The following is a 72089-nucleotide window of genomic DNA, read 5'->3' on the forward strand; positions in this document are numbered from 1 at the left end:
CCATTAAGACCACTTTAAAATTCAGTGGCTACTATTAATAGAAAGGATATACCCAGCAAAATCAAGCTTCAGAAGTGATGATGAAATAAAATCTTCATTAATAAAAGTTAAAAAAATTCACAAGTAGACAGCCTATACCACAAAACATACTCAATAAAATATTTTATGAGGAAGAAATGAAAAACAAAAGTGAAAACCAGCAAAGGGAGGAACTACACTAGAAAAGTAGTCAATCAAAGGAGAAACTAATTCAAATTAAAAACCAGAAATAAATCAAAATGATGGAATAAAAATCACTTCTCAATAATAACATTGAATGTAAATGGTCTAAGCTCATCAATTTAAAGACACAGACTGGCATATTAGATTAAAAAACAAGAACCAATAATATGCTGTCTCTAAGAGAATTCACTTCATAGGCAAAAACATCTACCGACTAAAGGTAAAAGGATGGGAAAAAAATGAATCACTTATATGGTTCTTGTAAACCATATAACATTTATATGGTTCTTGTATCCTCATATCAGATAAAGTGGACTTCAAGCCAAAGTAAATCAGAATGAACAAAGAAGACCATTGCCTACTGCTTAAGGGAATTATATGTCAACAAGATGTAATATTAGTAAATATTTATACCCTAAACCATGGAGCATTTACATACATCAAACAAACCTTTCTCATTTTCAAGAATGAAATAGACTACAACACAGAATAGTTGGTGACTTTCACACAGTTCTCTCACCACTGGATAGATCCTCCAAACAAAAACTAAAGAAAGAAGTTATAGCGCTAAAAATACAATCAATAATTTAGAATTAACAGACATATATAGAATATTTCATCCATCAATGACTGGATACACTTTCTCCTCAGCAGCAATGGATCCTTCTCTAAAATAGAGCATATCTTAGGCCACAAAGTAACTCTTACCAAAGACAAAAAATAGAGACAATATCAGATTCTATCAGATCATAATGGAATGAACTTAGAAATCAACCATAAAATTAAAAAATGGAAGCTACTCTAACACCTGGAGATTAAATAATATACAACAAAATGATGAATGGATAGCAGAATAAATCAGGGATGAAATAAAAAAGTACTTAATGGTAAATGAGAACATCAATATAGCATATCAAAATCTCTGGGACACTATGAAGGAAGTTCTAAGAGGAAAGTTCATTGTATTGAACCCATTCATTAAAAGAATAGAAAGTCACTAAATAAATCAACTAACATTACATCTCAAAGCTCTAGAAAAATAACAAATCAACATGAAAAGCAGTAGAATACAGGAAATAATTATCAGAACTGAAATCAATGAAAATGAAACAAAAAAAAACTATTCCAAAATTCTATGAAACGAAAAGTTGGATTTTCAAAAAAAATAAAATTGATAAACCCTTAACCAAGATAATGAAGAGAAACAGAGAGAAAATTCAAGTTACTAAAATTCGTAATGAAAAAGGAAGTACCATGATGGACAGAACTGAAATACAGACAACAATCATAACCTATTTTGAAAATTTATACTCTAATAAAATAGAAAATCTGGAAGACATTGACAAATTTCTAGAGACATATGAACTACCCAAATGGAATCAGGAGGACATAGGAAATTTAAACAGATTCATTTCAAGAATGAGATGGAAGACACCATCAAAAGCCTACCAATGTAGAAAAGTCCAGGAACAGAAGGATTCTCAGCTGAGTTCTACCATTTCTTCAAAGAAGAACTATCACCAATCCTCCTCAAAGACACATCAAGGAAAGAAAACGTCAGGCCAATATCCCTAATGAACGTAGATACAAAAATTCTTATAAAGTACTGGAAAATCCATACAAAAACATATTAAAAAGATAGTGCACAGCAAATCAAGTGGGGTTCAACCCAGGAAGCAAAGCTGGTTCAACATATGGAAATCAATAATAGTAATTCACCACATCAATAGACTTAGAGACAAGAATCACACAATTTTCTCAATAGACGGAGAAAAAGCATTTAACAAAATACAGCATCCATTCATGCTCAAAACACTAGAAAAACTAGGGATATTAGGAGTATGCCTCAACATTTTAAAAGTTATATATGTTAAACACAAGGACAGCATCATGCTAAATGGAGAAAAATTGTAAGTATTCCCTTTAAGAATTGGAACAAGACAAGGATGCCCTCTTACACCATTTCTATTTGATATACTCCTGGAAACTCTAGCAAGAGCAATTTGACAAAAGAAAAAAATTAAATGAATACAAGTAGGAAAATAAGAGCTCAAACTATCCTAATTTGCCTATGACATGATTCTATATTTAGAAGACCCAAAAATCTCCACTAGAAAACTTCTAGAACTCATGAATGAATTCAGCAACATAGCAGCATATAAAATTAATAACCACAAATCAATTGTATTTCTATATATCAGTGATGAATCAATGAAAAGAGAAATTAGGAAAACTATCCCATTCACAGTAGCCTCAAAAAAAAAAAAAAAAAAAAAAAACCCACACTGGAAATCAATCTAGCAAAAGAGGTGAAAGACCTCTATAATGAAAACTGAAAGAAATTGAAGAAGACCTTAGAAGATGGAGAGTCTCCCATGCTTTTGGATAGACACAATTAATATTGTCAAAATGGTCATACTACCAAAAGTGCTATACAAATTTAATGCAGTTCTATTACAATTTCAGTGATGTTCTTCAAAGAAATAGAAAAGGCAGTCATAAAATTGATTTGGAAAAATAAGAGGCCTAGAATAGCCAAAGTGATCCTTAGTGAGAAAAGTGAAGCAGAAGGCATCACAATACCAGACCTTAAATTATATTACAGAGTTATATTAACAAAAATGGCATGGCATTTGCACCAAAACAGACATGAAGGTCAATGGTACAAAATAGAAGACACAAAGACAAACCCACATAAATGGTTATCTCATACTAGACTAAGGTGACATAAACATATATTGCAGAAAAGATAGCCCCTTCAATAAATGGTGCTGGGAAAACTAGAAATCCATATGTAACAAAATGAAATTACACCCCTATCTCTCACTTTCAGCTCAAAGTGAACCAAGGACCTAGGCATTAGATCCGAGACCCTGTGCCTATTAGAAGAAAACGTAGTCCTAAATCTTCATCATGTTGGTTGAGGAACCAACTTCCTCAACAAGACTCGTATAACACAAGAAGTGAAATCAAGAATCAGTAAGTGGGATGGAGTTAAACTAAAAAGCTTCTTCACAGCAAAGGAAACGATCAAGAATGTGGAGTAAGAACCTATGGAATGGGAGAAAATCTTTGCTACCTATTGGGAATGACAAATGAATCATTGCTTTGAACTCCATAGCCTTGGAGAGCTGGCCTGAACTTTTGGGTTCCTCTCAGTACAATGGTGCTGAAAGATGTGCCCACTTGCAGGTGGTCACTGTTAATGGGGCAGATTTCCATGCCTGTGGTAGAATTCATAGGTTCTATAGCTTTGAATCCAAGTGCCTACTTCCCTGGGGTGGAAAAGATCCCAGGGTGCTTAAATAGCCTTGGGGCACCAGCTGCCTGCAGTAGGAAGAATTATTGCTAAGCCCCCAATCAGGCCAACTTCCCCATGGCCTCTCATTTTTGTTTGCTTTGAAGAAGCTTGCTCCCAATAAATTCCTTTGGTGTGGTCACTAGAAAAAAAGCATTTGCAGGCTTTTCCCCTTTATTAGGATCAGACTCATCTGGTCTCTTCCACCCATCAAGCCCTTGCTTTAAAAAATATTTTCCGTAATTTTTGTGTTATTTCTTAATATTACTTTTGAGACTTTTATTTCCAGCCAGCCCACACCTCTGAGGGTTACTAATTCCCTCCCTGCATAGGTCAAGGTTGAGAGCCACCTGCACCTCAGATAGAGCATTAATCTCCACAAAGAACTCAAAACACCACCAAAAAAAAAAAAAAAAAAAAAAAAAAAACACAATCGATAAATGGGCAAAGGAATTGAACAGGCCCTTCACAGAAGAAACACCAATGGTCAACAAATACATGAAAAAATGTTCAACATCTCTAGCAATTAGAGAAACACGAATTAAAACCACACTGACATTCTATCTCATGACAGTCAGAATGGCAATTATCAATTATCAAGAATACAAGTAATAGAAAATGTTGGCAAGGATGTGGGGAAAAAGGTACACTCATTGGTAGGACTGCAAATTGGTGCAGCCACTCTGGAAAGCAGTATGGAGATTCCTCAGAAAACTTGGAATGGAACCACCATTTGACCCAGTTATCCCACTCCTCAGTTTATACCCAAAGAAATTCAAATCAGCAGACTAGTGATGTGGCCCCATCAATGTTTATAGCAAATCAATTCATAATAGTTATGCTATGGAACCAACCTAGGCATCTTTTAACAGATGAATGGATAAAGAAAATGTGGTATACACAGAGCAATATTATTCAGCCATAAAGAAGAAAGAAATCATGGCATTTGCCAGGAAATGGATGGAACTGGAGACTATCATGCTAAATGAAATAAGCCAGTTCCAAAAAAAAAAAAAGCTAAATGTTCTGTCTGATATGCAGAGGCTAACACACAAAAATAGAAGTACATTGGATTAGACAAAGGGGAATGAAGGGAAAGGAGAAGGAATGGAAACAGGAAAGACAGTAGAATGAATCAGACATAACATTCTTATGTTCATATCTGAATACACAACTGTGTAACTCCACGTCATTTACAACCACAAGAATGGGAAGTTATATTCTATGTATGTATAATATGTCAAAGTACACTCTACTGTCATGTATAACTGAAAAGAACAAAATAAAAAGAGAGAAGGGATATGGTGGGTAAGTCATACTTTTTAATTTTGAAAAGAGCTGATATGTTCCTTTGTTCAACATTAGGACATCAATAATGATAATTTTAAAGTTGTGGTGAACATAGTCCCAATTATACGATCATCAAAATTGTGTGTTCTCTTGTCTTTTCATAAAATATGGATCATTTTGAATTTGCAAGGTTTTGCTTGAGGAGGTTGGATGTTGTGCAACAACTTTGTTGTGTGTTTGTGACTCTTGAGCAATGATATATCATTTCCAGTTTAGAACCTTACTGGAAGTTAGCAGTTAATCTTGAACTCTTTGATTTGAGTCAGATACAAACAAGGAGTTACTCATAGATTCCAAGGTACAGTTCTTTTGATCAAAGCATATAGACGTCAGTGGAGCCTCAACTTATTAAAAAAAAAAAAAAAATCACCAGATGTCAAGGAAAATAAAGAAAATGTGCTTAATTGTGGAATTGCTCCCACTACAACTTTATTTTTTCTTTTTTACAGTTCTGGAGTTCAAATCCAGGACCTCACACATGCTAGGGAAGAGCTCTATCACTGCACTAAACCCAGGTATCCCACTACACTATTTTAACCCATCTATCCACAGTGGTTTCACATGCACACATCGTGTGTTATCACACAGCCTCAGCATTATTTCCTCTGGCCTTAATTTAGGGAAACGAAACTGGGACAGGTAGCCCTATAATTTCTAGAGTCTAATGACACAGTCCAGTTTCTTTGATAACTCAGCTTTACCTCCCTTTAAACTTCTGTGCTATTTCTTGAGTCCCTGGGGTTCTGGAGATCATAAAGTGTTCCTATTTGGCTTGTACTAGATCTTTATTCCCCCTGAAATGTTCTTTTACAACTTCCCCACTGGCAACCTCCTGCACGGCAAAGCCACGTCCTTAGTGTCAGATGTCCCCCAGGGTTTCCCTCATTCTCCACTTTCTTTCTTTCATTCAGACAATGTTCATATTCCAAGCCACGGGCACTAGGGCAGTGGTTTGTGCATCCTCTGCTTTCTCTTCCACTCTGTAGCTCTGCCCTGTGATGCAGTCTATGCAGTGATTTTTGTGATGTACTCAAAGCCTACTCTGCAATGACCTCTACTCCTACTTTCTACTTCATTGCACGATTTTTATTATTTTATCTCTTTTCAGAGCTTCAGGTTGTTCTACACAGGTGATTTCTAGAAGAATATTTTCTATTTTGACTTTTTTTTTGGCCTAAATTCTATTTCAAACATATCTCCTAGATGTTCCATAAATCAAAATATTCTAAAAGAAATTGGAAGGCAAATCCTGGCCCCAAATAGGGTCATCACTCACATGCATGTGCATACCTATCTCATATACTGGTTTTCCAGAAAGGACATGTGAATGTAGAAATAATTAATAGCTGACACCTGTCAGGAGGACTTCTTGAATACACAGAGGGGACAGGGAGTACTTGGAAAGGGAAAGAAGGTACTTTTTAAGAGAGTTTCTAGGCCATTTGAATACAAATCAAGAGAGAAAAATAATGGGAATAAAGTTGTAAATGTTGCTAACAATATGAAATCATTTTTGTAGACCCACTCAAAATTAGGGTCTGGAAACTATGACGGAGGAGGAAGCTCATGTTTGCCTAAGTACTTTCTCAGGCTCAAAAGAAATTCCTTCTTTGTATCGTCATCCATGCTTTACACACCTTGCAAGTATGCACACACTTCTGTAACCAGGCTTATCTTTAATCTTTTTCAGGATTGTCGTAATTCAGGTAAGATGCTCTGGACAGAATGTTTACCCAGCAACTGCTCCTCCATCTGTGAGCTGAAGCCCATCCCAGCCTCCAGTCTACAAGAACAAAGAATTCTGTATCCAAAGCTAGACTTAACTTTCTGTCTTTTTACTTTTAAAACTTCACCTTGCCTCCACCTCTTTGAATATGTCCATACTTTACTATGGCACATAAATTTCCATCGCTATTCTCTGCTTCTCCCAAATAAATGTCATTACTCTTTGGAAAATCTCTCTGTTTACTAGGGCTGACAAACTGAATGATTTCAATTTACTCATCTTCAGGAATCTTATGACATCATTTTATGTAAATATGGATTGAACAACCCGTGACAACTTGATCAGCTACTTGTTATAAATCCTTGATCCTTCATCATCTATGTACTTTTTAATTTTGCATTTCAGAAGCCAATTTTCTCTTGAAATGCTGTACCCTCCATCTATCCCTACTGAATTTTTGGATTTCAGTTCATTGACTGGGAGACTCAGGACATCTTTTAATAAGGACATTTTGCATGATAGTTTTAATATCTGATATTATAAATAACATTTTAGGAAATTGCCAATTATAAGAATCCCATACATATGATAGTTTAAAGATAAGATTGCTAACATTTTGTTTTCGTTGTTGTCTTTCTTTTTCTTTCTTTTTTTTTTTTTTTTTTTTACTTTTCCAGTTAAATCATGTTTCAGCGTCCCAAGTAGAGATCACCAAGTACCTAGGTCCCTCTTTATCACACTGGTAGAAGGACAGAGGTCAGGGGAGATGTAGGGTGGAGCTGACTGAGATCTTTCCAGGAAACACAACTTCTGTCCTGTGGTCATCTTGGGTTGAGACCCAGATGGCTCTGCCAGCAGTACCCGGACTCTGATTGAGAAAGTGACTCTCAAAAGGACAGTCTTTCAGGATCTTCTGCCATGGTGCCTTTGAATCAGTGTGCAGTTCAATGCCAGGAACACTTTTATGTGGTGAAGAAAAATGATAGCTCATTGGTCTCCTAGAATTAAATGTACACATTTTGAATAGTTACCCATAGTGATTAATGAGTCAAAAAATCTTAATAGATTAAAAGTAGACATAACAGACATATAAAATATTTGAGTCTGGCAGGCCAAGATGGGAATTTTCATAGACTATGAGGATACTCACATGGTTAGCAATTACAGAACAGGATTTCATGGCATTATTTTTGGCATCCTATCTTACATAAGATATATGTTTGTCCTTTCATCACTTTATTCATCTCCATCTAGCCTGCTCTTTTTATAATCCTCTATAATCAGGAGGTTGACTGTAGTAAATTTTGGGTTACAGAAATGTTTCCATTTGCTAGAACTAATCAAAAAGGCAGAGCTAAAGAAATAAAAAACATAATTAGATAGGTCTTTATCTGACTTAAAATATAGAAAATGGTAGATTTTACAGAAAAAAATGTGAAGCCTAAAATATTTTATTTTCTACAAAACTTTATAACTATTATAACTATTATTATTCCTAAAACCTTTGTGGCATTGGTATTAGTGGCCTCATTTTACAGATAAAAACTGAAGTTTAGAGATCTGGACAGATTCTCTAAATATAGATACAATTAATAAGTAGAGAACTACTTATTAACTTATTAATAGATCCTAGCTCAACTGAATTAAAATCCTGGTACCTACTGAAGACACAGTACTACTACCAACTGAAAAGAAGCTATTTTATGTTCCGGCCAAACTGCTTATGCTTCATGTTGGAAGAATCATCACATTTCATGTATTTATCACTCAATTGAGCTTCTTGAGGACACAAATTATGTTTACTCATCTTTGACACATGTCTAACGTATAGCTCAGTTCCTGAAACCAAGGTGCTGAATGAAGGGAGAAAATTACTAAGAACAAAGTGCCCACAACAGTATTGGCTCTGATTTGGGACATAATAGTTCTTTAGATCCAATTAGATGAAATGAAAATCTTCGTCTAAATCACACCTCAGTATAACCATATGTGAATTCACACTTACGTATTTTAGCTTTGTGTAGAACTTTACCCATGAGTTAGTGAGAGCTCTGTCACTTAGAGATGACATATGCATAATTGCTTCAAATCACTCCTGTTGGGGGATGTCTAATCTAAACATACTCCTCACCACATCAAAATGGAAGAAGAAAACATGTAGTTAGCAGATGGGTGCCTTCCTTTCAAGTTCTGGGTTAGAAACTTATTCATAGGTTAAACATCTCATTGATTTGAGAGGAATGCACAAACATTAGAAAAGATGATACAATGTATAAGAAGTTAAGTGGCAGAATAAAAATTCTAAGAAGGAATGAAAACACTGTAAGTAGAATAGAGGTGAGGAGTTTGAAATTTCCTCAGCAATGCAAATTGTTCTGCCTGGTTGCATTGACTCTTCCAGGAAGAAAAGGCTGCCATGACCCAGGGAGTCAGGGATTGTACTCAGGAACTCTTCCAGCTTTCTATAGTGAATGCATGTCGTTTCCCTTGGCTGGTTCTTTCTTCTCCCTTCTTTCATAGAGGGAGTTCATTACTTGTAGTCTGGTTGTGGATCATCCTTCTAGGCTGCAGGGTGTGTGGAATATTGCCCAGGCCTCAATAATCACAGATCAGACCCCCTACACTCAGAGATTCATGCAGAGGTGAGCACATGTGAAGGCAGGTCAGTGAGAATCTTGAGTAGGACTTTCAACTTAACAATTGGAAAATAAACACTCTTCTTTAAAGTAACTCGAAATATACATTTGTTTAAAGCAGTTCTTTTAAAGGAACAATTAATTTAGAATTCCTAATTGCTATCTTCATTACAAATTGAAAAAAGTCCATGTCCAAGGACAACCATAAAGGGAAGATGAGCTCTGAAGATGTCACTCAAGTACTTGGGTCCATCCAGGTAAAGTCAGTATTCAACAGAACTTTCCAGTTCTGTGCAAGCCATGGAGTGCCATTTTTTGGTTCAAGTTGTTCTGAATTGGATTACCATCATGTGGACAAACGTGTTTCCTCATTTTTGTTACCCTTACTTAATTGCAGAGTGAGTCACACAAAACTTTGAAATGCAAAGGCCTTATGTACTTTCCTTCAGGGAGGGGTGCTTTGAAAGCCTATTGCCACTCTTCCATCAGTCCTGGGCATAACAATCTCAAAAAACAGAATTGGCAGCGGTAGCTCCACAGGGGACAGGCATGGATTTTGTGATGTGGGGAAAAAAAGAGGAAAGAGCCTGCCCAGGGCTTAGATAATGCCTTGTGGAGAGTCCTTCATATTAAAAAAGAAACCCATATTCCAAGTTACTTTAAAGATTTTTATGCAAATGCTACCAACCCATAGAAATGTATGAAGGATGGCATAGCAATTGTTACTGTCTAGGGGTGCTGGGTTTGTTCTCTCCCTTCAGCAAAGAACAGGACACAGGAATAGCAAGCAAGAAGTGATAGAAGATTCAGGGATAGACATCTCCAAGAAGGGCCCCAGAGCTGGGAATCTGGTGGCGGTAGTTTTTGACCTCTTTTGGCCTGTTCTTTTTATGGTCTCTGGACTTTCCTCCTTTCCTTATCTCCTCCCTTTTCCACACCCTCCTCACTATTATTGATCAGCGCCCTCTGTCCACATGTCTGTTTTAGGTTTTCTATTGGAGCTTCCGCTTAGGAGCATGAGTATGGAAGTTTCTGTCTGATCAGGTCCCTGCTGTGTCTACAAGTGCTGTCATCAAGCAGGAAGTTGACCTCATCAGAAGACCCTCTCCATGCTCCTTTGGTCTGGCCCTGTCCCTGACCTCCTCACTTGCCATCTTGCCCTGGCTGCCTATGCCCTCCTACATTTCCCTCACCATCACCCAGTTACCCACTATCCAGCTTATGCAAAAAGAAATTACAAACAGAGCAGAAGCTGTTGATTCATCTTCTCATTTTACCTCCCCCATTCCCTGCCTCCTTCCCCCCAAGGAAATTGCTATCCTAAGATTTTCACAGATTATTCCATGATTTCTTGTAAATTTATTATACATGCATGTCCCTATTTAGTACAATTTTGGAATCTTTTGTAATGTGTATATGTGGTCAATTATACATATTTTGAGTTTTTCTTCTTTGTATACTGTGGAGAGTGGTGTCTTGGATCATGATCTCTGCCACGTGGTTTTGGCTGTGCTTGCACTGGGAACTTTCTGTGCAAAGGTGCAGGACAAGATTGCCCAGCTGCTATGGTGACACCCTGCCTAAGGAAGCTCTGTGCAAAGGCACTGAACTATATCAATCTTGACCTTGAGCTAAGAGGCCAGCTCCTGGGGATAAAGAATTCCGGGTATAATAAGGTGACCACAATGTCTTGCAAGTGCCATGACCTTCAAGTCTGTCTGCTTTGCAGAAATGTTCCCACAAATAACCTTTTGATGATAAAATCTATATATAATAAACATTCTATACCAGCTCTGGGTCATTGTTCCTCCGTCAGAGGATGGTGTCCCACCTGGTCTCAGCTTTCTCTTTGTAAATATTTGTGTGTCTTTCTTAATCCCCCATTGTCCCTTGCCCATTTCTAGGTTAGGTGGCCATGCAGGTCACTGCATTGTACCCCATCTGAAAGGTCTTCCACTACAAGATCACATCTATTTCTTGACTCTTTCAAATACCATACTATTTCCCAGGGTAATTTCTTCCCTTAATAATTTGTCCCCCCCAAAATTGTCTACATTTCCTATTCTCTCCTCCAAAGAAAAGAGATGAACTGAATCCATGTGACTGAGTGTTGCTTTATTTCATTTACTCTTCCTGCTCCATAGTGCACAGTTATATTGATGTGTGGATTATTAAGCTATTGTTCCTCATCTCCAAACCCACCATTCTATATTCTTTGTGCTGTGACTGGAACCAAAATTATTTCTTCCTTGATGGTTGGATACTTAAGTTCTGCCAATAGGGGGCGGTAGTGAGATAACATGGTTAGAAGAAGAAAGGAACTTGTTCCTACCCTCACCTAACAGTCTTAAGGAATTGTGGTGGGTGGTGGCACCATTTATGCCACTAGCAGTTGATTCTAGTTTAGTCTTTTCCCAGCATCTGTTACTATACTTCAAAAGCACCACAAAAGCCGGTGCCCTGAGAAGAGTTTTGAATTCCAGTTCCAGCTTCATGGGAGCTTCCTAGCCCATCCCTCAGCACCAGCTGCAGAGTGCACCTCCTCCAACGTTGAAGCCTCACCTCCTTAGGGTCAGTCCTCAGGCAAGTTGCGAGCTTCTAGCAGTTACCATCTTTGTTATCTGGTGTTCATATTTTGCCCTTCATTCATGGAATAACAGTTTAGCCAAATCTGTATATTGATTTTTATTAAAATAACTAACATAGATTCTGGTTTCTTGATTCCATTTCACTTGACACAGTGGCTAACACTTTAGTACTGGGGTTCAGAAAATGATGCCCCACAAATATGGCCTTCATTTTTTTGGATGCTGAGCCATTTGGTCTAAAGGAAATTGAAGACCTTAAAAGGAAGTTCAGAATCAAGGTCCTCTTAACCTGTACTGCTTCTTCCCATCCAAGTGCAGGTGGAGGGTCTTACTTACCTGCATTAAGACCAGACTGTGAAACATCCTTGCATTCCATCCCCTTTTATCTCAGAAAAGAAAACTGAAAAATGCATTAACTACACATGACTGGTCTTCCTTTATAAGACAGTATCTGTCCTTTGAACTCTGTCAAATTCCATTCTATTTTACAAGTTCATTTTTCTCTGGGGAACCATTAATTACCCTAATAAATAATTTACAATCCTTCCAAATTGTCTCCATTCCCTGTTCTCCCCCTCCTATAAAATAAAGGAGAGTATAAGCTCCTGAAAGATTTTGGGCACGTGGCTAATTATACTGTGTGATTGCTTCCATTCATGTAATAAATTTGCGTGTATTTTCTCCAGTTAATTTGTCTTTGCCAGTTTATTCCAATACTTCTGAGGGCAAAAGAAAATGTTTCCCTTACCCCTGAACCATATTCATTTGTTGTTATCTGTGCACCTGCATTAAACCTGTATTGCTCCTGTATTCATTTTCCTAGTGATACAAGTGGCAAGCATGACCTGTCCTGCTGCATGGATATTGTGGGTAGACTGGATGATGTAGCTAACAAATGTGGATGCATTTGACCTTGATGTTACTGTGGACCCAGGGATATTGTCTCGTCCCCTAGACCAGTCATCAAAAAAAGGGCAGTCTAAGTCCTTTGTCAGACTTTCTCTGACCTGGCATGTCTTCACTCCTTGAAGTCATGAACTTTGGATGTGCCTCTGTGAAAGCACAGACTTGCTGGCTACTTGTATCCTTGATCTTAAACGTAAACTTGATGGTGCTTATATGTTTTCTCGGTAATAAGCTGAACAAAGAAGCAAGGGTCACTGATTCTGAGTTATTATCTTTAACAGCCTTTGTCCCTACACCTGCTTATATGGCTTGATCCAGTTCAATAGATGTTTAGGTTTTCTACTTTTTTGTTGTTTATTATAATAATTGTTTTTACTATTATTTCCTATTATAAAGCTTCTTGCAGCATAAGCATTCTAGTATGTGCCTCCTTGTGTGCCTTAAGAAGGCAGTTGACTTTTGGGATGTGAACTTGAGCTCAGGCCCTATGCCAAATGATGATGACAAATAAAATAAAAGTTCAGTCTCCTAAGGTCTCAGCCTAGGAGAGGAGACAGAGCATCATCATCATCATCATCATCATTACCACAGCAATCAAATAATGAAGATTTAGAACATACCTCCCTCTGTGTTAAGCATTTTGGAACATCTCAGTTAATTTATAAAATAAAAGTTTTAGAATATGGTAGTGTTGTGATCAATACAAGAACCAGGAATGGAACAATTCCATCTCAGTAGACAGGAAAAAATGTTGTACATAGCTGGATAATTTAATCAGGACAGTTTTGGTGGAGTTAGTCATGCACGCAAAGACATGCAAGAATAGCATGCTTCAAGCAGAGTTTGATATACTGAGGAGGGGAAGGATGCAAGAAAACAGGATAAGGAGGGACAATGGAAAAAGCAAAACTGAAGAGAACAGGCAGGGTCCAGATCACTGAAGTACATGTTAAGTCTGGACTTCCTCCTGGAGCTAAGTGAAAGACCCATTGAAGAGTTTTAGACTCAAGTAGACATGAAGACTGAACAGTTAAGAATAAATAAACTTGATGGTAATTTGGAGGATGGAATAGTAGAAGATGAAATTCTAAAAGAAAATGGCCAGGAAGGAAATAATTTTAAGGGTCCCCACAAGTAGTGGAGATAAAAGAGCACCTGGGAACATACTTGAGGAACAGCAAGTAGTCAACACAACTGGAGCAAAATGGATATGAGTAAAAACCATAGGACTTGTTGGAAGTTATGGAGTCAGTAGGCACTGTAAGCAATTGGCCTCTTACTCTGAGTGGAATAAGAAACCACTGAAATATTTTGAGCACAGCAGTGACCAGTGGGTCTTATGTTTTAATGGACTCAGTCACCGATGTTGTGTAAAAGTGAAGGTAGTGATACAAATATGAGGTGGAAGGGTATTGGAATAATCCAGGCCAAAGATCATGATGGCTTGGACCAAAGGTGCCGTTAGGGACAGAACACCTGATTGAACATGTATAGAGCAAGAGAGATTGACAGGCAAGGATAATTTCAAGACTTGGGTCCAAACAACTGCAAGATTAGAGAAACCATTAACTAAGATCTGGAAGGCCTCACTCAAAGGGCATCAGGATTAGAAGGTCAGGAGTTCTGCTTTGTTCATGCTGTTTTGATATGACTGTATACTCCCAGAAGACTGCTGTTGGACAGGACTCTAGAGCTCAGGGAGAAGTTTGAGCTGGAGATATAAATCTGTGAGTCATTAATGTAGAGACAGACAGTATATAAAGTCATAGATAAAATCACCTAGAGGATGAATATAAATAGGAGCAAGACTTCCATAATTGGGCTCCACAGCACATAGTGTTAAAAAGTTAGGGTTGATAAGATGATAAGAAATCAGAAAAAAATAATCCCATGAAAAACAAAACAAAGTAAAAAACAAAATACAAATCAAAAAGAAGGAAAAAGGAAAGCCAGGAGATAGAGGGAAAATAACTGCTTCAAGAATGGGTTAGTTGCAGCTTGTCAAAAGCCGCCAGGACATCGAGTAAGATGGGACTGGGAGTCAATTACCAGTTATAGTAATATCAGTGGTGACTTGAACAAGGCAGTGAAGTTGTAGGGTAAATCCTGTTGAGAAGAAAGGAAGCAACGCAGGGATCATATAAACCCCTAGAAAGGATTTTCACTGTGAAATGGAAGTGAAAATTAGGACAGGAACTGGAAGATGATGTTGTGATGTTGGAAACAGAGTTCTTTTTTTTTTTTTAGATAAGAGGTATAACAGGATATTTGTATTTTGTATTCACTCCAATAGAGAAAGAAAAATTAATCATAAGCAAGTCTTAGGAACGCACTTCTAGAGCCATGTCTTCGGATTTAGTGAACAAGGAAAGGGGATAGACTTACACAGTACATGGCAGTCATATGTAATGTGAGAATGAGTGGCAGAGCTTATACCTGACAGGTGCTACCAGGTGGGTTGATACTTGGTGGGAGGTGAAGGAAGATCTCTATCTCAGTTGGATAAACAGGTCTTTAGCTTAAGATAAAGTCAGAGATTGTAGTCATTAGTTTGTCGAAGGTAGTTGAAGATATGAAGAAGAAAAGGATCTGCTAAGGGGCAAGGAAAGTACAGTAGGGATTTAAAGACAACAACAACACAGCTATGGAACCTAAGTACATTAAAAGTTCAGAGAAAGGAACAGAAGTGGAAAGGCCCTTGAGCCAGAAGGACAGGAATTGGTATGGAATCATTTCCATATCAGAGGAGTACTGGTTTTGTTAGTCAGCTTTCTGGTACTGTATCAAAATACCTGAGATAATTAACTCAAAAGGAGAAAACCTCCCTGTGAAACCTCACGGTTTTGGAGGTTTCAATCCATGGTCAATTGGTCCCATTGCTTTGGGGCCTGTAGTGATGGAACATGTCATGGTAAGAGTACGGGGTGGAGCAAACTGCTCACCTCATGGCAGCTGAGAAGCAAGAGAGGACTAGAAGATCCCAGGATCTCCTACAGGGATATGCTCCAAAAGGCTGAAGGCCACCAACTGGGCCCCATCATATAAGGATTCTACCACCTCCCAGTAGCTTCACTCTGGGGACCAAGACTTTTACACATAGGCTTTGGGGAGACATCCAATATTCATATAGGACTGCTATGTTAAAATTCAGTAAGAAAATTGTTGTTAGTTAAACATAGGGAAGATAAAATAAAACAAAGTAAAAGAAGGTTCTAATTGTCTGCCTTGACTCCACAATAACATTGGAAGTATCTTAATTAATGAAAGTGATAGCTAAGGCAACTTAAATGGTTAACAGTGTTGACTGAGAGCTAAGGCAAGAGGACTGGGATCAGAGAGACTGTAGGAGCGATTCTTGCTCATGGAGTCAGGATCCTGATAATGAGAGTGGAGAGGAGGTTTTACAATAAATAATAGAAAAAAGTTGAGGTGGACTAACTATTAGAGACTTTATTCCAAGGTATCATCCCCTTAAAATTTTTCTCTACGTATTTAAAAGAAAAAAAAATTTTATTTGTTTTAATACAAAACTTCAGATTATAAGTCTTAAATCCTGCAATAATTCCAAACTGTCATTCAGATTATATATAAATACCTTGTTTCAAATAACTTTATTTGCAATTCTGTTTCCTTATAGGTATATGAAACTAGCGCTACTAACCACACTTGATAACAAAATATTTAATTTCAATTTCTATTGATTTCAACATAACAAAAGGTTGGTACATTTCCTGGAATTAGAGACTGGGAAAATGAAGGGGAATTCCCAAGTGCTTCCCTTTGATTTTATTCAGAAAGTCAGGTGAAACAAGTCAAGTCAGAGTGACAAACTGAAATAAAAAAGTTTCTTTCTTCTCATCATAAAATAATCTGTCTGTCTTATCCAGTTTCCTTATTGTCCTCAGATAATTTTTTGTCCTGGAATAAATTCATGTCTGATAGATGTCATCTCAGTCCATAAGAACATGTGAAAATCCACACACGTGGGAGGCCCTGGGAAAAGGCACATTCAGATAGTGGAAATGTTTATTAGAACCAAGGGACTTTGAAATGTAGAAGCAATCCAAACAACAAAATGACCCAAATCTCCCAAATCTATAACTTTCCCTAGATCAGATGAGGATTTGGAAGAATTCCAAGAGAAACCAATATTAATCTTAATATTAATAGAATCAGTCATTTCTTCAATTCATGAATACTAGTTGAATGTTAAATTTCTCTCAAGGTTTAGAATCAATTAACAAATGTCCTTTGGGCTCATTCATATTGTTACAAATGACAAGATTTTGTTATTTTTTTTAAAGATGAATAATATTTCATTTTGTATATCTACCACATTTTCTCTATCCATTCACTTATTGATAGTAACATAGATTGATTCCACATCTTACAATTGTGACTGGTGCTGTTATAAACACAGAGTGAAAACATTTCTTTGACCTACTGATTTCCTTTCTTTTGGCTATATACCAGGAGTGGAGTTGCTGGATTATATATATGGTGGTTCTACTTTTGGACTTTTGAGGGAAGACTATGCTGTTTTCCATAATGACTGTACTAATTTATATTACAGTGTGTAAGAGTTGCTCTTTCTCCACATCCTTGCCAGCATTTTACTATTATTTTCCTTGGCCTTTTGATAATAGGCATTCTAACTTGGGTGAGATGATATCTAGTGTGATTTTGATTTGCATTTCCCTAATAAATGTTGTCAAACATTTTTCATACACACACACACACACACACACACACACACACACACACACACACATACACATACAAATGATATATGTATATTTATACATGCACACACATACATATATGCCATTTGCATATCTTCTTTTGAGAAATGTCTATTTGGATCGTTTATCCATTTTTAAAATCTTATTGCTTTTTTGTTGTTAAGGCTTTTGAGACCTTTATATATTTTGGATATTAATCTCATGTCAGATGAATAGTTTGCAAATACTTTCTTCCATTCCATAGGCTATCTCTTCAATCTATTGTTTCCTTTGCTTTGCAGAAGTTTCTTAGTTTAATATAATACCATTTATCTATTTTTTTTTTTGCCTGAGATTTTGAGGTTCTTACCCCATGCCCCCAAATTTTTGCCCATATTAATGTTTTAGAGTATTTCTCACAGTTTTTGTAATAGTTTCACAGTTTCAGATTTTAGGTCTTTGATCCATTTTGAATTGTTTTTTGTATATGATGAAAGATGGAGGTCTAGTTTCATTCTTCTACATATGGATATTCTGTTTTCCCAGCATCTTAATTTCTTAAAAAAGATAAGACATAAATATACAAAATTTCATATTAGTATAAGATTTAAATTAAAGGTCAAAAGAATATCAATCAGTGAAAGACATTCAATAGCATTGAAAAAAATGCTATAAGAATTCAGAAATATATTTTTATAAAGTACTCAGCTTAAATTTCCATATTTCAGACTTTTAGGCAGTTTTTCCAAGCAACCATTGGTTTTGATGATATCTGCTAATGATGCAAAAACTCTGCCCAATCTTTAGCATGTATACATTTGTTTCTCCTTGCCATTTTGTGATAAAACTGGGGCTTGTGTAACAATCTGTGTCTGTCACAGGTTCATATGTAGATTCTCAAATCGGTACTACGATCGTCCAATATTGACCCTATTATGGAAATATCGGCTTACCAGAAAAATTTATCTTACTAAAAGAAAAGAGTTCACCTGCCAGTGTGTTTGGGTTGGGGTGGACTCATCTGGGTGATTCACCACTTCTAGAGATGGGTTGACCCCTAAGCAATGTCAACAATAACTCTGCGCACTTGAGTCCATCCAATCATGTATTTCTGGCTGTCAGTTTTCTTGTACAACATCCTTTTCTCAATTCCACGTTGCATAATGTATTCATGAGAAAATAAAAGTAGCTGGCTACTGGCAGGGATTTAAAGTACATGTTTTTCCTTTGGTATAAGTTTAAGAATCTGAGTTTGTTTTTTGAAGTCCACTAAATTTTAGTTATGATTGCATTGCGTTTTTCAAAATGTGTGGTGATCTTTGCCTTTTTGGTTCCAAGTGTTTGTGCACTGGACACTTTCATTGCTGCAGTGTATGAGCATGCTGTTATATTGCCAAACAGAACAGAAAAACCCGTTTCAAAGGAAGAAGCTTTGCTCCTGATGAACAAGAACATAGATGTGTTAGAGAAAGCTGTCAAGCTGGCAGCCAAGCAGGTATTGTCATTTTTATCCTGGCTGGGTAAAAGGGATTTAAAACTTGGAAAGTGTGTAGGTATTTAGAATTTATGATAAACTTCTTTGTTCCCACTTGGCTTGAGCAGGGTGCTCACATCATTGTAACCCCAGAAGATGGAATCTATGGTTGGGTCTTCACCAGGGAGAGCATTGACCCCTATTTGGAAGATATACCCGCCCCTGAAGTGAACTGGATTCCATGTAGAGATCCCCAGAGGTAATGTCATGTCACTGCCCTTAGTTTTTTTGAACAGAAGGATTGTGATATTGTCAGATACCCACAGCAAATTCACTAAACTTGACTAGTAATTTTGCTGACAAATAGCTAGTCTATTCCATTGGACTCTGATACTACTGCTGTTTCATAATGTGTATCATCTGGTGTGTCTCCTATTTGGTGGATGACCTAAGATCATGATGCTTGAGTAGTTATTTGTTGCTATTTCCTTATGTGTGTACACAATTTTTATAATAAATATAGTTAATTGGGTTCAGCAAGCAAGAAAGTTGTACTATCTACATCTTATGTTGTCAGATACAAGTGAGTTGGCTCATTTGTGAACACCTCTGTCCTTCACAGGAATGGTTTAAAAAAAAAGGGTGAATGAGTCTATATTTCCAAAGAGTGTTGCTATCACTGTGATTTACAGCATAATTAACCAGGTGAATGGAAATTGCATGGGACCTGAAGCACTGTAAGTTTGTTAGTGGGGCAGGTACCTGGAACTAAACTTAAGGGCACTCGACCACTGAGCTACATCCCCAACCCTATTTTATATTTTATTTAGAGACAGGGTCTCACTGAGTTGCTTAGCTCCTTGATGTTGCTGAGGCTGGCTTTGAACTTTCCATCCTCCTGCTTCAGCCTCTAGAGCTGTTGGGATTACAGACATGTGCCACAGCACCCTGCAGGAAGTACTGTTTCTGATTCCACATTTTACTGCTTCCTATGCTGAGTGATACGGGGCATATAACCTAAATGCTTGGCATTTCTGTTCTTTTCTTTATTTGTAAAGTGGATAATAAAATTTATTCTCTACTTCCTTTACAGAGTAGACAAGAGTTTCAAATGTTTACTGAAGTGCTTTCTTCATTGTTAGCTGTCACTATAGCATTTTTTTTTAAACAAAAGGAACTGAGTCCAAACTTTTTTGCATTTTGTCCTTAGAGTCTAGTAACTATTAATAGTCATGGTTTAGGTATAACTTTCTTTAAAGAAAATGTGTACAGTAAATAAGAAATATTTATGAAAGAGATTATATTAGGTGCTGTTTACTTCTAAAATAGCTACTATGTAATTTAAGCGAGAAAATTTCAAAAGTAACTTAATTTGCTAATTCTGTATTTATATGCACCTGTTCATAATTATGTCTATGTGCAAAAAGAGGAACTTAATAGTATTGACCATATGGAAGCAAGTGGAGGACAAGTCCAGTGCTATGATATGCCAAATCTGCTATGTGGGTCAAGCCTCAAGATTTTCAGCTTTGGGAAAATATTCTCTAAACATTGCATAATTTGTGTTTACAGAAACCATGTAATCATGACTCAACATCTACTTGCTTATGAGACTTTCAAAGCAAAAAGCAGTTGCTATTTGCATAATTCAAAAGGCTTATATTAAAATATTTGACTAGTAGAATAAGCTGGTAAAAATAACTTTCCTAAGGAAAGCATGGTCATAAGCCTGATAATTAGTGTTAGATGAATTATTTTAACTTGAGAAAGTAAATGACCAGTGACACTTTCGGGAGTCCAGTGGACACATTCACACTCTGTGTTTTAACTAAGGAGAAGTCTAGTATTTACTATAATGATAACATTGGAAAAGAAAGGTGCAGTTTCTTCCCTGGTAATATTTATCTCTGATAAAGGGCTATGTGGTCATGCATATGGATTTAAATACTACTACTTAGAATGGTGACATGTCCAACAACTTCTTGGGCATTTTTCATGAGGAGTTAGTATTTAGCCAACAAAAGAAAAATTAAAAAATTACGTGGCAGACTTATTAAAGATTTTAATGAATATAAATAATGGTAATATTTCTTGAAGGAAAAAAAGGCCTAAACTAATAAGTCATTAATCTGTCCCTTTCAGAGGGACTGAGAAATCATGAAGAGATTGTGACTAGCCTCAAAAGGCATAAAACCATCATTACACAAGATCACCTTCTAATAATTACAGTTTATTATTATAATTTATTTACTGAGCACTTCCTGGTCCCAGATACTGTCTCTGTTGTACTGTGCACCTCCAATCTATTACTACTGATATCAGTTATCTCTCCGCATTTTTTTTTTTTTTAATACCAGGGGTTGAACTCAGGGGCACTCAACCACTGAGCCACATCCCCAGCTCTATTTTGTATTTTATTTAGAGACAGGGTCTTACTGAGTTGCTTAGCACCTCACTTTTGCTGAGACTGGATTTGAACTTGGGATCATCTTGCCTCAGCATTCACTCTGCATTTTTTTTTTTTTTCTGAACACAGTATATAGTGCTGTCTTTATTTTCCATCTTTTTTTAATTTTTATTTTTTATTTATTTTTTATTGTAAACAAATGGGATACATGTTGTTTCTCTGTTTGTACATGGCATAGAGGCATTCCATTTGTGTAATCATAAATTACATAGAGTAATGTTGTTTGATTCATTCTGTTATTTTTTCCCTTCCCCCCACCCCTCCCACCCCTTTTTACCCTCTATACAGTACTTCCTTCCTCCATACTTGCCCCCCTCCCTAACCCTAACTCTAACCCTAACACTAACCCTTCCCTCCCCGCCATTATGTGTCATCCTCCACTTATTAGCGATATCATTCGTCCCTTGGCTTTTTGAGATTGGCTTATCTCACTTAGCATGATATTCTCCAATTTCATCCATTTGCCTGCAAATGCCATAATTTTATCATTCTTTATGGCTGAGTAATATTCCATTGTATATATATACCACAGCTTCTTTATCCACTCATCAATTGAAGGGCATCTAGGTTGGTTCCACAGTCTGGCTATTGTGAATTGAGCAGCTATGAACATTGATGTGGCTGTATCTCTGTAGTATGCTGATTTTAAGTCCTTTGAGTATAGGCCAAGGAGTGGGATAGCTGGGTCAAATGGAGGGTCCATTCCAAGTTTTCTAAGGAATCTCCACACTGCTTTCCAGAGTGGCTGCACTAATTTGCAGCCCCACCAGCAATGTATGAGTGTACCTTTCTCCCCACATCCTCGCCAACACCTGTTGTTGCCCGTATTCTTGATAATCGCCATTCTAATTGGGGTGAGATGGAATCTTAGGGTGGTTTGGATTTGCATTTCTCCTATTACTAGAGATGTGGAACATTTTTCCATATGTTTGTTGATTGCTTGTAGATCTTCTTCTGTGAAGTGTCTATTCATTTCCTTAGCCCATTTGTCAACTGGATTATTTGAATTCTTGGAGTAGAGTTTTTTGAGTTCTTTATAGATTCTGGAGATTAGTGCTCTATCTGAAGTATGATTGGCAAAGATATTCTCCCACTCTGTAGGCTCTTTCTTCGCATTGCTGATAGTTTCCTTTGCTGAGAGAAAGCTTTTTAGTTTGAATCTATCCCAGTTATTGATTCTTGCTTTTATTTCTTGTGCTATGGGAGTCCTGTTAAGGAAGTCTGATCCTAGACCAACAAGGTGAAGATTTGGACATACTTTTTCTTCTATAATCTGCAGGGTCTCTGGTCTGATTCCGAGGTCCTTAATCCATTTTGAGTTGAGTTTCGTGCATGGTGAGAGATATGGGTTTAGTTTCATTCTGTTGCATATGGATTTCCAATTCTCCCAGCACCATTTGTTGAAGAGGCTATCTTTTCTCCATTGCATATTTTTGGCCCCTTTGTCTAGTATGAGAAAATTGTATTTATTTGGGTTTGTGTCCGTGTCCTCTATTCTGTACCATTGATCTACCTTTCTATTTTGGTACCAATACCATGCCGTTTTTGTTACTATTGCTTTGTAGTAGAGTTGAAGATCTGGTATTGCAATACCCCCTGTTTCACTCTTCCTGCTAAGTATTGCTTTAGCTATTCTGGGTTTCTTATTCTTCCAGATGAATTTCATAATTGCTTGCTCTATTTCTGTAAGGTACATCATTGGGATTTTAATTGGAATTGCATTGAATTTGTATAGCACTTTAGGTAGTATGGCCATTTTGACAATATTAATTCTTCCTATCCAAGAACATGGAAGATCTTTCCATCTTCTAAGGTGTTCTTTAATTTCTTTCTTTAGTGTTGTATAGTTCTCATTGTAGAGGTCTTTCACCTCTTTTGTGAGATTGATTCCCAAGTATTTTATTTTTTTCGAGGCTATTGTGAATGGGGTAGTTTTCCTAATTTCTCTTTCTGAAGATTCACCACTTATGTATAAAAATGTGTTGGATTTAGGGGCATTGATCTTGTAACCTGCTACTTTACTGAATTCACTTATGAGTTCTAAGAGTTTTCTGGTGGAATTTCCAGGTTCCTCTAAATATATAATCATGTCATCAGCGAACAGGGATAGTTTGAGTTCTTCTTTTCCAATTCGTATCCCTTTAATTTCTTTGGTTTGTCTAATTGCTCTGGCCAGAGTCTCAAGAACGATGTTGAATAGAAGTGGTGAAAGAGGGCATCCCTGCCTTGTTCCAGTTTTTAGGGGGAATGCTTTCTGTTTTTCACCATTTAGAATGATATTAGCCATGGGTTTAGCATAAATGGCCTTTACAATGTTAAGGAATGTTCCCACTATCCCTATTTTTTCTAGTGTTTTGAGCATGAAGGGGTGCTGTATTTTATCAAATGCTTTTTCTGCATCTATTGAAATAATCATGTGATTCTTGACTTTAAGTCTATTAATATGGTGAATTACGTTTATTGATTTCCTGATGTTGAACCAACCTTGCATCCCTGTCACTCTGCATTTTAACTACAAGAAGAAAAGGAGGTTTATGGTCTTGTACTTGATAATTATATCAGCGGGAATTAAAACAGCCACTTGGATTAAGCATGCTGAGTGCCTGATTTCACCATGTTATGCTGAAACTTTCAGAGACTAGTAGATTCCCTTTTTCACCAACAGTGGTCTGGTTTCTAAACACTTCTTATCTTATTTTCTGCTGAACCCCTTCCCTCTTGTAACTTCCTTTGGTCTTTGTTCTACCTTGTATGTTACATTCATATACATGACCCATATCCCTAAATGAGAATCCTTTAAATATTTAAAGGTAACTGTCACCTCACTACATTCCCTTCTTATTTTTAGGATAAATATCCCCCAATATGGATGAATTTGGCATGACTCTGAAAAGCAATTTCATGGTCTATATTTTTCCCACGAGTGCTAAGATATAAAGCTGTATGTCATATGTGACAGATGAGAAAGCTGAGCCAGCACTGTAAGGTGTCGTTTGTTGACATTTCCACTGCACAGTGCTGCCTTGATTCTCTATAGAAGATGGCCTGCACAGGACCAACTATTTTTTTTGTCATCTGTCTCTTGTGCCATCTCCTATTAGCAAATGTGTAGAATTAGGGTTTATAGACGAGGCCATTTGCACAAGAGAATCTGCTAAATTTCAAGCCCTTCTCTCGCCTTCCTGGTTGCACTTCATAAGAGACAGTGTTGCTTCTCCTCCTCCTCCCCTGCCTCCTCCATCCCTTCTGCTCTTCAGTCTTGCACTGGTATCTGGAATCTGGCACGTTCAGAAAGTTAACTTTCAAAAAGATGGGCACTATATTTCATCTGAGTTTTAAAAATCTTTTCTGTTGATTCTTGACCTAGAGCTGCCATGTTGTAGGAAGCAGGCAAATAAAGTTTTATTTGACATTCTGGAAATCACTAAAATAAATAAGTCAGAGGCAATGTTTTTTGAATTAGGTTTGGCTATACACCTGTGCAAGAGAGACTCAGCTGCCTTGCCAAGGACAACTCTATCTATGTTGTGGCAAATATTGGGGACAAGAAGCCATGCAATGCCAGTGACCCTCACTGTCCCCCTGATGGCCGTTACCAGTACAACACTGATGTGGTGTTTGATTCTAAGGGTAGGCTGGTAGCTCGCTACCATAAGGTGAGAATTACTTTTGCCTTAGAAAAACTTGACTTTCTTTGCCTGTGATATACATACATGTTTGTTTGTTGAATGCTGGGAAGAAAATGGTTCTGGATGCATCTTATAATCATTAGTAATTCTAGTTGGAAAGGGGATTTAATTTGTTTCAATCCAAAAGAAGGGTTTCAGGTTTGATTTAGTCATAAAATAGAATATGGCAGAATATAAAAGCAGATGTGATAATAGCCTCACAAATATTTTAATATTCTCTGAGAAAGGAGAAATAGCATTTTTCATCCATGATTTAGTGTCAGAGTCAGTCTTTTGGCCCCATTTGTTAATATTTCATACTAAGCTCCCATCTATTCCATTAGGACTTATTTGATTGCAATGAAACATAATCCCCAAAGAAATTGGCTTTAAAAAGAATGGAAATTCTCTGCTTATGTACTTGTGTTAGCTAACTTTGTCGCTGTGACAAAATACTTGAGAAAATCAACTTAAGGTAGAAAAGATATATTTTGACTCACAGTTTCTGAGGTTTCCATTTGTGGTCACTTGGCTCCATTGCTTTGGGCCTTTGAAGAGGCAAAACATCTTGAAAAGGAGCAGATAGTGAAGCAGAGCTTCTCATCTCATGATGGCAGGTAATAAAGAGAAAGAGAGAGTTGATGCTCAGTGGTGGAGTGCTTGCCTAGCATGTGGTAAGTACTGGGTTCGATTCCCAGGAATACAGAAAAAAGAGAGAAGGAGCGAGGAAGGAGGCTAGAGACACAAGATACTCTTTCAGGAAATACCTCAATAGCCTATATTTTCCCATGAGTGTTTCTTCTAATTTGTCCCCATCTCCCACATTTTCCATCCCCTCCCAATAGTCCATTCAGTTATGAACCCATCAGTGGATTAACCCACTGATGTGATCAGATCCCTCATGATACATTCACTTTCCAAAAAACCCCACATCTGAACATTGCTGCTTTGAGAACCAGGCTTTCAACGCATGAGCCTTTGGAGAACATTCCAGATCCAAACAATAACAGAACCTGAATGAATAGTATCATGATAAGAATGGGGCTTGTTTCAGGTGCAGTCTGTCACTCAAAAGGTCAAACCATATTGTCATCCCTCTGGCCCTTTTTGCTATTGTTAACAGCTGTTTTTCAGGGTGACTTTCCTTTTAGAAGCCACAGACTACAGCAACACCAAGTTCACAACTATTATTATTATTATTATTATTATTATTATTATTGCAAAATACACATAACACAAAATGTATCATTTCAGCTATTTTAAGTACACAATTCAATGGTATTAACTATTCATATTGTTATGCAACCATCACTATCATCTATCTCCAGAATTCTTTTCACCTTGTGCATCTGAAATTCTATTCCCATTAGGCAATGACCCCTATTGCCTGACCACCCAGCCCCTGGCATCCACCATTCTACTTTTCATCTCTATTTCAAATTCATTCAAGCAGGAGGGTTGACTGGCTGGCATGGACCCAGTAGAGAACCTGCTGAATGCCTGGACCTTTTCTCTCCAGAAAAGCCCATTTATTGTCTCCAGATTGAAAACCCCTATTTAAGTCTATGACATTTTTGGAGCACAGAGTTCATATTCTTATGAACAAAATCCACAGGGAGAGTGTACATGGTCTCCTAGGTTCCATCCGTTCACCTAAGGACGAAGGATGCACTACCACCTGGGGGTGAATGGAGGAACTAGAGCTGAGCAGAGGGCGTGGGGAAGTAGCTCAAGGGAGAGCTCACCTACGTGTACATCAGACAAATAAAATCCTGATCCAAGCATATGCTGAACTCCTGAGCCCAGGTTAAGTGGACCTTTGGACCCATAATCAGGCTGAAAAATAATTACTCATAGCTTATTGATTAACAAGGTTTAGTTATTGCATTGTCTAAATTAATTTTAAATCTATCTCACTTATTAGCAGTATCACAGGGAGACACGACAAAGTTTATTTTATTTATATGCATTAGACTTCACATAGGGAGTGGTGTTGATATTGGAAGAACACAGGAAATAACCTGAAAATGATAAAATTCAAGACTTCATCCTGTGATTTTAAGATAGAAATATTCACATCTTAAAGATCACTTGTAGACATAGCTTCACTCATTGGTGGTAGAAAGGCAAGTTTTTTGATTAAGGTCAGTTAAAAATTCTCATAGGTGTAATAGTGGGCATGAGTTGTGAAAATCCATGTGTAACAGTTTTAAATGTGCAAGTCAGTATACTTTGGAGGAAAGATTTTTTTTTTTTTTTTTTTTTTTTTTTTTTGGGTGTTGATCACATCCGTTGGCAGTTTGCTTTATACTGATTTCCCCTTTCTCTGCTTTTTGTTAACAGTACAATCTTTTTGCCCCAGAAATTCAGTTTGATTTCCCTAAGGATCCAGAACTGGTGACTTTTGACACTCCCTTTGGGAAGTTTGGCATCTTCACTTGCTTTGATATTTTTTCTCACCACCCAGCTGTGGTGGTGGTGAATGAGTTCCAGGTGGACAGTGTTCTCTACCCCACGGCCTGGTACAACATACTGCCCCTCCTCTCTGCTGTCCCATTCCATTCAGCCTGGGCTAGAGCCATGGGCATCAACCTGCTGGCTGCAAATACCCACAACACCAGCATGCACATGACAGGTAACTCATGCCAGTCACGCACGGAGTGGCAGTGACGGTCTTGGGAACTCTTTTCTGATTTTCAAGCCACACTTTTCCTTCTCCTCCCTTTTCTTCCTTTCCTAACAGTATTTATCAACCCTGAGCCAACCACTTTCCCCAGATTGCCTGCGGAGATTTAGGACAAGGAACATAGAGGGCAGAAGGGACATGAGAGACAGGAGCAACTACTTACTGGTGGGGGCGGTGGCCCCTTCACTTGGTGAAGAGGATGGGAAAGGACACCATCAGACAAAAGAGCCCATGGCCTCCTAGGGGCAAACCCCAGAATAGTGTAGAGAGCTATTGCTGCAGAGAAGGATCTTGGCTTGCTCATAACCAGTGGTGAGGCTTCCAAGCACAGTGCTAATCCCAACCCCAGAGCAGCCACCCCAAATGTGGCATTCCCAGCCCCAGTGAGTGTGGCTGTTGTGTTGATGTCTCTTGAAATGGCATTGATTTGGAAGCTGCTGCTAGTGACAAGTGAGATCGGGTGACTAGACGGCCAAGTCGCCGAGGCTCTCACCTGGCAGTGGTTCCAACCAAGGAGCGAGAGGAGATGGACATGGAGCAGGCATACATTTTTAGTGGGTAAACAACGGTGACAGGAGAGCTGCCCACTGCACAGAGAAGACAGAGGGGCAAAGGGCAGGGCCTGCAAAACAGAAGCCACATTTTTCTTTAATGATTGATGCATGTATTAATTCTGTCACTATAAAATTAATGATAATATTGGTTCTACTTAAGAACTTTATTCTTGTAAATAAAAGAGGAAAACATTATCTCAGTCTTATATGAGGGGAAGAGAGAAGTCAAGATAAGTAAAATCAGAGCCAGGTCTAAGGAATGTCCCAGCCAACATCTACTGCAATCACGAAATAAATCTTATTGTTCAGATGTTAAAATCATTTTAGACTTATCAGGTTTTTAGAGTTTAGCCTTTAAAGTATTCAAGTTCAAGTTTATGCACACTCCCCTCTTGCCCTCCTGACTACTTATTTGTTGATGAAAATAAGGACTCCCAGACACAAATAAATGAACTAGATCAGTGGGGAGCTGAAATTACCCTTCATATTTGGGAGAATGTTCTAATTTCTTGTTAAAGTTGCTTAGAAGAGGAAAGATTAAGAAAAACAAAGAGCTCTCCAGGTTAATGAAAATTTCAGCAGCACTTTAGGGAAAACATGGGCCAATACAATAGCCATCTCCCTAACTGTCTTCAAAAATGCTTATGCCTTAATAACCTTAATTTCACAGGGGAATAGTTTAGCAGCATGTCACCTTAAAAAATTGAGAACTGGGGGTGTAGGTCAGTGGTAGAGCATTTGCCTAGCATTTGCCCTAAGTTCCATCCCCAGCAACACAAAGAAGTAAATAAAATTGAAACCAACACTTGCATTTTGTTGTTGTTGTTGTTGGCCATAGGGAGTGGAATCTATGCCCCAGAAGCGGTCAAAGTGTATCACTATGACATGGAAACAGAGAGCGGCCAACTGATGCTGTCAGAGCTGAAGTCTCAGCCTCGCAGCGATCCCGCCTACCCTGCAGCCATTGACTGGAGTGCTTATGCCAAAAGTGTCAAGCCCTTCCCTTCTGATCAGCTGGATTTTCCAGGGATGATTTATTTTGATGAGTTCACCTTCATTGAACTTAAAGAAAACATGGGAAATTACACAGTTTGCCAGAAGGACCTGTGTTGTCACTTATCTTACAAGATGTCTGAGAATCGAGCCGATGAGGTCTATGCCCTGGGCGCTTTTGATGGACTGCACACCGTAGAAGGCCAATACTATTTACAGGTAGACATACATCAGTATATTGCTTCGCTAAGTACTATAAGTGTTTCTTCTAGGTCATCATTACCTGTCTTTAAAAATTGTGCTAGAGTCGGTCATAATTGGTATAACGTTACATTTATCATTGATTTTTTTTCACCTGGAACACTCAAATTTATATCATCATAGCCAGAACAGAGTTAATTTTCTTGGCAGCAAGGTAAAAACATAAAGTAGATTGATTAGTTCTCAGCGGGTCAAGTTTCAAGTTTAAAAAGCTGAAACTTTTGTTTATTCTTTTTCCACCAGGTCAAGTGGTATTTTTCAAATCACCTTCAACTGGGGTCTCATGTTTTCAATTGTGACCCATTTTAGCCACATGGCCAAACCTCTAAAAGAGATATTTAACTAAACTGTTTATGAAACAATCAAATTAGAATTTGAAGTAGTTATAATTATGTGAAATACACTCTGATTTAAAGAATCCTACTCTATTCCATTGTCTTCACTAAAAATAATAAATCTGGATCCACTGAATTGGCATTAGGATTCACTAATAAGTTGTGGCTGAAGTTGACACTACTTAAAAGACAACTTAAATATTCCTCTACTCTGAAATTGTGTATTCAAATGAGAAAATAGTTCCAAATTTTTATGACTACTTTTCTTTTTCCTGCTTAGATATGTACATTCCTGAAATGCCAAACCACGGCCCTGAGAACTTGCGGGGAGCCCTTGGGGTCAGCTTTTACTAAGTTTGAAGAGTTCTCCCTCAGCAGCACATTTGCGACGAGCTACGTTTTCCCACAGATCGTCCTGAGTGGGAGTCAGCTTGTCCCTGAAAGACATTATGAGGTAGGAGGTTTTCAAGATGACTTTTCTTTGTGCAGATGTGGTAGAACCGCATAATGATAATCTTTGAAATAATGGGACCGTATCAAAACATTGTCATTCACATTCTTTGAGAAACACCTGAAAAATATATGGAAATGATGGGAGGAACGAGTTGTGGCTTTAGATTGTCTTTGTGCTGTGGTAGAGGAGTTGGGCTTCATTTTTCTTCAGAAGTGTGATGTTGAAATCCAAGGCAGCACTGAAATCACAGAGAAATTAAACTTGATGTATTGACTGCTGATAATGGCAACTAATGTCCTGCTCCTTTGCATATTATAGAATGTTCATGTTAAATATGGTACATTAAAAATGTTTCTGAGGGGCTGCCGTTGTGGTTCAGTGGTAGAGTGCTTGCCTAGCATGTGTGAGGCACTGGGTTTGATTCTCAGCACCACATAAAAATAAATAAAATAAAGGTATTGTGTATTGTGTCCATCTACAACTAAAAAATATTTTTAAAGATGCATCTATGATTTATTTCTTGAGTGTTTTACTTTGAGAATTTGTTATAATGATAGTAATAGTTAATAATCGTAGAGTGTTTTATGAGCTTAAAGAGCACTTTTTTAAAAAAAAATACATTATCTTATTTGATCACCTGTGAAGGAGAATTATTTGCCACACTTTCAGTCAAAGTCCCTCTATTATTTGATCTAAAACATAAGCCTGAGTCTTTGGATCCCAAATCCTGCCTGCTTTTTACAACCCTGTGCTGCTTTAGCAGGATCGTTGTTGCCAAGCAAAGCCCCTGGCTGGAAACCAAGCTCTGCATTGGAATTAATCCTTTGCTTTCTTTCATTAGGTTTCAAGAGATGGACGTCTAAGGAGCAGAAGTGGAGTCCCTTTGCCTGTCTTAGTTACGGCCCTCTATGGAAGAGTGTTTGAGAAGGACCCTTCACGCTTAGGGCAGGGACCTGGGAAGTTACAGTGATCCCCTTCCCCAGGGCCTTTCAGGATTAGCCTGGCAAAGGGGTTGCGGGGGCGGGGAGAGAAAGAGAGGTGACCTTGGTATCTGTTCAGAAGAGATGCCTTAAACTTATTGAAACAGCAAATAAAGATTTAAAAAGCAATGGGTGTGCTATAATTTGAATATGGTTTTCCCCTCCAGCACTCATGTTGTAATTTAATTGCCACTGTGATGTACAGAGAAGGTAGAAACTCGATCTAACTGTGTTCAGAGGTGATAAGAATTAGAGAAGACCATCAGGGTGGAGCCCCCAGGATCAGATCTTGGTGGCTTTGCTCTTTGTCTTATGCCATGTGATGCCCTGCACTGCCTCTGACTCTGCCAACCATAAGGCCATCACCAGATGTGGATCCTTGGGCTTTTACCATGAGCCCGAATAAACCTCTCTTCTTTAAAATGTATCCAGTCTTTGGTGTTGTTATTAGCATCAGAAAAGACTATGACAGTGTGAGCGCATATTTGATTCAGCAAAAACGCATTACATGTATGTGTTCCTGTAAGTCTGTATAAGAATAGTCAACTATATATGTAAGTGTGAGCAGGGCCTAGAAAAATCCTTTTGTAGTAACTGCTCTAATGTAGGCAAATATTGATTCCATTAGATGGTGATTAATTTTATGTGTTAACTCGACTGGACATGGATGCCCAGATAGCTGATTAGACATTATTTCTGTCTTTATGTGAGAGGGTGTTTGGGAAAGAAATTAGCATTAGAATCAGTGGACTGAGTTAAGCATCAATCAGTCCTTTGAAGACCTGTGTAGAAAAGAAAGGCAGATGAAGGTTTTGTTCATTTTCTCTCTGACTGCTTCAACTAGACCTAGATCTTCTGGCTTCTAGTGCTCAGACCCTCAAATTGCATTGGAATTGACATCATTTACTCTCTACCTCTCAGGCCTTCAAACTATTGCACCAGCCTTCCTGGGTCCCCAGCTTGCAGATGGATGTCAGACCATGAGACTACTCAATCTCTATAATTGTGAAAAACAGTATCAAATATGTCCTAATCATCATAATCAAAATCATATATATCATTAATAATATAAACTATAGGATATCTATTCTATCATTTTATTGACATATAAAATATAAGAGATCATTTTTATCCAATCAGTATATATCTCATATCATCTTCATTGCTCTGGTGAATCCTGATTAACACATGTCATTTGTCATTATGCAGGGTGAACTTTGTGCTGAGGTTATTTGATTCCAGTCAAATAAAACACTAGGGCAACTTTTCAAATGATTATGAACAACTTTGTAGCCAATTAGAATTGTTCCTTTATCTTTTTTTTTTTTTTTACCATAATCTACTTGATTCTTATGGTATATTTGAAAGAAAATTAGATACTTGCAATGCAAATAAAAAATATTTAAATGATCTCCTTCAGACTACATCTTGAATTTTTTTCTACCTATAATCTACCCGATTCTGATTAAGTCCTCTTGAAGTACTCAGAGATTTGCTGCAACATGCGCAAGGCCAGGAGCTTTCTTAGAAAGAGCCATCCTGTCACCTTTCCCCTAACAATTTTTGGCCCATCTCCCCTGGCCCTTTGAGTCCTTTTCCTGGCTAGTCATTGATTACCTCTGGGAAGAGACTCACATGAGAGCACGTGGGTTCTCTGGGATCTGTGGGGGTGACTGAGGATTGCTGAATTAAGAGACACCTTTTTACCTGTATTTTATATATGTCAAAGTATGAAGATTGCATTCCTAGACTTCTCCTAGGTATTTATTCCCACCCAATATAATTTAATCCAGGACCAGGAAGCCAGAGACATTCTGAGCAGCAGAAAATGCCTTTGGTATTCCCATTTTCATCTTTCTTAGATCCTAGATGATACCACACTGACTGGATTTCTTCTGTCCATGTGGGATATGGGCACCTTCCCTCTTTAAGGCCTTACACTGGTTCCTTCTTAGGTTTTTTCCTTGTTTCTCATAAACCACTGTGTGGAGGTGGTTATGCATAGTGGCCCCAGCTTCCTCACCACCCTTTATTTCGTGCAGTTTTATCTAAGCAAACTTCTGCACTCTTTACTAAAGAAAATTTCAAAAACCAGATTCCATGGTCATTTCTTAGCTCTTAGTTTCCATGAGAGAACAATTGAACTGCCCCCTCTTGAAGTTGATTTACCCCTTATCTTTTAACACCCACTCACACTTTTTATTTTCGTTCACCTCTAGATTTCCTCCCTTCCTCTCCTCACTTCTCATGTTATTTACCATGACTTATAAGTCATACTAAACTCAGCTTTCACAGACATGACTCCCTTTCTTTTTCTCTCTTTCTTTGGAGAGGAAAACCACTCATAGCTTCAACTAGTAATTCTGATACTGCAGAATTTAACTCCCTGGTTAGAAAAAGAAACAAACAAAAAACTAAGCTACCAAACAAATTCCTGAGAGCCAGTTCAAGTTGTTAAATAGAAATTACAAGATGCCTTTGTTTTGGACTAAGCTCCTGCACTGAACCCCAATGGAACAGGCTGAAAATCCAAATGGAATCACTTATTCTAAAGTTCAGTGTCACCAAATGGAACTATAGTGGTTATCTGACCCTCTGAGAAATCAGGATTAGAGAGATAATGACCAAATTTCCCAAAAAGACCAGTTTCAGTTGGTAGGTAATAAAGATCCCTCTGCTTTAATATTTACACAAAAGAAGTGATCTGAAATAACTGGATCTAAAACAATCACTTTTTCCTACTGTTCTGTCTCCCTGTTCCTACTTTATAAGGAAAGCAACTTTGAAATGACAGTCCCATTTTTTTGTCCTTTTGTTTTTCTTCAGCCTTCTCTGTCTGAAAAAACCAGCTTATTTTGCTCAGGTCACAGGAACACTTATTCTATTTTTTGGAATGAAATTTTCCCCAAATCTGGAATTTAAAATAAAGGCAATGAAGATCATTAAGCTACATTGTTGTAATTTTGTCTTGTGACAAGGCCACCTAATAATGTTTAGGGGCTACATTAAAAAATGCAAAAATAGTTTTATTAAGTTCTATGCCAAAAATATATATCCTGATTATATAAACATCTTATCAAGCAGATTAAGGCCAATCAGGGAATTGACATGGAGTTATAATGACTAATGGAGTTATAATGACTATGAACATATATATCTTCATATATTTATTTTATATATAATATATACATATACGTTTTTTAGCAATGAAGAGGCAGATTTTTCATCTTTCACCACACACACAGGTGCACCAGTGTGTACATGGCTTTTCAGAGTTCACCAGGTGAAGTGCAACAGGTAGTGCTAATCCCATTCAGTCCTTGTTCTCAGTTCCTTCCCCTCTCTTTTAGTTCTCTCTGGTTGAACTGGCAGGACTTGCTTCTGAGTTCCTCCTGGGGCCTGCTGCCTGGGCTGGTGTCATCATTGCTCTGTCAGCAAATTCCAGTGGGTCTTGCCTCTGTCTAGGCAGTGGGCTGTCCGTTTTCCATTCAAGAAGCAGTTGACTTCCTTGGTTCTTGTTGCTTCTCATTTCCAGGTCCTGTTTTGACATGGTTTTGTAAGAATCTGCAGTATTTCATCTGGAGCCTTGTACACGACAGGTAAGTCCGAAATAGATTGATGGCATGGTAATGCTTAGGGCCTAGGTAAGTGTCCCATGGTACTATGACTCCGTCTCATTCTTCTAGGGAGCCTGTACCCAGGGCTGTGAATTTCCTTCACAAGTGCCTCCAAGCTTTTTTCTTCTGTCCTTAGGAGGGTTATGAACCAGGTAGAGGCAGCTAGAGTTGAGATTTTACCCTTTCTTGTGGAAGGTTAGAGGAGTTGGATTTGAAGTCTCCTTCTCCCAGGTAGATTAGGCCCTGGTAATATGCTTTCCCTTAAGGGCAGGCTTTTGCTAAGGAGGAGAGAAGAGAATGTTCTGGGTATATTTCATAATGATCTTATTTTCTCTCTCCTCTGCAGGAAGCACAGGGGATTTTTATCCTGATATTTATCCATTTTCCTTGAGAACCTGGTGGTATTTCTGGAGGTAAAACTCACAAATGTGAGAGCGACTCCTACAACCCCATTCAAGAGTTCTAACTGTCAAGATTGTCCACACTGAGTTTCTAGCAATTCATCCATCACAGGTCAGAGCACTGGCTCCACATCAGACTCTCCTCCTTCAAGTTTTTATCTTCTGTATTCGTCTGTCTCTCCAATACTGAGAGTGATCATTTGTTCTATGACCTGAATTCTCTGATGCTTCTAAGAAAAGTTGCTGATTTTTAGTTGTTTGACTTTTTTCTTATGGTGAGAATGGGCGAGATGACTGCCAAGTTTTTTACATGTTATATTGGAAACTCAGTGGGAGGTTTTCATTTAATATTTTTAATTTAAGAAGTTCAAAGTAGTATTTTTTTAACCTCTTGGTGACTCATAACAGCTTTGAGATTCCTTTTATCAATTGTTTTGTAACCATTACATCTCTTTGCAAAGTATGTAGCATCCCTTGCTCACCTGGATGTGTGGCAGGTCCAAAGGAGGCCAACAAACAGAGGGAGCTGGTGTTTGTTGTGTGACTCAGGAGGACTGGAACTCAAGTTAATGTTGAAGTCCAGTGCCTCTGAATGTGACCTTATTTGGGAACTAATGATGATGGGGTCATTCTGGAGTCATGTGGGCATTAAATCTAATGATCAATACCTATATGATAAAGGGGACTTTTGGACACAAGTATGCACACAGGGAAAACACCATCTGAAGAGACAGAGGGAAAAGATAGCCAGGGAGCCAGGCCTGGAACACAGCCTTCCCTCAGAGACCTGAGTAGGAACCAACCCTGGTGACACATTGCACTGAACTTTTAACCCCCCAAATGAGGAGACAATACATTTTTGTCTATACCACCAAGTTTGTGATACTTTATAGTCTTGGCAAACTAATAAGAATACATTTCCTTATTTGCTCTTCTCAAATCACCCTTGCAAGAAAAGGTCTTTTGTTGCCTAAGAATAATGTGAAGGCACAACGTTTTCTTAAAATTAGTCTTTTTCTTTTTATACCTAGCAAATGAGACCTTTATTTTAAGTTTTCCTTAAAAACAAAGACTCCGACAAACATTCCTGTCTACTCTAGGAAATGCAAGATGATTAGAAAAGTGCATTTCATAGTAATTTTTCTTTTATGTACTCCAAAACTTCATATACACACAGACTGGGATAGCTTAAAGAATTTAACCTGAATATTTTGGAATGTCATAAATTAGTCTTTAATAATTACTTGTACAAAGGGTTCATTTTAAAGAAGAGAACCACCTTTTCTTTTCATTTGACTTTTTCTACTTTTCTATTTTAAGTTTTATTTTCATGTGAGGGTTGAGGGGTGGGAGTAATCAATTAATACCTATATCATTGAAAAACAAACTTTTCTACAATTAAAATTAGTCTTTGCAATTTGTTTTTAAAGTACTAAGTTCTGGAAACCATGTGACCGCTTGTGATTTCCATCTATAAATAGCAAGACACACTCTGTTTTGCAGTATCTTTGGACTTCAGCATGATCACTTCTCAGCTGCTGGCTTATGTGGCAATTTCGGTTTTCTGTGTCTTAAAAGCCAGCTCCTTGGATACTTTTATTGCAGCTGTTTATGAACATGCAGTGGTACTGCCTGATACTACCCCCACCCCAGTGTCTCGTGAAGAAGCCTTAGTATTCATGAACCGAAATCTTGATGTTTTGGAAGGAGCAATCAAATCAGCAACAAGTCAGGTAACATCTCTGCCATCTCTCTAGTGTGCTAGATTCGGTGAGAAGTATGGGTCCTAGGGGACAGGTAGGTGTCATCAGGGTCAGTTACAATTTTAGATGACATATGTATCAGGATAGCCAAGATCCTTTGTTTTACAGTTAGAATCTCACTTTCATTTCAAAATTGACAGAATAAATAAACTCATACACTCCCAACAATGACAGCAAAGCTAAGAAAGGAATGGTTTGGTCATCACTAAGAAACAGCAGACCTTTGAGAAACTTGCTATAAATTCAACATCTTTGTTCCTTGTTTCTGCTGCTACAGATGGGGGTGTCAGACAGATGGGGGAGGGAACAGGTACTATCCTCAGAGTATTCATGGCCTCAATGTTCTCTTGTACCCTTAAGATTTTGCAGGATTTCAGGTAAATTTATGATCTGAAAACAAATTAAAGTTACAAATTACTTGCAGGTGTGTATTATATGCTACATGCTTTATTCTAATTGTAGGACAAAAGTATATGTGTTATTGAACAGTCAGTCCTGGAGTTAAATGAAGGGATAAGATTGAAGCAAAGCATGCAGATTAAATGTGTGTTTTGGACAAATAAGATTTAAGTAAGATATTCATATGTCAGGTATGGAGCAGAGATAAGTGATGCAGATTACTGGTAACATGCATATAACACAATCTGTCAGTGTATATTCTCATGTGTATTAAAATATGGCATTATCAGGAAATTCGATGCTCTTTTTCAATTAGTCCAGTTGTTTCCTTTAAGACCACAGCAACCTTCAAGGTGACCCTTCAAACCAAAGGTGCTCATGTTAGCTCAGGCCGTGCTTCTAGCCTCAGAACAATTCAGGTAACTGTGACTCTCCTCCTTCATTGGAACAGGAATTCTGTTTGCAGAGTGCCAAGTAGGGGAAGGCTAGAGCAGAAGAGGAAGTAAACAGAGAATTTGAGTTATAAATCCATCCTGGCACAGTAGATGCAACAATTGGTCAAAGTTCAGGGAGGGATTGATTTCAGGAAGAGCCAGGTTTATAGTTAATGACTGCAGTGGTGGCAGAGCTGAGAATGAACTGGAAAATTATTAACATCTTTGAGAGAATGAAAAAGTTATATAGAAAAGGCAATGGCAAGATTAGAAAATTAAAGCCTTTGGGAAAAGAAAATAAATTATATCAATATAGGAAACAAGCTAATAAGAATGAAAGGGGAAGAAAAGACCCAAATGGATGTTAGCCGTTTAGTCCCTCTTGAATCCCTACCCCCTTCAAATTTCCCTATTTGAATAATATTTTAATTAACTATATATATTTTCAACAGGGCGTACATATAATTGTGACTCCAGAAGATGGCATTTATGGTTACAATTTCAGCAGGGAGTCTATCTACCCGTACTTGGAGGATATCCCCAACCCTCAGGTGAACTGGATCCCCTGTAATAATCCTAACAGGTAAAGAAACAGAATGTGAAAAAGTCAATCATGAACATCAGCTTCTTTTACCTGGGAAAACTTTGTTGATAACCATTGCATAGATTCATTTTGAACTATAAGCTTCAAAATACTTTATTTTTCACATATTATGGATCAGAAATATGAATTATGAAATCATAGAAATCAGTGTTAGAAAATAGCTTAGAAGTCATCACATTTCAGCCAGATGTGGTGGTGCACAACTGTAATCTCAGTGACTTGGGAGGCAAAGGAAGGAGGTGTTTAGTGAGAGAAACAAGATCCAAACACTAGTCTCTAAATTCTTGCCCGTGAACAGAAAAATATTTCCCTGTGTGGATTGTAATTTGAAACTGTATGAGCAGATTGCAAAAGAGAGGCACATGTCAGTTTAGGATTAATGATTTTCCTTTCTCATTGATCAAATAGTTGATAAGGCTACTGTATCAAAACACTTAAAACTTAGGCTGATTTAACAAAATTATTCTTTTTAGTTATACGTGACAGTAGAATATATTTTGACATATTATACATACATGGAAAACAACTTCCCATTCTTCGGTTGTATAGGCTAAATTTAACCTAGGAAGTGATAGAGCAGAACTGTGTATATGGTTTAAATCTTGTATAGACTAAAAAAAAATGAAGTATCATAAAAATAGCACTATTAATTTTAATGTAGGAAAGTCAATATTTCACATACCTGGGAGAATCATGTTAGTGAACACACTTCTTTCTGAATGCACTGTGGCTAACAATGTTTTAGGAATTCCGCTTTTGAATCAGTTCTCAAAACCACACAAACCAACTACTATAACTGCTGATAGAGACACCTTGATTTTGACAAAGTTCAATACTACTTATGTTAATCACGTTATTCTCATTTCATTGTATCATAATTATATTTTATATAATCATCTCCCACCCCAGATCTTCAGTGTCTGAAAGACCAGAATTCTATTATTACTTTCATTATGAATTGAATTTATTTGTTTCTGAATGTCATTTCCCTTCTCTATGAATTTGACTACTCTAGGAATTTTATATAATGGAATCATATAGCATTTGTCTTTTTGTGATTTACTTCTTTTACTTAAGATAATGTTCTCAATCATCCTTTTTGAATTTCCTTTCTTTTAAAGGCTGGATAATATCCATGTGTGTGTGCATGTGTACCACATTTTGCTTATCCATTACATTGCTATCACTTTTTAGCTACAGTGAGCAAGACTTCTATGAACATGGGTATATTTATATCTCTTTGAGATAATTCTATTTTAACACTTTTGGGTTTATATACCAAAATGAAATTGGTGGTTCATTTTTAGTTCTCTTCTAATTTTTTGAGGAACTGACAAACTGGTTTCCATTATGGCAGGTACTTCATCACCAAGAATATGCAGGGTTCCAATTTTTCCACATTCTAACAAACACTTTTTATTATTCATTATTATTTAATAGCCATCCTTATGGGTATAAGGTGGTCTATCACTGTGGTTTTGATTTGCATTTCATTAACAATTAGTCATATTGATCATCTTTTCATGTGTTTATTGGCCATTCATGTATTTTCTTTGGAGAAATATCTATTCAACTCTTTTGCTCATTTTTGATTCATTTGTTGTCATTGTTGACTTTTAGGAGTCTCTATGTATTCTGGATATTAATATTAATACATATATTTGTTTGCACTTTATAACCTTTTTTGACTCAGAGAATGTTTTGTCTAATAACAGGAATGGTTGTCCTTGATTTTTAATGGCATTATGTCCTGATTAAATAAGTTGAAAATATCATAAATAAAAATATACTTTTAGTGGGCTAAACTTAGCGAACATCATATCTTAGTCTAGACTACATAAAATATACTCAGAACATTTCCATTAACCTACAGTGGGGCAAAATCATTTAAGAAAGACTATTTTGTAATATAATGTTGAATACCTCATGTAATTTACTGAATACTGTACTGACAACAAAAAACAGAATGGTTGTGTGAGTGTGCATTTGCACCACCATAAAGTTGAAAAGCTGTAAGTCTAATCATCATCTATAGGGGATCACCTGTATAGTCATCCTAGTAACCATTTGCATAGAATATCATTTGCTATCCTTTCACTTCCAACCTATTTGTTTCTTTGGAGCTAAAGGAACTCTGTAGACAATATAGAGTTGAATTATGTTTTTAAAGTTCCATTCTGTCAGTCTCTGTCATTTTATTGGAGAGTTTAATTAATTCACATATAATGTAATTAAAGATAAGGAAGGACTTTCTTCTGTCATTTTGCTATTTTCTATATTCCTTATAGCTTTTTGTTCCTCATTTCCTGCATTAGTGTTTTATTTTGTATTTAGTTGATTTTTTTTGAGACATTTAAATTGCCTTCTCATTTTCTTTTGTGTCTATCTATATATCTATTTTCTTTGTAGTTGGCATGGGGATTACATTTAGCATCCTAAGGTTATAACACTCTAATTTGTATTTATTTAACTTCAGTAACATCAAAAATTATCTTTTTCTCTTTCAGTTATTAATTCCACAAATTTACATCATCATACATTGTGCCTGAAAACATATTCATAAATTTTAATGATTAATTTTTAATTTTATTGCATCTTTACCACTAAGCTACATTCCCTGCCCTTGTTTATATTTTGAGAGATGATCTCCCTAAATAGTCCAGGTTGGCCTTGCTGTTGCAATCCTCCTGCCTCAGTCTCCTGAATAGCTGGGATTACAGGCGTGCACCAACATGCCATCAAGACAGTTATTTTAAAGCCTTTGTTTAGTAGGTCTGACTGTGATCATTTTTAGGGGTGGTTTCTCCTGGCTTATTTTTTTAAATAGAAATAACTCCCTTTATTTCATCATATTTATTGCATAATCAAATATATTAAGTAAATACAAACCTAATATAGTCAAATTAGTGCAGTGGGATGATTAAAAAATTCTAATGAAATCTTTTGTTGTTTTTTTTTTTTTTTTCCTGGGAGGGTCAGTTACTGCTTTTTTTAATTTTTAAAAAAAATTTATTTATTTTTATTTTTACAGACAAATAGGGTACAAATTTTCATTTTATGGTTGTGCACGATATAGATTCATGCCACACATGTAATCATAGACATACGTAGGGTAATGATGTCTGTTCTGTCTCATTCCACTATCTTTCCTGCCTCCTCCTCCCTCCCCCATCATTTCCCTCTAAATGATCCAAAGTTCCTCCTTTCTTCTCTTATCCCACTCCCCATTATGTATCATCATCCACTTATCAGAGAGAACATTTGTCCTTTGTTTTTTGGGATTAGCTTATTTCACTTAGCTCCTGGCTTATTTTGGTTTTGGTTTTTTTATTTTCTCTTTGTTTTTCTTCTCCTCTGTCTTCTTCATTATTGTTGAGGATCAGCTTGAGGATCTCATGTCTTTTCTATGCCTGCATCTTTTCCTAAGTTTGGGTGGCATCTTTATTTTGTATGTCTTAGTTCTTAAATGTATGGCTCCTAAAAGATAAAAATGAAAAGAAGGTTGAGAAGGCCCTTTGAATACCTTGGCAGTCACTTTGGTCAGAAAGGAAGGAGTTGCAACCGTGAGTTGCATGCATGTGTATGTGTGCAACCATGGCTGTCTGCCTCTGTGTCTGTAACTCCATATTCTGAAGGAACCAGTACTGATCAGAACACATATACCTGATGTTAGAGGACTGAGCCCTAATACTCACCCTGAGCCTGCAAGCTGTCTGCAAACTGCTCCAGGAACACACATGCAGTATCCTGTCACAGGGCTTGGGGTGGGAGATAGGAAACCACTGCTGAGCTCAGAACTGAAATTGACTAAAATTAAGTACAATTGACCTTCCAAATTCCCCCTGGAAGTTGCAAGCCTTTGAATGAAGTTCAAAGTTCCAAAGTAGTTTATCAGATGGTTTCTACTAGTGCAGTTGTTGTCTAGCTGGGTAGTTAGATTCCTGGTGTGTTCTGCTTTCTACTCTGCCATCTTTCCAGGATCCTCCTAGTCATAGGTATTGGTTCACTCATTCAAAATATTTTGTAACTATTCTTTGCTGTCAGGCATGGGTTCAGCATGCAGGGTATGCAGGTCTTTGCCTCATTATATCTATAGATAATACAGACATTGAATGATAAGTCTGAACACATAAGTGAATATGTGACTATATTTATAATACATGCTGTGAAGGAAAAAATTCATGACTTGGAATCTTACACTGGAGTAGTTTTCTACATCCAAATTTTCTCTAAACCCTCTTCTTGTCTAAATCCTTCTCTTTTACCTACTGTTATTCAGAATTTATTTTTGTATATATCAAATGATAGGTTCAGACAACTATCACTCTAAATTTTATTAAAAGCAAAAATAACTTGAAAATATTATAAAAAGCTAAGCTTGAGTAACTTTTTTTTTCTCTTCCAATGAATATAATCCAGATTTGGCTACAATCCAGTACAAGAAAGACTCAGCTGCCTGGCCAAGAATAACTCTATCTATGTGGTGGCAAATATAGGGGACAAGAAGTCATGCAATACCAGTGATCCTCAATGTCCCCCTGATGGCCGTTACCAATACAATACTAATGTGGTGTTTGATTCTCAGGGAAAACTGGTGGCACGCTACCATAAGGTAAAACTAATTTGCAAATAATTGAGTTACTAAATGCTTAATGAATTAAAGTGAACAAGAAAAAAACCCTCTTATTATTGATAATAAGTATACATAGAAAGTAACGATTAAATGTGGTAAGTTCTTATAATCCCCTGTACATTTTGGAGTACAAGAGTTTGTTCTAGGTGTGTGTGAGAGTCAGCAGGAGTCACCTACATTGAAATATAAGGTTTCTTTTTAGACTTTGCTCTTTTAAAGATCTGCCCTGTTGATGAGTCAAAGATAGAATGAAAAACTCCTCACCAGGTAGACTTGGTCTTGACAACAGAGAAAATAAAGCCCTTGGCCCACAGGTAACAGTTAAGTGTTCTTGGCAAACAGATGAACTATTTTACCACTTTACCTTGTGAGATTCAAGACAGATGAGGATACCCATACACAGCTGCCATGTGAAGATGGAGCCAAAGGTTCCATTTCACTGGAGTGGCCTCAGGTTCTCCAAAGCACAGCTCCTCCCAGGAAGGCAGCCATCATAGATGAAACTGGCAATGTCAACTTGATGTGAGCTTGCACTTTTTTAGATGCAATGATGTCCAGACCAACATCTTAAAAGAATTTCATTTCCCTTCATCTTCTGTTTATCACAGCAAAACCTTTTCTTGGGTGAAGAGCAATTCAATGCACCCAAAAAGCCTGAGATGGTGACATTTGATACCACCTTTGGAAAGTTTGGCATTTTCACTTGCTTTGATATTCTCTTCCATGATCCTGCTGTTGCCCTGGTGAAAGATCTCCATGTGGACACCATACTCTTCCCAACTGCTTGGATGAATGTCCTGCCACATTTGTCAGCTGTTGAGTTCCACTCAGCTTGGGCTATGGGCATGGGAGTCAATTTCCTTGCATCTAATATACATCACCCCTCAAATAGAATGACAGGTAATGTGTGATCTTTAAGATACATAGACTTTGAATTGCACCAATATATATGCAAATTATAATGCACTAATAGACCATTTTAAAAAGATTTTTAGGCTTGATATAATCAGAAAAATAAAAAAAATGCTTTTTTAAACACTAACACGTACTCCTTAATACAATTGTTTTCCAGTTCTTAACTTTTGAACATTTAGCTGGTGACATTCTTCAGAATCAATCTCAATCTAAATTGTTTTACAGATTTATTTGATTTTATTTAACCTGAATGCATACTCCTTTTCTTTTTCCAAAATTCACCATTTTTACATCCTTCTTGGTTTCTTATTGCCACATTTTATCGGGACTCCTCTCGCTATTCCCCTCTTATCATATTTTACTGAAAATAATGAAGTACATAGGTTGACTTGAACTGATGATACGAGTTTAAAACAAGAATTATGTAATTTCTTTTTACTTTCCTAATTAAAATGGCATTTCCCCAACTGATTACTTCCAGGAAGTGGCATTTATGCCCCTGATTTCCCTAAAGCATTTCATTATGATATGAAGACACAAGACGGAAAACTTATCATCTCAACACTGGATTCCCATCCAGCCCATTCCACAGTGAATTGGACTTCTTATGCCAGCAGGATAGATGCATTCCCAACAGGAAACCAGAAGTTCAAGGGTACTGTCTTTTTTGATGAATTCACCTTTGTGGAGCTCACAGAAATCACAGGAAATTACACAGTTTGTCAAAAAGATCTCTGCTGTCATCTAAGCTACGAGATGTCTGAAAAGAGATCAGATGAAGTTTATGCCCTAGGGGCCTTTGATGGACTGCACGTTGTTGAAGGGAGCTATTACCTACAGGTAATGTTTGGTGTCAGAAGTTGCAAGATCAAATACAGACACTCAGGTAAATTTGAATGTAAGACAAACAGTGAATGATTTTTTTTAGTGTAGTTTAAGTATGTTCCACTTTTTTGAATAGACGTATTCTTAAAATAATTCTTTATTGGAAATTCAAATTTGGTTGGGCAGTCTGCATTTTTATTTGCTACATCTTGCAATCTTAGATGTCAGTCTAATTTTAAATGGGTTGGATCAAAGTAGAACATTATTTGTAGTACTAGAAATAAAAATTATTCAGATTGCAGATCATTTTAATGAATAATTAAACACTTATGATATAGTCTGCCTGAATAAATTTAGACATTTTCTCTATATGTTCACTTATTCCTATCTTGTTTATAAAGAGGTGAACTCTAATCATGTACTGGAAACAGCTGAAACTATCCTCTAAGATTTTTTCGGTGGAATGGTTTATTGCTGCTGAGAATCAGAGCTCTCACAATCCTCAACATTTAAAAAAAGGGGCTATTACAACTTGGTAAGATGGAACCCCAAAGAACAAGTGACCTCCATGTTCCTCTCATTCTGCTCTTTTCTTCCTTGTTCTGGCCCCCATCCTATCTCACTCAAATTATTGCAATACTCTCCTAAAACAGTTTCCTGTAGACAGTCTCAGATCCATTCACTCCATTCCCTATGCTATAATCACAAAAATTATGAAAAGTCATTTCTGATTTTACTACTTACATGCTTAAATGTCCTCACTGACTACTAAATGACAAATGAAGTTCCCAAGCAGAACAGACTCTCGGTCTTGATGTTAGAGCCATTTCCATTTCGTTCCTCTTCTCTCACTTCTATCCACATGTGCCCTGGGTTTCTATAATATGAAGACAATTTCCCACCTCCAATTTGAAAAGTATGCAGGACATCTGGGCATTTGCAGTTGGTTTCCTTTATCTGTGGTGACCCACATCCAATAATTTCTCATAGAACATTCCAGTTGTTATCTTCACTAAGAAATATGCCCTGAGACTTCTGTAACCACAGCCATGCACCTGGGTTGGGTCTCTTTCATGTCCTCCCAGAACACCCTATGTTTGACTTATCAAAGTCATATCGTGTCATATTATTCAAAAAGTTGTTTGAGACTGAGTCCCTGAATGCTGGAAACTTGCCCTTTGCAAACATTTTATTTACTGTGCGATTGAGGCTATACCAATGATTATTCATTTTCATAAACATTTATTGAGTACCTACCATATACTGGGTACTATCCATTGTTAATGATAGGAAGATGAATGAATATTGGCCCTTCTCTTGAAGAATTTAGTCTCCTAGTAGAAGAGAAACACATATGTCTTTTATAATTTTTTTCTCTTTTTAAAAATGTATGTATATTATGGAGTACATTATAGTAATATAGTACATGTACACAATATGCATTAATCAAATAAGGGTAAAAGCATTTTCATATCTTTAGCCATTAATCATTTTTATATGTTGGGAATTTTATAGTCTTTTTCCTAGTTATTTTGAAATATATAATAATTGTTCTGTCCAATAGTTACCCTACTGTGCTAAAGAAAGGTGTTTTCTTTCCTCTGTTTTAAGTGCTCCTCATTGAATTTCAGGGAAAGACATTTGGTTAGATAATTTCAGCGTAGGTTTACATGTGAGAGAACACAGAAGGCACGTCTTGCTGTAGGAGTGCTAAGGAGTTGAACTCAGTCTAACTGGGAATCCAGGGGAGTTTCTAGAGATGATGATAGTATCCAGGTGAAGAAGAGCGGTAGGGAATTCTCAGTGGAGTGGGGAGCACAAACAATGAATTAGATGAGTGGGAAAGAAGAGTGTGCAGGAAGAGCTGGGTGGGAGAAGCAAGAATTGGGAGAAAGCCTGGAAGGAACATCACATCCACATGTTCAAATCCAGCACATTTAACAGAGATTCATCTCTTCTTCTTTTCTTTACTTTCTGTGTTGCTGGAAATCAAACCTGGGTCTCACACATACTGGGTCAGTGCTCTATCATGGAGCTACATCTCCAGCCCCTGTGTGGCCCACCTTTATTCTCTGGGTGTTGGTCAGTTTGGGGAAAGTGCTCAGCAAATAAATGAAATGATCAGATCTACATGGAGTAGAAGCAAATAAATGAAATGATCAGATCTATATGGAGTAGATTTTTTTTTTTTTTTTTGGCATACTCTGCACCATGAAACTAAGGTTAAAAAAAAAATAGAGAGGAGATAGATTATTAAAATAGTTTTTCTAAAATCCTGAACCAAGATTATGTTAGTAGGGATAAGGAAAAGGTATACAGTCAATAAATATTTAGAAAATTAAACTCAGCAGTTAATTTAATGTGGAACAGGAAAGTAGAATGATGACTCTAGAAAATTGCCAGTTTCCGGCAAGAGTGGTTGGGTGGATGTGATGCTTCTGACAGATCATGATGCAAGAGGATCAGATTGGATGGTAATGGGGAGAGGCTGAGTTCAGTTTGGGATTTGCTGGTCTTGAAGTTCTTATGGGCCACCCAGCTGCAACCAGCAGAGAAGCTATTGAATGTATGGGGCTGATGCTGACGGAAGATTAGACTTAGAAACACTGATTTTGAGAAACAGGAAGATATGACCTGCAAGAGAGAATGACATTGCAAAGGAGACTATACACAGAATTTAAAAAGCAAAACGAAAAACTGAACTAAAAATGGAACTTTCTGAAGCTCCTCTGTTCAGGGCAGGAAATGGACAAAAGAATAGGAACTTGCAGATAAAGATTAAGCAATGAAAGAGAATTAAAAACAACAACAACAACAACAACAACAACTCTAATGGACACCAAGGATGTAGAAACTCTTAGAAGGGGGAAATTATGAGGCATATTTGTGCACTGTTTTTACATATTGGCATTAATAGGTACAATTGTGTTGGAATTTCCTTGGTTCATAATGAGAGAGTGAAGGACAGATTGTAGAGGTTGAGAAGTCAAAGGGTAGTAAGAATATAGAGAAGAGTGAATATTTTTTCATCAAAAACCTTATCCGAGACAGGAAAAAGAGAAACAAATCAGGGGCTGGACAGAGACTTGTGGTCAGGAATTTTTTCTTCTTCTAGCAGATGAGAGAGCCTTGATTATCTGTATAGATCTATGGCAAAGAGAAGCAAAAGAGGAAAAGGATAAAAATAAAGGAGGAACAAATACTCCTAATCAGTTCTTGAAGGTGCTAGAGGGAAGGGAAAAAATAGTATTGTGAGATTGTGAGCATAACAACTGAAAACCAGATGAACAAACTATCATATAGAAGAATATTTATTGTCACATAAACATTACCATGTAATATATGGTATACTAACACATTAAGTTAAATATGAAGCATATATATGATACTGTATTATCATATAAAACTTTTAAGTTAAAAAAATAGTGAATTTTTGTGACATGTTTTCAAAGTAAAAAGCCAGCTACCATATAAGACAGCAATCTCTCAACTCTTCTTCCCTTTCAGACTCGTTCTATCTTTCTGCTTTCCTCAGCCTTGGGTCCACTCAAGGAGAACAGTAGAAAGTCCCTTCTTAGTGTTGGTAGGTGGGTTGACTCTTTCAGGTAAAACCAAGACCTCTGTTGCTATTGCTGGGTTGCTACCTCTGTTGATACCACACATTTTGGAATTTGGAATTTTCTAATTTTACAAACACTATTGCTCCTGAACGTAGAGCTGTCAGAGTCTGAGACAACACCCAGAATCAAACTTGTAAGTTTATCTACTGGAAAGCAGGGGAATATTTACCCTAAATAGCTTAAATAACTAGATTATAGACTTATGTTAATTCCATTTAGGCTTTAATGCCAAAATGTTTATAAACAATTCCTATTTTCAGAAAATTTTGGATATTGGTGCAGATGATAAGGGGACTTGGTTGTATGATATTGATAATCTTTCATAGTCTGTGATGCTATATGATGCTAGAAAAATCTCTGGTGTTACTAAAAACTACTTCCTAACTAAGGGAAAGAAGAAAAAGACAAAGAGGGAAGCATGAACTAAGCCCCCATCTTGCCTCACAGACTTTCTACATATTCTCTGGTAAATACACATAATTTTGTAAGACTTAAGGGTGTGGGCAAAGAAGGAAGTGGTGACATTCTACGGAGTAGGAAGTGGTAAAAGACTGGATAAAACAACTAGAAGCAGACCTTGAAGGAAGAAAAGATATGAAGCAGTTGCTATAAAAGAGTGGGAGAGGGAGCAGCCGATGTATTTTAAAGATTTATTGAGCAATTCAATGAAAAAGGAAAAGATCATTGAAAAGAAGTTAATTCCCTTTACCAAATGCACTTGGGAATTTTTCCTCGTTGGATTATTATTTGCACCCTCTCCATAACCTCCCTTCAGGTGACAGTCCTCCAAACCACCAGCTTCTGGGGCTTTTGACTCTTCAACAGTGTAAGGGATTAGGGACTAAAAACTCTGCCCAAAAAAAAAGTAAAATGCAGAGAAAGAAAGATAGAGAGAGAGAAGGAGAAAGAAAAAAAGAAAATCAAATCAAATCCTGGTTGAATCTCTGACTCACTGCATTGTAGTCACCCGGCCTTGAGCCAACCCCTTAGCCTCCTTCAGTCTATGACCATCCTCACCTATAATGTGTGGACTCACTCTCTTTCATCAAATACTCATGCAATGCCTGCTATATTTAGGCACTTGCTAGAGGCTGGAGATGCTTAGATGAATAAGAGAGCCATAGTCCCCTAAACCTAAGGGGAGCCAGGGACTGAACAGAAAATATAGAAAATTGCTATTTGTTTTAGTTGTGACAAATGTTGCATAGGAAGAGGACCTGCAAAGTTCGAGTACACTACTACAGAACCTCTCCTAGTCCTGGAGAAAGGATGACAATACAGCATATTCTCTGGATCTGTCTGCCTCTTTCTAGATCTCTCAGCACCTTCTGCCTTTGGTCCTCATATGCTGAGGTTTTCTGAGACAGTTCTTTATAGGGTTTTGAGGAAGTTTGATTTAATAAATTGATGTTATGCACTAAGATCAGCATGTAAAAAGTCCTTAATAAATGTTTATTTTATTAGTAGAATTGTCAATAAACATAACCACAACCTGGCCTTTTCATCATCAGACTGACACCGCCAGGTTTCACTCACAGCAACACCAGCCACGTTGCAAGCAGCAATTCCTTTCAATTGCTTTCCTCCCTCAGTTCTTCTCTTATGCTGGACGTCCTGTCCCTTTTTCTCACCTGGATTGGTTCTAGCCCTTCCCATCTCATTAATTTTAGTCAAAGTAATTCATGGGCATAATTAAGAAGACAAATAGCACTAGAGGTTTATGAAACCCTAGTTCACTTTTGAGTCTGCCCCCTCCCCCTTTCAGGAGGCAAATACTTGTCCATCTGTTAGTTGTTGTTCTGGAATTTACGCTTCACTATATTTCTATGCAACACTGCTATGTTTTGTTCATAAATTTTAGTCCTAATTAAATTCCTTTATCCCTTCATTTCTTAACATATCCAAGACTTTCTATGTTCTACTGCCAAAATGATTACTTTTTTTGTTCTTATTGTTTTTGGTACTGGTGATGGAACCCCAGGGGGGCACTTAACCACTGAACCACATCCCCAGCCTTTTTTTTTTTTTTTTTTTTTTGATACAGGGCCTTGCTAAGTTGCTTAGACCCTTGCTAAGTTGCTGATGATGGTCTTGAACTTGTGATCTTCTTGCCTCAGCCTCCCTCCCGAGTTGCTGGGATTACAGATGTGCACCACCACATAGATTCATTCTATCTTTTCTTTTTTTCATTTATCTTCATTAAGCACTGTATGCACATAGTTAAGAAGATGAAGAACACTAAAAATGTGACGAAACAGTTGTCTCATCCATAATACATCCAGTTTCCTTTTTCCAGTGAGAAATTTGACTCATTTTTTTTCAATTACAATCCAATTCATGTTTCCTAATAGTGCTTCTCTTCTTTAAAATTCATGATTTTAACCACTATCTTTTATTTTCCACTCTCGTAGATGAACACTTAGCTATGCTACATCATTATGCCTGCATCCCATCTACTATCCTTCCACTACACTTTTATTTATATCAATATACTATTTACATTACTATATTCAGAGGAGAGCATTGGTTGTATTCTTTCCCTCTTTGCTTTTCCTGAAGTTAATAATTGCATTTAGGGAGTCATCTTAGGGAAATGACCTCTTGCAGAGCAGGTGTGGGGGATGGTGGAGGGAGATGTCTCCAACAATCACTGTGACTCATTCATATAATCCCCTTTAACCTAGTCTTTCATACTTCCATAAAAGACCATCTGCTTTATCTCTCTGGAAATAAATTCCCAGTCTTTTACCACAGGAGGGGTGGAACCATGGCCCATCTGTAGTGGGAGGTTTATTATCTAAGGCATTCTTCACAACTTCCTACTAATTTTCATTACTTTGGCTACTGCAATTTTATGCACTGTTCTGATGATGTACCAGGTGGTCCCAGTGATGAAATCTTTTGGGCATTCTGCAGTGAAGATGGTTGATTCTTGCCTTTCCCCATTGGCCAGCTTAGGATGTGGTTTTCAGAGGTCTGTTGAGTCAGTAACCACTTTTTGCATCAATGTGCAGATTCTGAAGTTATACCATGGTCATCCTTCTGTTTTCTTAGCTTTCTTTCTTTCTTTTTTAAAATAATGTTGGTTTTATAGGATCCCAAGGGTTTCTCTTGTTTTTTAAAAAAAGTGTTGGTTTTTATAAGATTTTAAGGGAACAAAATATAAGTGTGTGTTCATTCTCTCATTACTTGAAAATAATTTGTCTCTCATCTTAACAAACTTTCCTTGAAGTGCTTCCCTTCTATCTGCCAAAATGGAAGCAGGGAGACCAGTTAGAGACTAATGCTTCAGTCAGGCAAGAAATGATGTTGATTTGGAAGATGCTGCAGATGGAGTTAAATGAGTATGGATCCTCCTGGAGGGAATGTTCCATCTGAATGGTGAAATGACTCATACACTTAGATTTTACATTGAAATGACAATGTCATATGGTGGGAGAAGGACTTTATTGACTTTTTCCAGTCCTTGTTTGGATATAAAGGATATGAACTTTCCCAATTACAGGGATTGCCTCTAGGTCAACTTTGCAGCTCATTACAACTCTAACTCTTTTTTATTATGTGAAATAGGCAATAAGAGGTTACACTAGTGTCTAGATTAAATATTTTAAAAACATAGAACATTCTTGATAATTAAAAACATTGCTAACTTGAGAAAGATGAAGATATAGTTGTTCATGGTTAAAGATCCTATTGTCTCCTTACGTGGTTAATCTGTTCAACAGAGAATTTCTGGAAGTACTGGAACCCGAAGAAGTCCTTTATCTTATTAATGAGTACATTAGTTATTCATTATTCAGCAATAAACCTGACAACTCTATGAGGAAACACTGTTTTACCAGCTAAAGGGGCACAGTTATTTTCAAGGTAGAGAGTATTTCAATTGACATTCTTATGACTTTTTATTTTTAGAGCAGTTAGCATTAAACTAACCAATTCATTTAAAAATTTTCCTGCAACTTTATTAAAGTGTGCCTAACAAGTAAGCATTGCATGGTGTACAATGTGACATTTCAACAGTTGCGTACACTGATCAAGCTCATTACATGTGCATCTCAATTTTCTATAACCTCTTGATTTGCATTTCTTCTCTAGATTTGTACTCTGCTGAAATGTGAGACCACTGACTTGCGCACCTGTGGCGGTTCAGTTGACACAGCTTCCACCAGGTTTGACTCGTTCTCCCTCAGTGGCACTTTCAGAACCCAGTATGTCTTCCCTGAGGTATTGCTGAGTGACGTTCAGCTTGCACCTAAAGAATTTGAGGTAACAATCTTTGCTTGGTATTGCCAATTAATTTCATGTAAGAGGAAGTACGTTTTGACCTCAAAACCTCCAAGTTCTTCCAAATACCCCCAAAGTCTCCATTTGGAAAAGGTATGATTATTTGGTGGGGGGGTGGGGGGGACCATGAAGGACACTGAACAGGCTAAATTTCTTGCCTGGAAGTTCTTCATGTAATAATGTGTGTCTTTGAGAACAAAGAAGGAAATCTCACTTGAGGGGTTATAGGGAGGAAGCTGGACTATGTAGGGTCTGCTGTGTAGGAAGAATATTCAACAAGAAGAGTTCAGGACCAGTTCCATCAGAGATTCCTTTGGATCTTTGGGGAGTGATGGCCTAGGGATGTTTTAGGGAATCTCTCTCATTGTAGGGGTCAAGATCTGGTGTGACCATAGGCAAAAAGGAAAGAAAGAAAAGCTGAAGAAGAAAGAATTCATCAGTGGCTGATGTTGGCAAGGAAACAAAAACTCCAAAGTCTAGAAATAATTGCTTGCTTTGCCTGTGTTCTTCTCAGCCACATCAGTTCACTGATATTTCCTACAGGTTTTGGTCTCACTCCCTTTTCTAAACAGAAACAACTTCTGGGTGAGGAAGAACCATAGGGAGGTTAGGAGGATGTGATGTGTAGCAGGGGATGATAGAAGTTCAGTTCAAACTTCCCGTGGATCAATCACTCCTGACCATTTGTAGGAATCGTTATTTTGTCTTAGAGGACTAGACCTGTCTCTTATGTACTACAAAATCCATTGTTTTGTGTTTATTAACTCATGGATACTTCTTCAAGTAAGTTAATTATAACGAATTGACATAGGCAGTTCAATAATAAATGAACCACTGCCAGTTTCATAGCTTCCATTTTTTTATGCTTAAAAAACATTTCAAATGTTTCCAAGATTGTTTTTTTTTTTTTTTTTTGGGTGGTGCTTGGGATTGAACCCAGGGCCTTGTCCATGCTACACAAGCATACTACCAGGGAGCTACATCCCAGGCCTTCAAATATTTCTAATAAGATGAAATTCACCCTGTGTTTTAAAAATTATTTCTTCATCCAGTTACACTGTATCTCATAACTATTGTGGGATTATAGAACTTAAAGGTAGACCTTGTCCACTCTTTTGTTCATTAGGTGTCAAGTGATGGACGTTTGTTTAGCCTGAAGCCAACATCTGGACCTCTGTTAACGGTCACTCTCTTCGGGAGACTGTATGAGAAGGATCCAGCATCAAGTGGGTCACCTGAACTGACAGAGTATGCAGGAAGAATAATGTTAGTAGTTATGACACCTATTGTGTACTCATTATGTTGGTAGAATATTTACATTTTGTCTTTTATTTGGGATAATTTTAAAAATGGTGAACAAGTAAAGGATTTGTCTTGGCTTTTGCTAATAGTGGCCTCCAGTATAACTGAATGAAAAATATTTCTCTTTATTTAGGCACACACCAGATTATGTAAGATTAAAAACTATTCTATTAAACTTATCTGTATTTGAACATAAGTCTTTCTAGGAACAGGATTGTTTGCATCAAATGAATATAATGAACATTTAATGCAGAAGAAATAAACATTATGGTTAAGAAAAACACTACAAAACCATTACAAAATATACTTACAAGAAGTTTGAATTCCTTACCACTTTTATTAAAATGCATCTCTCATTCAGTTCTGCTTAAGATTTTCAATGATTTTATTTGTTGGCTGGGCTAATTATTTATATAAACATTAAATTTCAGTTCTCTTGATGGGTTGAATATATCACTGAAAATTTATAAATTGAAGTCCTTAACTCCCAATATTTCAGAATGTGATTGTATTTGTAAATATGATCTTGAAAGAGGTAAAATGAGGTCATTAAGGTGGACCCTAAACCAATATGACTCATTTCCATTTCAGAAAAGTCAATAAAGACACAGATATATACAGGTGAAGACTGTAAACACCTGCAAGCCAAGGAAAGCCTTAGGAGAACCCAAACCTACCAACACATTGATCTGGAACTTCTAAGCCACAGAATCATGAGAAAATAAATTTCTGTTGTTTAAATCACCCAGTCTGTGGTAGTTTGTTGTGGCAGTCCTACCAAAATAAGAAGTCCCATCCTCCCCGCTTGCTTGTCCCCTACTGTATGACTGTATGGTATAAAATGGTGGAGTACAGGGGTGGGCAAGAAAGGAGGATAGTACTTAGCATTCATTTGCTTGGGACACTGATCAAGGGACCAGACTGTTCTACAAACAGAGGGAGATGTGAGCTTTTATTGATTTGATTTGCTGTAGTGGGCTAAAGTCTGGGCATTTTTTCATTGGTCAGAGGTATGGTTCCAAAAGATGTTTCTTTTTTGTGAGACTTGGACCACGGGTCATGATAGGAAACAGATATGAGCCGTGGAAACATGGAGTTAAGGGAATAATTCTATAAACTGGGCCACTGTGCCTACCCCATATGCTTTCTTTTAAAAAGCAATTTACCTGCAGCCCTGCCTGGCTTAAGTCAATAGGATGCTATATTCCTTTACAATCTGTTATCTTCCAGAGAAATGCAGCCCAGAAATGGCCATAAGAACAACATAAGTTATCTTTGGGGGAACTTTTGTGGCCCTTACAAAGACAAGGTTCCAGAATGCCGGGAGACAAGGATAATTCCCCTAATCATAAAATCTGTCAGAACAGGTTAGAACTGGTCAGCATGGGAAAAAGTGACCTAGAGTTGCCTCAGACATTTACTGTGTACAGTAGGGACATGGAAGTCTAATGCAATCCTGATGTTAGTCAAAAGTCGAGGTGAACCTGAGCAGGATTCTCTGGAAATTTCCCTGGGATCCCCAATAAAACCTGAGGGCACAAAGGGCATATCATCTGTTATGGTTTAGATATTAGGTATCCCCCGAAAACTCCTGTGTGAGACAATGCAGAAAGTTTAGAGGTAAAGTGATTGGGTTATGACACCCTTAACCTAATCAGTGCATTAATCCCCTGATAGGAATTAACCGGATGGTTACTGTAGGTAGGTGGGGAGTGGCTGAGGAGGGAGGTCAATAGGGGCATGACTTTGGGGCTTATATTTTGACCATGGTGAGGTGAGCTCACTCTCTCTCTTGCTTCCTAGTGTGATGTTCTGAAAAACTTCTCCACCACCCTCTTCCACCTTGATGTTCTGCTTCGCCTTAGACTCAGAGCAATGCAGTCAACCATCAATGAACTGAGACCTCCTCTGTGTGCCCTCCAAATAAGCTTTTTCTCTTCTAAAACTGTCCTTTTGGTCACAGTGGCAACAACAGCAACAACAAACAAACAAACAAACAAAAAAACTGACTAAAACATCACCTTTCTTGTCTCTGAGAAGACCTACACTGTCCCTTGAGTCTGTCCCCACTTTCTCCTTTCCTATCCCATCTAATAAACTTCGCTCTTCTTTTACTAAGTCTGTGTCTTTCCTGGAATCCTCTCAAGCAAGAACACAAGAAGCCAGGGTAGGGACCACCGTGACTGCCTCACTTGGTCTCCAGCCTCCTCGGGCTTCCTGGGCTCCTAAGTGGGTCTCCTCACAGCAAGCGGTCAGTCAACTTGTCCTGAGAATTTTTTAGTAACTCTGCCAGCTGGAGCCATCATCCTGGGCACACATCCTGGCATTGTGGCTGGATCTGGGTCTTATAATGGGGCTGAAAACTTTGGGTGCTTGGGCTGACATAGCTTCTGAAAAAAAACACAGAGGTGAGATACAAGAAAACATACCAGGCCCATGAGCGATCAACATGTCCACATGCAAAGCCAAGTAGACTCTGAACCAAAAGTTATGGCACCAAAGGGAGCAAGCTTCATACGAAGACAGACCAAACCTTTTCATCCTGTTTGAATCACCCATTAAACATCTGCAGGACCAAATGAAAAGTCTGTGTTTTTCAGCAAAAGTAGTCTTCAATTCCTTGAGAAATAACCTGCACAACATTATCATGAAAACACACACATCAGAGGTGTTATTGATAGAAAGGCAAGAGGAAAATTAATAATAATGTATTTCCTAGCTGCGAGACCTCCCAAATTAGTGACTAGTACTGGGGATCGAATCCAGGAGCATTTTACTACTGAGCTATATCCCCAGTCCTTTGTATTTTTCATTTTGAAATAGGGTCTCTCCAATTTTCTTAGGGCCTTGCTGAGTTGTGGAGACAGAATTCGAATTTATAATCCTCCTGCCTCAGCCTCCTGAGTCTCTGGATTACAGGCATGAGCTATTGCACCCAGCCCGAATGAGAGATTTTAAGTTGACTAAGAATTAGCTAGAAGGTTTATGTAGGTTTTTCCCTGGGAACCATTTCATCTTGTGCAAACGTTCTGCATCTGTGGTTTCATCAGAGTCTGGTGACAGGCCTGGGAAAGGAGCACAAGGGCAGAGAAACAGCAGGCCGTGTGACAAGGGCAGTTGTTCATCTCATCCAGCGTTCATTTCATTGTCCCAGGTTTCATCCCATGGTGGAGGCCCGCATGGCCCAGGGTCACTCTGGGAGATGCAGTTAATGTGTGATCGGGGCTGCTGTCTTCTCCAGGCTCTGGTGGTGCTGAGGAACTTGAATAAACTCTACTTTGGGTCTAAGTAAGGCTGAAGTTCCAGAATTATTAATCCATCAAGTGACACTGGTGAGGAAAAGATTCTTGAACACATTATCCTATTTATTTAACTGATTTTTTTTAAAAAGCAGCAAGATATTTTTTCTAATAATCTATAAAAATACATATTAAAAAAATGAAAAAACTGAGTTTTTCAGGGCTCTGAATAACAAGAAGAATATTGAAAGAGTCAATTAGAAAACTACGTTGATGTCAAAAGTTTTCTTGAAACACCTCATTTGGATCTCATACTGATAACTGATGCCTGTTTTTTGACATTTCCTCCTGTGGAGGTTCTGGGTCTAATGTTCTAGCCATGTATCACTCTAATTTTTGTTTCTGTAAAGATGATAAAGTTATTAAACAAGGATAATATTCCACATCCAGTACAAATACTTAGGCAGCAGACTCTAGTTGTGCAATAGAATTTCTGCTCTAAGGACAGACTGGGTAAAAATATATGTGTGCTCTAATAATACTCATACCTATCCAAAGATGATAAATTAATATGATACCCAGTAGATAAAAATAGTAAGTAAGTCTAGGACCTAGAAAATGTAAATAGCACTTTACATATGAAGGCAGATATCACCAAAACTTAAAATTCAAAGAAAGTGACCCACAAATTAATAGTGTTGAAGCATAGTGCAGTTATTGTACATATCATTTTTATTAGAGTAATGTATAGGTTAAACATAAACAGAAACTTGTCCTTTTGAAAATTGAGATTTACTATTCTACCAGAGTTCTTGGTAAAACTACAAGTAAAAATGGGCTGATTTCTACAAAATAGAAAGAGAAGGAGTGAAGAAAAAGGAAGGGGAAGAAAACCCATGAGAGCGCTCCAAAATCCAATAAAAACAGCATTTTCCTAAACCTAAAAGATAAAGTTTCTTAAACTGGCAATGCAAAAGAACACCTGTTTACTGACACGTGTGCACATAAGTGTGTCCACACCCTGACGACCACACACATGCCAAAGCACATGTGGGGACTGTCATGATTTGGATCTGGAATGTCCTACAAAGGCACATGTGTTGAAGGCTTGCTCCGCGAAGCAGTAATGTTCAGAGGCAGACTTTGGAGAACTGATTATATCATGTGGACTCTGGCTTCATCTGTGAATTTGTGCATTGATAACTGAATGGATTACTGGGAGAGGGTGGAAGCTGGAGGCAGAGGGCCTGGATGGAGAAAGTAGGTCACTGTGGATGTGCCTTTGAGAACTGTATCATGTAACAGGCCCTCCCATATACTCTCTCTCTCCTTTCTGGCTGCTATGCCACACCTTTTGCTTTGCTCTGTCACACCTTTTCACCATGATGTTTGCCTCACCATAGGACCAAAACAATGCAGCCAGCCGACCATGGACTGACTCTGAAACTGTGAGCCAAAATAAATCTTTCCTCTTTTAAGTCATCCTTGGCATTTTGGTCACAATGATGAAAATCTAACACAGAGCCCCACATTTGGACAAGGATGGAGATTAAAATAGGCCAGCTGTGTTTATACTTTTAGAAGAGTGCTTATGACAAAAAGGTTTGTTGGGGTGTGGTGCCATCAGATAAGAAAGAAGCCATGGATCACTTCAAAGGCCAACACTCAGAAATGCCATCTGACTGGGAGATGTGCCAGTCTTATACATGGAGGGCTGAGTTCTCTTGCTCAACAAGTGAGGCCCAAGTGGTAATCTCACGTTCTCCAGCCTCCTGCAACTTGGGAGCACTTGACCATTGTATTGTCTCCTCATCACTCAGGACAAGTGAAATTTCAATGGCCAGGAGTGGGACTCTGTGGAAATTTTCCTAATCCATGACTCTGATTTCTGTTTAATCTTAGAAAAATACAGGCTTACTAATAGTCAAACATTTCCTAAGCATGAATACTGGAGAACAAGATCTCTCTGTTCTGACTCTTACCCCACAGGGACCTGAATGCCCTTGGGATTGACAGAATCCTGCAACTGGTGGTTTGTTAACAACACTGACCTAGACTGATGAAGTTCTGAATGCAGTTCTGAGATAGGACATTGGGCGAATGGAAGCCAGGTGGTGGGACCAGTACTGAAGGGCCAGTTAAGCAATTGAATGCCTCCTAGGAATGGGGGAGGTGCCTGATCATAATGACACCATTCACAATTCTGTCATAGGAAAGTTTTGTGCCATAAGCTGTGGTGCAAGAATGTTGACTGGGGAGCCACTGGGCTCCGCTTCTTCATCCAGTCTTCTGTCATTTTCTTTATTCTTTACCAAATGTACTTCTCTGATGATGAAAGAGCTTCAAAGTTTCTGCAACAGTGACTTAGAAAGCCAGTGGAAGATGAGAAAGGGATGAATGTTGACTCCTAGCTGGGACATTGTCTTCATCTCAATTCACTTTGTTTTTTTCTTTTTCTTTTTTTTTTTCCTGAATAACTCAAACCTTCCAAAATATTGCTTTGGTCATTTTCTGGTGTTGTTGTTTTTTATTTTCAAGTTGAAGGAGAAAAATAGGACAGGGGGAAAAAATCCTTGTATCTCTATAAATACATTGGTATAAAAATTAAGAGTAAAAACACAAAAATTTCTGGTCCTAAGAACTGCCTGACATTGGAGAAGGTTCCATGTACCTGTGCCTCCTGGCAGTAGTTGAAGGATGCTCCTATTTGACTGGAACCACACTTTTGCAAAATATTTAAAATTACAAAAAAAGAGGGAAAAAGTAAACAATTTTAAACTACAGAAATACCCCTGCAGGATTCTACAGCCCTTTCATCTTAATATTCTGAAGCCAGAGCATATTCAACTCCTCATATCCTCAAAGTATAGTCACTGTTTTCCTGGGCTTGATAGACCCCAGTCCTCTGCTCAGCGCATGTCCTACACATGTAGTGGCCCTGGCAAGAATTACTGTGTTTAGTTTTGCAATATTTCAAGTGCATTCTATTATTGCTGAGGTGCAAAAATAATAATAAGCATTTTCAAGTACCTGCTAAAGTCATGCACTTTCTCACACAAAACAACCCTCTCTCAAGCAAGTACTATTTCATTTATTTTAAAAGAATAACACTGAAGCAAAGAGAAGTAACATATTCAAGGTCAAACCAATATAAGTGGTAGAACTGGGATAAAATGCCCAGTTTCTTCTACTTCAAATGTATGTACTCTTTCACCGAACCATACTTTCTCTTTAGAATGTGTATTGATCAGCATAAGATAGATTATGGTGCTATAACAAATAATACCAAACCTCTCATGGCTTAAAACAAAAGTGTTTTTGCTTCTGTGAAGTTCTTTCCAGGGCAGTTTGCCACCCTGTCATAGCTCAGGATCATAGCTTTTTTTCATATTATGTAGCCTCCTTATTGACGTTTTCTTCTGGGGTGGGGAAAGTTTAGTGGTAGAGTACATGCTCAGCATATGAAGGTGCTGGGTTTAATCCCCAGCATCACAAAAACAAAAATAGAAGCAAACAAATAAACAAAAAATAACCCGTCCTTTCACAATTTCTTGAGCATGAGAAAAGAATATGGTGGAATTTTACATTCCCTCTTAAATCCTTTCATATGGAATGATACATATCTTTCCAGTCATATTTCATTGGCTAAAGAGGGTCATATGGTCATGCCAAATTCAAATGGGGTAGGAAGTATAATTCCCTTGTAGGTCTAGGAAAGGGGAAAAAGTAATACCTATTGTTGAGTGTTAGTAATATCTATCATTGAATGGGAGTTTCTCAAAGATATGTATCTTACATTCTTCTTCAATTTTAGTTTTCAGAAATTACTCAACAAATATTTAATGTCTGCCTTGAGTTGCCCTTATTTCCCAACCTTGCTCTCCTTACCTTTGGCTTCATTACTTTGTTGTCAGCCTCAGCTGCATGTCAGTTGCAAGCCAATACCATCAGCTTTTTCCTCAAGGAGAAGGCTAAGGTCAGGTTTATACATTCCCTACCCTTTCCATGAACCTGCATGTTATTTTGCCTATATCGTCCCGTTGAGAGGATATGAAGGTATGATTGGTATTTTTCTGTTAATGCCTTATAGTTTACAAAACATTTTTTTTTTATTTCACAAGGTAGCATATTTTTCTCTACTTTGCATTAGAAAGCAAAATGTTAAGTTCAAATCTTTTAACATGTGTATCAAATGCTCAAAACCAGAATCTATTAACTTCATGTTCAATGTTTTATGTACCATTCTACATTGCTATTATTATTGTTATTAACTTTTTTTTTTTTTACAGATCCAGGCTTTGAGTTTTTTGAAGGACATAATGTTAGTCCTGATTACTTAAAGTGCTAGACATTCATTTCTTGCTTAATGATTATTAATGTCAAATTTCAATGTTATCCTTCCCTTCATATGAGAGAGATGTCACATTCCTCATAGTCAATTTTATAGCTTTAATTGCTGCAGACTTTGAAAGAATGCAGGGTAAGAGCTAAGGCGAAAGTACAGGATTAATATGAAAGTGTGTGTGTGTGTGTGTGTGTGTGTGTGTGTGTGTGTGTGTATCCTAAAATAAAAAAATCAAAGTTGATCTTATCTGTCGACTTGGCACAGTGAATAAAAATTTTCTTTGAGACAATGGGAGATTATCGTAACATAAAGAGTGGGAGTTTTGCAGACATGAGAGGTAAGTTTAAAAGGATCAATGAACAGAAAAGCAAGCTCTTTAAATCTGTTTTGAAATCGCTCCCCATTGTGATCTAGCTATAGAAACACATCAAAAGCTCTTATCAGTTTGAACCCCTATTTAGCCATCAATACTTTCTAGAAACTGTGACATCATGACAAAGTAAACAGGGCCCACCTGTCACCATGGTGGCAAATTATCTGATAAATAGTTACTGTTTGGGCAATGTGTATTGTAGAGATGTTGAGTGGATAGCCTTTTAATTACGAAGACATTAGTATCACAAATGTGCTATTTTGACATACTATGATGTTGATTTAATGAAATTAGTTGTGAACCCACTGACTTTTTCCTTTATGTCTAAAATAAAATCTCATCTTGCTCTATCAAAGATAATTAACTAAAGGCTTATTTGATGTCCTAATATGAGTAAAAATTAATTGAAAGGACTGCCGTTGTGTGTATTCAGTACCAGGAAGCTAGGTGTTATAGACATTGATTATAAAAGCACTGTACAAAAAAAAAATCCAATGGCCTTAAAATACCTTCCTAAGTATGTATGTATGTATGTATGTATGTGATTATATATATCTTAATTTTAACATAAAGAGATATGTGAAAATTATCTCCAGAAACTGCTGCTAAAAATGGAATACTTTTTTTGCTGATTAAGACAATTATGAATTCTATTTTGAAAATGTTTGGAAATCATAATTAGCATGTAGTTAATAAGATTCCCCAGCCCACCTATTGACAGATGGATAAGTAAAGTTCTCATTAATGTAGTAACCTCAGTTTTCCCTCCCCAGATATTTGGAGGATCTGTGGGAGGTATTAGACTCTTGGACTTTTTTTTTTTTCTTTCCAAATTCTTGGTGGTAGTTTGGAGCCAAAACTCTGAAGTCAGACAAATCTGGAACAAGATTCCATTGCTGCCCTTAATGGTAGCTTAATTTATCTAGTTCTCAGTTCATTCCTTTGTTAAAAAAAATGCTTATAAAATAGTTTCTATTCTTTGAAGTTGTGGAAATAAACTTGGAATTTCATGTGATGCACTTAGCATAGTGACGGGTACAGGGTCAGTGAAAGCTCTTTGCCATCCTCTTCCTCCCTTCTCTCTCTTTTTCCTCTCTCTTCCTCCTTCCCTGTTTGCCCTCACTTCTCCTCTCCTCTGTTCCCTTCTCTCTTTTTTGCTTATCATTCCATTATGGCTGATAGCAGCCATACTCGGACAGGTACACAGCAGGATGTCCAGGTTCTATGTAGTTCTGAGACAAGAGAAGGACCTGATGGTCCACTATCATCCACTTGACTGTAGTTTTCTCACTTTTCCATCCCACTGGAGAAAATAAAAAGGCAAGAAAGATAAAGTTATTTCATAAAAAGGCAAGAAAGAAAAAGTTATTTCTATTCTATGGCTTTTGGAGGAGGAGGAGGAACCCAGTTAAAGCAAAAAACAAAAAAAACCCGACCCCCCCCCCCCCCAAAAAAAAAAAGAAAACCTTTTCCTAGGAAAATTTGTAGAAGGCTGCCCTCTATAGGCATATGTCCACACATCACAGCTGAGTCAGAGATTCAAGTTTAATAGGAAATTAACATTCAAGCATTCAAGCTACAGTTTCTTAGGAATGGTTCAGAAAGAGAAAACAAAAGTGAAAACAAAAACTCCCTCCTGAAATGTATAAGCTGCCTTGTTCACATGACATTCTATGATTTGTGGTGATCAGAAATTGATTCAAAGATGGTCCCCTAAAGCTCCATCCTGAGATAGTCATGGAGAGGTTCAAAGTTGGAGGTATTGGGATGAGTTTAGTCAACCTGTTTCCCAGAAAGCACTTTAGATGTGCAAGAATTGGTCACATTCAGTCTGTCCTTGGGACTCTCAATTGAACACAACCTTTCATATGCCACCTTGCTTTCTAGCCTCCATATTATTATTAGCTTCCATAACTATTACTTAATGAGTTTCTATTAAGTGCAAGGCCCTGTACATGTAACGATTCCAAATATAGGAAGATATTTAAATATGGCTATTCCAGATATACTAAGATATTTACATAGAAATGACCATGATATACTATTTTGATTTCATTGAGGGATATACATGAAATTTTCTATACAATGAATCAAGTAGGCGTCAGAATACCTTCCTGTCTTTTGCAAGGCTATTAAGAGCATAGCTGAAATCTTCTGCACTTATACACTCTGTTACTTATAATAGCTATTTGTGGTGAACTGCACTGCACCTTAATTTTTAAGGAAATTTAAAATTTACTGTGATTTGTAGTCAAGAAGTATATAGGTTATAAAAAGTTGCCTTATATAAGAGGTCTATTCCCTTTCTTTTCCTCTATATTGCAAATTCAGAAGCTTGTTTCTCTTAAACAAGAGAAGCTTGTTTAAGAAGAACTTAACAAGCTTGTTTCACTTCCATTAGAAGTGATCAAAATCTTGAAAATTGAACCATTTGAACTGAGCTCATTAAAGATGATTTATAAAGAGGAACAAGTCTTGTCATTTTCACAAATGGGAAAATCAAATGGCAGCCCAAAAGGATGGAATTCTGGAGTTAGGCCTACCTATGATTCCTGGCTTTCCAACTTGTCATGGGACCAAATTCCTTGGTCACCTTGAGAACCAGTCTCTAATAAATATGGGCATAATTCTTCCAGACTCTTGGGGTTGGCATGAGGATTAAATGTGACAATATAATATATAGGGTCCAGCATACAGTAGGTACTCCATAAGGGTGTGATTGCTTACCACTAAGGTCACTGGATGCTCATTTCAGAACAGTAATAGCTTCACAATATCAAGCTGCTTGGAAAGTCTAATAACACTTGCTAAAAATAATTTAAAAAATGGGAGTAAGGGAATTCATCTTCTAGCAGAATACTCTTCAGGAGGACCTGGTAGTTTGTTGAACTGCATTTCTCCACAATATGATCAGAGCTGGCAGTTGACCATGTGCATGTCCTGTCTCAGGAAACAATTGAGCCTGGACAATGCCAGGCCATGCTACACAATTCAGGGGCTTAAAGATGCAACTTTTATTCCAAGGCCACTTCCCTACCAGCCTATTGCATTCAATTAGTCATTTCTTTATAAATTGAAGGCCTTGTGGCTTGCTTATATGCTGTGATGGGAATTCTCTGGGAATAGTCATACTCATTTTTCTGTTGAACACTTGGGTCTCGGACAACCATTTACACTAAGTCCCTGAAAAAGAAGGGCTCTCAAATGGAAAGACATGGAAGAAAGTTTGAGGAAATGGAGAGGTGAGTAGTTGTCAGGCCAAAACTTCACTAGCTTTATTGTAAAGATTGAGGGGTGAAAGCAATACTTAGTTAGAAAAGTGAAGGAGGAGGCATCATAATGCCAGACCTTAAATTATACTACAGAGCTATAGTAATAAAAACAGTGTGGTATTGGCACAAAAACAGACATGAAGACCAATGCAACAGAATAGAAGACACAGATAAACCCATATATATAGAGTTAGCTCACAATAGGAAAAGGTGCCATAAACATACATTGGAGAAAAGATGGCCTCTTCAACAAGTGGTGCTGGGAAAACTGGAACTCCATATTTAGTAGAATGACATTTAACCCCTATCGTTCAACTCAAAGTGGATCAAGGACCTAGGCATTAAAAAGGAGACCCTGCACCTATGAGAAGAAAATGTAGGCCCAACTCTTCATCATGTCAGCCTAGGAACTGACTTCCTCAACAAGACTCCTAAAGCATAAGAAGTAAAGTCAAGTAAAGTTAATCAATAAACAGGATGGTATTAAACTAAATAGCTTCTTCACAGCAAAGGAAACAATCAAGAACATGAAGAGAGAACCTACAGAATGGGAGAAAATCTTTGTCCCCTGCACCTCAGAAAGTGTATTAATTTTCAGGATATACAAAAAACTAAAAAAAAAAAACTTAATACCAAAAAAAACAAATAACCCAATCAATAAGTAGCCAAGTAACTGAACAGGCACTTCGCAGAAGAAGAAATATGAATGGTCAATACATATATGAAAAAATGTTCAATATCTCTACAGATAAAGAAAATGTGGTATATATACATAATGGAATGTTACTCAGCCACAAAGAAGAATGAAATTATGGCATTTGCTTGTAAATGGATAGAACTGGAAACTATCATGCTAAGTGGAACAAACTAGTCCTCCAAAACCAAGGCCAAATGTTCTCTCTGATATGTGGATGCTAACTCACAATAAAGGATGGGGAGAATAGAAGTTCATTGGATTAGATAAAGGGAAAAGAAGGGGATGGGATTAGGAAAGACAGTAGAATGAATTAGACATCACTTTCCTATGTTCATATAGGAATACATGAGCAGTGAAACTCCACATCTTGTACAAGCACAAGAATGGGATCCTAATTATGAAAGTTATACTTCATGTATGTACAGTGTGTCAAAATACACTCTACTGTCATGTATACCTAAGAATAACGAATTTTTTTTAAAAAATTTGAGGAGTGAGTAGGTCAGGGGAAGATCTTCATACCCACAGATACATATCATTTATGAAAATGATATTAAATTGCTATAAATAAAAACTAAGATACTTCAATTTTGGGACTGGGGATATAGCTCATTTGCTAGAGTGCTCGCCTTGCAAGCACAAGGCCCTGGGTTCAATCCTCAGCACCGCAAAAACAAACAAACAAAAAAAAAGATACTTCAATTTTATTCTTTGCAAATGAGAGTATAGGACTAAAGCAAATCATTAACTTAGAATTTGTGGGGCTTGGATAGTGAGAATGCTTTTATTATTTTTCTAGCTTTTATTTTTGAGGGGATGTGTGTGTGTGTGTGTGTGTGTGTGTGTGTGTGTTTAATTGGAAGGAGAAAGAAACAGCATTTTGAATTTATTCCATATACTTCTATTGATAAAAACAGTGCTGGGATAAGAATGAATTTAAAATTTCAAAAAACAGTGCTGGGATAAGAATGAATTGTTGTTGACGGAGGGACTTAAATAGTCCACTGTGAAACAGGTTTATTAAGAAGTAGGAAATTTTTGCTTATATTCTCTACTCTCAAGGTAGCAGTGTGGTGAAGTCTGACTCTCTTTGCAGATTTGGCTCTGCGTGACCTCTGTGTGAAGCCGGTCCTGGCCGCCATGTACGCTTCCCAGGTCCTCCTTCTGTGCTCCAATAACAGCCTTCATTTTCCTTCTAGCAATTTCCCTCCCATATTGTAAGATCTGCTAGTGTGTCTATGTATTTCTGGAATGCCAATTAAATAAACTTTCCAGGTAAAAGGAAAAAAAAAAAAAGAAAACCAGTATACAAATGAAAAGATGGACTTCCAGTAGGGGCTTGATCGCTAACACAAGGGGAACTATGAGAATTCCATATCAGTGCAATCCTTTGACTTAAAAGCTTTTGAAAATGAAAACTGCATCCATTCAGTAACTCAATCTCTTTCAGTCAGCCAATATTTTTTTGAGCACCTACACTTTACCAGAAACTCTTTCCAACCCACAAGACATGAATGCAGCCAAGATCCTCAATTACCTAGAGCTTAGTTAAAATTTCAATATATGAGGTACTGTGTTGGCTTGTAAAGAAAACTCATTTACAGAATGACAGGTACTTACATGATTGTGCAGTGAAATCATTTTCAAATAAACAATGTCATTCTCTATGTACGGTTAATCAGAACCAAACTTGGGTATTATGTCTTGGACCCATTTTTAACATTTTAAAGTTTTTGAAGAAAGAATTCTATTCACTATAGGGAAACTTCATTTTCACACAGTACAGAGTAATTTCATTTAGTACTTTTTTGTTTTTGCTACGACTTCTTTCAATAATAGTTATTTAGATCACAAGTGGTGCATTGTGGGATGCCAATATTTCACTGGTGGCAAAAGAACAGGGTAGTAATTCACAGTGGTTTCTTTCAGAAATATACTTGACATACTTAAGTATGTGCTTGGTAATGCTGTATAACAAAACACTCCCAAAACTCAGTAGCTTATAATAACAAGTTATACTGATCAGTCTGTGGGGTCAGCTGGAGTGGTTCTGACACGTGCTAACCATCCTTGTTGTCCGAGTCTGTTTACAGAGCTCTCATCCTTGGACAAGAGGACTAGCCAAAGTGTGTTCTTCTCATGGTGATGACACGGAAATATATAGTCCCCCAAAGGACTGGGTTTGGGACTGGTACATTTTTATTTCTATTCACATTCTTTTGGCCAACACAAGTAAAAGAGCAAAGCTCAGACCTGAAGGGTAGGAAACTACCTTCTATCTCTACCTAATGAAGCAAAGACATTGAGAGTAGCAATCTGTCATAACTGATTTCCTGTTGCAGAATAATAGCAATAAATTGATGAAAAACTACCCTTGCTTGCTCTTTATTTTGCTATTTTGGAGGATCTGAATCCACATACAAAAGTTCATTTTGGAAATTTTGTATATAGCAATTTAAAAAAATGGGGAGATATTTGTGACCCTATAATCTCTAGAGCAAAATTTATTTAATTGTGGCTAGTTACATATTGGTTTCTAAACCCCACTAGTTTAAAAAAATATAAAACATAGGTGTAAATGAATAAAGGGTACTTTTGATGAAGAATTTTGCTTTTGTTTTACCTACATGTGTATTGAGTCAAGATAAAAAATATTTTTCTTTGAATAGGTTATGATTTGTTAAAAGACTTTGAAAGACAATGCTTTATTTTAACATTTATTTTTAATTGATGCATAATTAATTGCACATATTTATGGTAAAATGTATTCTAACTATAAAGCATTTAGTTTAAGTACATTCTCATCTGTAAAAATTTTCATTTGGTGGGCATGTCATCTTCCTCAAAAGTGAATGTTTTTTAAAGTGCTCATTTTTCCTTTACACAAATGTCTAATAAAGGAATACTTTTCTTTCAAATCAATCAACCATTGAGGCGGGTTTAATGGGCCTGTGTTTTCATTTATATACTGGTAGCAATCATGACTGTGGTGATGGATGGCTCATTCTTGGAATTATGTTTTTAAAGTCATGGCAATATTTACCTTCTCTATTTAGCTTGTGCACAGCTGGCTTCCTGATGATGGTTTAGAATAAAATCCCTCCCCACCCCCCAGTTATACTTCTTGATAACATTCTGTTAGCTTATTTCAGAAAGATTTATTATCAGCTTATCGTCTTCAGATTTTAATATTTGCATCATTCTGCCTATGTTAACCGTAGCCTGTCCCAGGGCAGCAGTGAGCTCTAGCCAGGTACAGGAGACACAGGTACACAGCCTGGTCCCCAAGGCAGAGTTGCTGCTCTTGGTTTACCCAGGCTCTGTCCACTCTCGTCAGAGAAGGTAGGTCTGGACACTCAACAGCCCCTGCAGACTCTGGAAACTAATCAGAGGCCTGGACTAGTCTTTTATTTATAGGGAGAATGCTGAAGATCATGAGACGTTTTAACGGTCTGTTGCTTATTCATGAATTAAAATTTTAGATTGTTCAGTAAAAGGATAACATGGGTTTTCTGTAATTTAGTTACTAAATATCTGCTTTAGTCAGAGAAGCTAAAAATAGTTGCATATATTTAAATAACTTGTTTCACATGTGATTTTTAAATTAAAAATTCAGTTATGGAAAGTTAGGAAATTTGGAATTTTGAAACATCTCTCTGTTTTTTTTTTTTAATTCTTTTTTTTTTTTTTTTTTTTTCCTTTCTTTTTTTTTTTATTTATTTATTTATTTATTTTTTATTTTTTTTTATTGTAAACAAATGGGATACATGTTGTTTCTCTGTTTGTACATGGCGTAAAGGCATACCATTTGTGTAATCATAAATTTACATAGAGTAATGTTGTTTGATTCATTCTGTTATTTTTTCCCTTCCCCCCACCCCTCCCACCCTTGTAGATTAAGAAGCAAGTTAAATGCATTGGCTAGTTTTAACTTAATACAAGAATGTTTTGTAGAGATATTTAGAGATTTTGAAATTATAATGTATCTTAACACTGCTATTAAATAAGTACAGAACTGAAGTCATCTTTGTCCAAATACTATTTGGTGGGAAAAATCCTAAATGGTTTCATGTTTGAATATGGGTGTGTGTGTGTGTGTGTGTGTGTGTGTTTATATGCTCTATATTAGATCAATTTGAAAAAAAAAATTTTAGTTAACCTAAGTGCTTACATAAATCTGATTCAAGTTATGCTATGCTTGCTAAAATAGCAGAGCTTGTTAAAATAGCAAAAACACTTTTGTGTATAGATGACCATAGTACTGCTGGAGATTTTTTTGGTTGTTTTATTGCTGGTCTATAAACATACAAATAGATTTTGCTGTTTCCTGTTTATCTGTGAGGGAGATGGTTGGCTTCTGGTAATGTTTCATTTCAAGAATCATGATTTATCTTTAATGTTTAACCACCCACAGAGATTGAGGTTCAATATTTTTATCTCTTCCTACTTCCTAGAAAGATTAATGGAAAATAGAAAAAAAAAAAAAAAAAAAAAAAAAAACATGTTTTCAAATCCTCCTCCCAACTTAACTCAAGGGATCCTTACACGTCCCGATGCAATTGTTTTCAAGCAATCCAACTTCCACCTATATGTTACAAAATCACAAACGTTGGCATTTAAATTGTTTTTAAAATTTTTTCTTTGTTCTTTTAAGTAACACATGATGGTAGAAAGTATTTTGGCAAATCATACATACATACATAGAGTATAACTTATTCTCTTTAGGATCCCACTCTTGTGGCTGTACCTGTTGCGGCTTTACCCTGGTCATCTATTCAAATACAAGGCTAGGAAAGTTATGCCAAATAATTTACTGTCTTTCCTGTTCCCCTCCCTACCTCCCACCCCTTCATTTTCCTTTGTCTAATCCAATGGATTTCTATTATTCCCTCTCCAACCTCCCTTGTTTTGGGTTAGCATCCACAAATCAGAGAGAACAGTTGGCCTTTAGGAAATGTCCCAGAAATGGAGCCTAATGGGAAGAATGTGCTTTCAGAATTATCATCCCCATATACACATGTTGAAAAAGGAGCTCCACCTTTTGTAAAGGTAATTCTGCCATGACTTGCACTCTATTCTGCCATCGGTCTCCTAGTGAAATATCAAAAGACCTATTTCGAGAGTCTAACAATTGTGGTTTTTGAGTTGCTTTGATATCTTCATATGTCTAAGAGATGGAGGAAATTATCCAGACTTAAATTGTGACCTTTGGATCACAATATTTTATTGATGGACTTTACTCCCTCAGGATCCTAATCTTTATATGCTTCAATTTCTTTAACTTTCCTTCATCAGAATTAAAATTTCCATGTTCTTACATGATATGATTTATTTTCTGTGTAAAGTGAATATTGTAAATAGAACCCACTGAATACAGTTTCCCCAGTTTTGAACATCTTGCACTAGAGTGGTAAATATAATTAATGAACCAATATCAATACATTATCATTAACAAACCTTTAGTTTATTTAGATTACATTAGTTTTTAGCTAGTGTCCTTTTTGTTTGTCTCAAGATCCCATCTAGAATACTACATTACATTTGGTTTTCTTGTCTCCTTAGGTCCTTTATAACCTTGACCATCACAGTTTTGAGGAGTACTAGACAAATAAGTCATAAGATATCCTTCTTAAAAAAAGAATGATGACTTAATTGTTTCTCCTGTCCTTTATATCTTTCCTTCTATAAAAATAAGTGTTTTTTCCAAAGTGCTTTTAATATTTTAATAAAATACTGGATAAGTTACAGACCTACAAAACTATTTTTGGAATGAAGTCATTGTTAAGTCCATTTCTATTTTCTTTCTGAATTTGTATAGCAGAAACAGGAAATGAGAATTTGAAGTATACAATTTGATACCTATTTTTCATGCTTAGAAACAAATGCATACATAAATGTTTGTATATATGGTAACTTAAACACTCTGGTTTTTGTTGTTTTGTTTTTGCTTGTTAAGGTATCACTGACATCTGTATGTTGTTTCTTATACTTTACCACATCTTGTTGAATATGTACCATATTTCTATTTATTTTCATGTCTCATAGAA

At 37.2% G+C, this 72089-nt stretch overlaps 2 protein-coding genes across 5 annotated transcripts; both read left to right on the top strand.

The window, feature by feature from the left end:
* The first annotated feature begins 18644 nt into the window (after nt 1–18644).
* On the top strand, nt 18645–31555 carry LOC306665032 (vascular non-inflammatory molecule 3-like). 2 transcript variants are annotated; one of them, XM_079146248.1, is made up of 7 exons: nt 18645–18942; nt 19050–19180; nt 24852–25044; nt 27400–27691; nt 29135–29508; nt 30166–30339; nt 31181–31555. In XM_079146248.1, exons 1-7 carry the CDS (start codon nt 18730–18732, stop codon nt 31307–31309), a joined length of 1506 nt encoding a protein of 501 aa, XP_079002374.1. In that variant the 5' UTR covers nt 18645–18729; the 3' UTR covers nt 31310–31555. The 2 variants fall into 2 exon arrangements, with proteins under 2 accessions (XP_079002374.1, XP_079002375.1); XM_079146249.1 differs by lacking the exons at nt 30166–30339; nt 31181–31555 and adding an exon at nt 29794–30148.
* Nucleotides 31556–36825: 5270 nt separating this feature from the next.
* Nucleotides 36826–56230, top strand: VNN1 (vanin 1). Of its 3 annotated transcripts, XM_079146246.1 has the most exons (8): nt 36826–37070; nt 38386–38516; nt 42957–43149; nt 43779–44070; nt 44567–44925; nt 52626–52796; nt 53941–54080; nt 55920–56230. In XM_079146246.1, exons 1-8 carry the CDS (start codon nt 36858–36860, stop codon nt 55930–55932), a joined length of 1512 nt encoding a protein of 503 aa, XP_079002372.1. In that variant the 5' UTR covers nt 36826–36857; the 3' UTR covers nt 55933–56230. The 3 variants fall into 3 exon arrangements, with proteins under 3 accessions (XP_079002372.1, XP_079002371.1, XP_079002373.1); XM_079146245.1 differs by lacking the exon at nt 55920–56230 and having other exon boundaries at nt 53941–55814; XM_079146247.1 differs by lacking the exon at nt 55920–56230 and having other exon boundaries at nt 37008–37134; nt 53941–55818.
* The last annotated feature ends 15859 nt before the right edge of the window (nt 56231–72089 follow it).

This window comes from Sciurus vulgaris (assembly GCF_902686455.1).
Source record: "Sciurus vulgaris genome assembly, chromosome: 7".
Taxonomy (NCBI): domain Eukaryota; kingdom Metazoa; phylum Chordata; class Mammalia; order Rodentia; family Sciuridae; genus Sciurus; species Sciurus vulgaris.

Coding starts and splice junctions, on each gene's coding strand:
- VNN1 (XM_079146245.1), top strand. CDS start 36,858: ATGATCACTTCTCAGCTGCTGGCTTATGTGGCAATTTCGGTTTTCTGT. Junction 38,517..42,956: donor CCCTGTAATAATCCTAACAG/GTAAAGAAACAG, acceptor AATATAATCCAG/ATTTGGCTACAATCCAGTAC. Junction 52,797..53,940: donor TTGCACCTAAAGAATTTGAG/GTAACAATCTTT, acceptor TTTGTTCATTAG/GTGTCAAGTGATGGACGTTT.
- LOC306665032 (XM_079146248.1), top strand. CDS start 18,730: ATGATTGCATTGCGTTTTTCAAAATGTGTGGTGATCTTTGCCTTTTTG. Junction 19,181..24,851: donor CCATGTAGAGATCCCCAGAG/GTAATGTCATGT, acceptor TTTTTGAATTAG/GTTTGGCTATACACCTGTGC. Junction 27,692..29,134: donor CACCAGCATGCACATGACAG/GTAACTCATGCC, acceptor TGTTGGCCATAG/GGAGTGGAATCTATGCCCCA.